The sequence below is a fragment of the Condylura cristata genome, unplaced genomic scaffold (assembly GCF_000260355.1).
Source record: "Condylura cristata isolate star-nosed mole 26May11 unplaced genomic scaffold, ConCri1.0 scaffold00008, whole genome shotgun sequence".
NCBI classification, from domain to species: domain Eukaryota; kingdom Metazoa; phylum Chordata; class Mammalia; order Eulipotyphla; family Talpidae; genus Condylura; species Condylura cristata.
The window spans coordinates 62,204,193-62,274,207 of NW_004567109.1; the positions used below are offsets into that span (position 1 = coordinate 62,204,193).

At 50.6% G+C, this 70,015-nt stretch overlaps 3 protein-coding genes across 4 annotated transcripts; 1 reads left to right on the forward strand and 2 right to left on the reverse strand.

Moving 5' to 3' along the window:
* The first annotated feature begins 9,465 nt into the window (after positions 1-9,465).
* On the forward strand, positions 9,466-34,806 carry CDHR2 (cadherin-related family member 2). The gene is given in 31 exon segments (XM_012722140.1): positions 9,466-9,517; positions 9,773-9,844; positions 13,411-13,550; positions 13,694-13,747; positions 18,457-18,546; positions 20,594-20,683; positions 21,237-21,362; positions 21,438-21,584; positions 21,668-21,743; positions 21,843-21,967; positions 22,087-22,320; positions 23,198-23,353; positions 23,436-23,597; positions 23,865-23,926; positions 24,222-24,465; positions 26,372-26,605; positions 28,426-28,495; positions 28,610-29,224; positions 30,255-30,326; positions 30,725-30,774; positions 31,882-32,030; positions 32,162-32,270; positions 32,358-32,446; positions 32,848-32,916; positions 33,025-33,102; positions 33,183-33,243; positions 33,330-33,454; positions 33,939-34,052; positions 34,138-34,218; positions 34,660-34,727; positions 34,730-34,806. Coding segments are annotated over 31 exon segments (3,891 nt in total).
* Positions 34,807-37,062: 2,256 nt separating this feature from the next.
* Positions 37,063-48,759, reverse strand: GPRIN1 (G protein regulated inducer of neurite outgrowth 1). 2 transcript variants are annotated; one of them, XM_012722725.1, is made up of 2 exons: positions 48,626-48,759; positions 37,063-40,930 (listed from the first exon to the last, which is right to left on the reverse strand). In XM_012722725.1, exon 2 carries the CDS (start codon positions 40,768-40,770, stop codon positions 38,029-38,031), a length of 2,742 nt encoding a protein of 913 aa, XP_012578179.1. In that variant the 5' UTR covers positions 40,771-40,930; positions 48,626-48,759; the 3' UTR covers positions 37,063-38,028. The 2 variants fall into 2 exon arrangements, 1 of the variants encoding a protein (XP_012578179.1); XR_001145272.1 differs by lacking the exon at positions 37,063-40,930 and adding an exon at positions 45,488-45,561.
* Positions 48,760-58,116: 9,357 nt separating this feature from the next.
* Positions 58,117-67,020, reverse strand: SNCB (synuclein, beta). Its single transcript, XM_004679251.2, has 6 exons — positions 66,751-67,020; positions 65,922-66,051; positions 63,132-63,173; positions 62,781-62,899; positions 59,072-59,161; positions 58,117-58,758 (listed from the first exon to the last, which is right to left on the reverse strand). The coding sequence occupies exons 2-6, from the start codon at positions 66,040-66,042 to the stop codon at positions 58,726-58,728; spliced, it is 405 nt and encodes a 134-aa protein (XP_004679308.1). The 5' UTR covers positions 66,043-66,051; positions 66,751-67,020; the 3' UTR covers positions 58,117-58,725.
* Positions 67,021-70,015: the final 2,995 nt, after the last annotated feature.

Consider the following 70,015-nt stretch of genomic DNA (forward strand, 5'->3'; position numbering starts at 1 on the left):
CAGTCCTGCTGCCACCATTTTAATCCATGTTCACCCGGCAGCTGGAAAGAGCTCTTACAAGTCTATGCTAGTCGTGTCACTACCCTGCTTAAAACCCTGAAATGATCTTGAATTTTTCTTAGCATAAACTAAACCCATCCTTACTGTATCTTGCAGGGCCTGGCATGACCTGGCTCCTGCCTGCTTCCCACCTTGTCTGTCCACACACTGTCCTCTGGCCCTGTGCTCCCTCCATGTGGCCCTTTTCATTTTCTGGAACACCCCTCATTCTTCCTGACCCCGTACCACCTCTCCTATTGTCTGTGTTCCCTATAACAATGCATGCTTTGTCAGAGCAAACAGGTATTTACTTTCACAAACTCAAATAATACTGCAAGCTACATAACAAAAGCCAGCCTCTCTGTCTTGTATACCATATCCCCAGTTCCCACTTTCTAGAGACAACTGCTTTCACCTAGCATCACATTCCTAAATAATGTGCTTATACCGTTATTTCTGGTTTTTAAAAGTTTTAGCCATTATCAATTGATTTCTTCAAAATGAAAGACAAGAATTTTATTTTCTAACATCCCAACGTGTTTCCCTTTTCTGATCTTTACTATGTGGATTGTCCACATAGTAACCATACTATGTGGTTTGTCCACTCTGGCATGTTTATGCTGAGCCCCGGAGTGCACGGTTGACCCTTGAACATTGTTGGGGGGGGATGTAGTTAGAAGAGTTTGACTGTCCTCACCTCCAGTGGAAATGCACATGTAACTTATAGTTGGTCCTTCGATGCTTGGGTTCCCATCCGCCATTCAGCCAACTGCCATCCCACACAGTGGTTGCTGGAATCAATGGACATGGCCTTATTAATAGAAAAACTGTATAAGTGGACAGTTCATACTTGCATTGAAAGTCAACTGTACTATGTTTCTGTGACACTTTTTTTTTTAAAGATTTATTTATTTAGTCATACAGAACTGGGGTACAGGTCAGAGGTGCAGGGGCAGTGAGAGGATTCACCAGAGACAGAGTGGGGAGCAGAACAGGCCGACTGACGAAGTACACTGCTGAGGGGAGCAGCGGGTGGATCAGGAGAGGTCTGCCACGCCATGTGGTCACCTCCGGGGCAGGCGGGAATCGAACTCATGCTAAAGTGGCTTTAGCTTCTTAGTGCTGCACTTTAACCCATTGCGCCACCAGGGAGGGCCTGTTTCTGTGACATTTGATGACAGCTGTCCCTTCCCCTTTTGTTTGCTTATTTTTCTATGTAGTACTACAAATTTGCCCTTCCACTCCAAGCAGGGGTGTGATCCCCCTCAAGATGTTCAACAAACCCATCATGTTTCTGTTTTCTTAGATAGCTCTGAGTGTACCCCTAAACTCTGTTTCCCATCAGGACATCGGGACCATTGCTGTCCAGCTGAAATCTTACACCTTTTCTTGCCATCATCTGGGATTCCCATTTCTCCTCTCCCATTGGGCCTTCCATTCTCTACATTCCTTCTTTTCCTTTTTCTAGGTTTACTCCTTGGATATAATGGATTATATTATCTAATAGTTTTCTAAGAAAGGCACATAAGGGGTGTATTTCTTGGCCTTGCATGCCTGAAAATATTTTTAGTTTGCCCACTATGTGATTGATAGTTTTTGTGGGTATAGAATTTAGGTTGGAGATAATGTGCCTTCCATATTTTAAGGGTCTAGTGTTCTTGTTAGTTATTGCTGCTTAACAAAACATTCCCAAACATAGGAGCTTAAGCAGTAATTTATAGCTCATGATTCTGCACGTCAGGAATTTGGACAGAGCACAGCAGGGCATGCTCAACTCGGCTCATGGTGTGTGGCACCTCAGCAGGGATTATATGTAAGGCAGGAGCCAGAACAATGGCGCTCATTGGGTACTTTGCTCCCTCTTGCCACACAGGCCTCTTCCCACGGCTAGCTTGGGTTTCCTCAAAGCATGGTGGCCTCAAGGGTGTTGAAAATTTCAGAAGGTATCCCTGGGTCCCAAAAAGCCTAGGTGTGAGGGCAACATTTTTGAAGTCCCCGAATGTTACTTGTGATTTTGGTCAAGATGAGATTCCAGGGGAAGGGATCAGACTTCACTTCTCAATGGGAAGGTTGCCAAAGAATTTGTAGCCACCACTAATCTGCCGTTGACAGCTCCACTAGCTTTTAGTGACAGGGGTTGCTATTGAAAAGTCCCACAGCTTTCTGATTCTAGATCCTTTGTATGTGACTTGATTTTCTCTCCCAAAGACTTCAGGGTCTTCTCTTTGTCCTCAGTATTCTGAAGTTGCTTTGGGGATTCCTCCCCATCCCATTTGTTCCAAAACCATTTTAATAAATGTATGGTTTATTATTATTTTTAAAAGATTTGTTTATGCAAACAGAACTGGGGTACAGTCCAGAGGTACAGGGGCAGTGAGAAGATTCACCAGAGACAGAGTGGGGAGCAGAACAGGCAGATCAATGAAGTACACTGCTGAGGGGAGCAGTGGGCAAGACAGGAGAGGTCTGAATACCATGTGGGTCACCTCTGTGGCCAGGGATCAAACTCTCACTGAAGTGGCTGTGGCTAGCTTGCAGTGCTGCGTCTTAACCTGTTTCACCACCATGGGGAGCGCTAAATTTATGTATTTTTAAAAAGATTTATTCATTTACAAAAATACAAGAACTGGGGTACAAGCCAGAGGTGTAGGGGCAGAGGAGAGAGGGTTCACTAGAGATAGAGTGGGGAGCAGAATAGAGGGATAGACTGAAATACACTGCTGAGGGGAGCACTGGGCAGGTCAGGCGAGGTCTGCCACGCCATGTGGGTCACCTCCCTGGCCAGGAAGCAAACTTGTGCTGTGGATAGCTTCATTGTGCTGTGCTTTAACCTGTTGCGCTATGAGGAAGGGCCCTACATTTATGTTATTCACTTATGAGAAATCTTGTTTGTATTTCTCATTTTTTTATTCCCCTCTGGAATTCTATTGATTGGATCTTCTCTGATTCTTTAATAGGAGTTTCCTCTCCTATTTTCCATTCCTCAACTTTATATTAACTCTTTCCTCCTATCATCATCATCATCATCATTTTTATCTTTCAGGTTGGTTCCCAAGTAGGGATGATTTTTCCCCAGGTGGGGGACATTTGGTAATGTCTGGAAACATTTTCTTTATGCATACAAGAACTGGGGTGTAGGTCAGAGTGTGGGGGGTGAGAGGATTCACCAGAGACAGAGTGGGGAGCAGAACAGGCAGACCTACTGAAATACACTGGTGAGGGGAGCAGCAGTGTTTCCTGGCGAGACAGGAGAGATCCGTTGCACCATATGTGGGTTATCTCTCCGGCTGGGCATCAAACTCAGGCCACAGAAGTGATAGGTGTGATAGAGACTTAATCCCTACACCACCAGGGAAGCCCCAGAACTACTCTTATTCTTTGGAAGTTTGTTTTTTCATTAATCATCTTATTCATATTTATGGATGATGATAAAAGCTTCTCTTGTGACTTTGAGAATATTAATTCTTCAGCTTCGTACATGTTCTTTATTTTCTCAGAGTTGCTTTTTGCCATGTGTGTTTTGGATTTGGTTTGGGTTTTCAGTGTCCATCACTGGAATGTGGATTGTCATGATTTGTTATGTTTGCTTACTTCTTATTTATTTTTAGTGTCTTTTTTTGTACAATGTATGCTTCTTCATTGCAGTGGCAGTCCCTGCGGACTTCCCCCCACCAATCCACCCATGTTCCATCACATAGTCCCTGTGCTCTTCCCACCCCATTTTGATCCTGTTCCCCTCTCCTCCACTATAGAATGTTTGATGTATAGTTGCTTGTTGATTCTGATTTTTACTTTACTATAATTACTTTTTTCCCTTCTGGTCCTTCTATTCCTCCTAAAGGTGAAACCATCTGGTATTTTTCTTATGTTTGCTTACTTCTGCAGTGTAAATACGTCCATCCTGGTTGATTTCAAACAACATAACGTAATTCCAATCAACTTGTCCAATTCCTGAAAATTTGGTAGTTTTCGGTAGCAGGCCCAGCATGCCATATGTCTGTCTGCTTGTCAGTGTCAGATGATCCTGGTTGGCTGTTCATAATGAAGAACGAGACTCGGAAAATCCAACTGGGGCCCTGGTTTGTGGGTGGGTCATGTCTTCTTGGAGGCTCATAAAGTAATCAGGTAGAGTTCCCCACATTTCAAAATCTGGATTTTTTCTTTAGTCATTTAAATTTCTTCATCTTTTATTTCTAATTATTGAGAGAGGTATCATATATATATATATATCTGCCAGTGCTCTTGGGGCTGGCAGGGGGAAGGAGTCTGAGAGTGTCACTGTTTAGTGTCATCCTTCACTTATAGCCCTATCTTGCAATGGCACCCCACCTCCACCAGACCCAGTGTTCTGATCTCTCCGATTCAAACTACCTAGGAAGTAGATGCTGGTGTTCAAGGAAGGGGTAGAGGGGGGCGGCCACTGGCTGTAGAGGTGCAGAAGTAGTATCTAAGAGACTAATTGCCTCTCACACAAACTTTCAACCATTTTCCCTGCGTTCAAGCCATACCACGTCTCTGCTTTCAGAAGCTTCTAGAACCTTCAATCCTTTAGCCTTGCTAGGTTGCTCCCAATCCCACCCCTTCTTTGGTTTTTAACTATTATTAGCTTGATAAGGTGATCATTTTTCATTCATTCTTTCCAGCTCCCAAAATCTTCACATTAATAGGGTTTCAAGAAAGGGAGGAGGGGGGAAGTAGAGATACATGTTAAATCCTTCATTTTTAATGGGAAATTCCTCCACTACCCCACATACCATATTCTCTTCTCATTCCTCAGACTTTTACTGACACGTAAAACTCTACTCCATCTGTCCCCATTATTCACTCCAATATAGTCACCCTAGCCAACAACAACAAACATTTATTATACCCTGTGATTTGGGCAGGGCTCAGCAGAATGACTCATCTGGAGGTAGAAGGTTTATTTTGGGTGACATACTCATGTGGGTGTTGGCTGCAAGCTCTATCAGGGTGTTGGTCAGGACTTTGCTTCAGCATCACACAGGTCTCCTTAAAGGGCAGACTGGGCTTCCTTACAGTATGGCTGCCAAGTTCCAAGAGTGAGCCACGAGACAGGAAGGCTGTCGATGTCCTGAACCCTAGGCCTGGGAACTGGCACACTGTTCTTGGTGCCATATTCTACCAGTATATCAAAGGACCTGACTGGATGTCTTAATTGTAAGGCATAGATTTTTCATCTATGGAGATGACAGTGATGAAACAGGGAGGCTAAGGCCACTAAAAAATTTTTATTGCTCATAGTTCCCCACATGAAGGGTCGTGCCATGCCCCTCAGGGCACAGTGGGAAGCACCAGATTTGGCGAGGAGGCAGAAAGAATCAGAAAAGTGTGCCTAGAGCTTTAGTTGCATTTTCCTTGGGAAGAAAGCTGCAGGAAAGTACTTGAATAGTCAAATAATTTTGGCAGACTCTAGGGGTCCTCCTTAGTTGTCCAATATATGACCCTGGGGTGATTTGGGACTTGGTGTGTGAGAGTTAGATAAAGGAAGTGGTTGGGTGTGGACTTTGGATTTGTTGTTGCACATCAGAGGAGTGTTGTGGGTATTCTAGGAATTAGCTAGCCTGGGAGTGGTGATCTCTCGTTAACCATCAAGGCCTCTAAGATATCAAAGCATCAAGAAATATAGAAAGTTAAAACATGATGAATCACCATATTTGAGGGGAACAGGTTCTTGCTGGGAAGAGAGCTAAGAATTTGTAGTTCTCTACCTACTATACTGTCTGAAGTGGGGAGCATCTCTCATACCCTCACAACACCCATATTTTTTTTTATTACAAAGTTTATTTTTACATCATTTTGCACATTTTTTTTTCCCATCTCGATTGTAATCCCCGCGGGTTTCCCATCACCAGATCACCCCTGTGCCACCACCCTAGTCCCATGCATTTCCCTCCCTTCCCCCCCTCCCCGTTTTTGATCCCATTCCCCACTCCACCCCCACAGAATGTCTCTGGTCTATGGTTGTTCATTATTTTTGTTATTTTCTCGCCTGGTCCATTATACTCCTGCTATGAGTGAAACCATCCGGTATTTTTCTTTCTCTTCCTGGCTTATCTCACTAAGCATGATCTTTTCCAGCTCCATCCAAGTTGCTGCAAAAGACATGTGTTTCTCTTTTTTGGTTGCTGAGTAATATTCCATTGTATATATGTACCACATCTTTTTGATCCAGTCATCTACTTTTGGGCATTTGGGCTGCTTCCATGTTTTTCCAATTGTAAATAAAGCAGCAATAAACATGGGGGTACAGGTATCTTTTTCAATCAGTGTTTTTGTGTCTTTTGGATAGATACCTAGGAGCAACACCCATATTTTTTTCCTGCACTTAATGCAAGAAATAGTTAGACAGCTGCATGTATTACTGGTTTTGAATCTGTCTTATTCACTAAGCCATAGCGAGTGAGGACTTGACTATTGTCTCATAATTGTATCACCAGTGCTGTCAGCACAGTGGGTCATGGACTTTCAAGAATATTTATTATGAGTGAGAATGGGGGCCCTCCCTGGTGGCGCAGCAGGTTAAAGCACAGCACTGAGAAGCTGGGGCCACTTCCGCATGAGTTCGATTCCCACCTGCCCCGGAGGTGACCACATGGCGTGGCAGACCTCTCCTGACCCTGCTGCTCCCCTCAGCAGTGTACTTCGTCGATCTGCCTGTTCTGCTCCTCTCTCTGTCTCTGATGAATCCCCTCACCCTCCACATCTCTGGCCTGTACCCCAGTTCCATATGAATAAATAAATAAATCTTTAAAAAAAAAAAGAGTGAGAATGGATATATCAGGCCACCCAGCTTATTGTTGGCGCTCAGGAAATATCAACTGATATTTAAAAATATAAACACTCCTGTAACCCAAGCTTCTCCCAGCAGGTGTTGGAGAACTCTGAATTAAAAGAGGGAGGTTCATGCTGGAACTTGAGGGCAGGTGAGCACACCATGTCCAGAAGGCAGGTCCCTACCACCATCTAGGGGACATTGAGGAGGGGCCATGAGAGGTGGCCAAGATTGGGCAGGGCAGAGTTTTGGAGAAGAGAGGAGTTGCATATGGATACCCTGATGATGTGGGGGTAAGAAAGACCTTTCTTTCCTCTGTGATAATAACTGCTAATATTTATTACTCACTTGCTGTGTGCCAAGCACTGCTAAAGCCGCAAACAAACCTGCTGGTGTAGATGCTGCTATTATTCCCATTTTATGGATGGGGAAATTGAAGCCCAGAGAGGTTGTGTTACTTGCACAAGATTGCAGGGGCTTGCACCCGGTTTCCTCTGCTCCATATACTTCCAACCATTACACTCTGCCCCACTTTGCAGGAGTTCCGTGCCAGGACACTGGGAGTGGATTGATTCACAGGGTCATTCACTCATCACTCCAGAAATGCTCAGTGAGCCTGCACTGGGTTCACCCTGTGCTTAGTCCCGCAGTCACAGAGGACACAGATCTGGACCTTACCTTCCCGGGTGCCCTGGTGTGGTGGAGGATGATCTCCAGAGGCAACACCAGCAGTCTAGCCCTCCAGCCAGAGCTCTGAGGGCATGTCTGGACAAGGGTAGCCCAGGAGCTGCTCCTCAGGAAGCGAGGCAGAGAAGGTCATTCCAGATAGAGGAAACTGCATGTCCAGAGATGTAGGAGAGAAAGCAGGGAGAAAGCAGGTGTGAGGTGAGGTGGGGCCAGAGGGAAGCCAGGTGTGGCTGGAGATGGAGTGAGGAGAGAGGCAGGGGCTCTTTTCTGGAGTTTGGACTCTGGCACAGGGGAGCCATGAAGATTTTTGAGCAGGGGAAGGAGGTCATTAATGGTGTGAGGAAGGATTGTTGTAGAGAGATCAAAAGGAGAGAGCTGAGTCAGGGGAGAGGGATACTGTGGGGTGGAGATGCAGATGGAGAGAAGTTCAGAGGCTGCAAGGACTGGCATTTCTGGAAGGTGGGGGAAGAGTCTAAGGTGATTTGATCAAGCAGGTCAGTCCCTGAGCTGGGAACTCAGGAGGAAGGGTAGGTGGTTGTTTGAGGGAGAAGAGTTCTGTTTTTTTTGTTTTTTTTTTTTTAAGATTTTTATTTTATTATGCATACAGAACTGGGGTACAGACCAGAGGTGCAGGGGTGGTGAGAGGATTCACCAGAGACAAAGTGGGGAGAATGGAGCAGAGGTCAGAAGGGTTCTTGGGAGATCTGTGAAGTAGTATGGAATACATAATACACTGCTGAGGGGAGCAGCGGGTGGGTCAGGGGAGGTCTGCTGCACCATATGGATCATCTCTGGGGCGGGATCGAACTCACACTGAAATGGCTGTGGCTAGCTTGCAGTGCTGTGTCCTAACCCATTGCGGCCCAAGGGAGGACCAACTGCTAGTTCTGATGCTGTTTCATGGTCAAGGCTCTATACTGTCTCCCCTTCACTCTCCCCTGTGGATAACCCCCATCTTATGGAGACTGCATGGTTTGGGGTCATTCCCTTTTTTGTTCTCCCATAGCTTAGAGCCTTTCCCAAACTGACTTGACCAGGAACCCTGTCTGCCATGGGACATCTTACAGGGCAGGATTCCACAGAACAAACTTTGGGAAAGGCTGCAAAGGCAGCTAAGGAGGGTGTCAGCAAGTGGCACAAAGAATCCTTACCACCCCTCTAATCTCTACATGATCCTGGGCAAGTCATAGTCTCTCTTGAGGTCCCTGGTTTTGAAGGACACGATTAACTCGGACACTGCTCACAGGCAACGTATTTTAGTGGTTGAGGGAATAGACTCCGGAGTCTGAAAGAACTGTGTTCTTGCCAATTTTATCTGTGGCCTTAGACAAACCCTTTAACCTCTCAGCCTGGGTCTTTTAGCGGCCATTTCATCAGTGTAGAACATGAAGATCACATTTTTTTTTTTTTAAGATTTATTTATTTGTACATACAGAACTGGGGTACAGGCCAGAGGCTCAGGGGTGGCGAGAGGCTTCACTAGAGACAGAATGGGGTGCAGAACAGGCAGATCGATGAAGAACACTGCTGAGGGGAGCAGTGGGCGGGTCAGGAGAGGTCTGTAACGCCACGTGGTCACCTCCGGGGCAGGCGGGAATCGAACTCATGTGGAAGTGGCTTTAGCTTCTTAGTGCAGTGCTCTAACCTGCTGTGCCACCAGGGAGGGCCGAAGATCACATATTTAATGTGCTCTGAACTGCTACACAGTGAGAACTGCACTCTGGGGTATTGGTCAGGGTCACAGGCTGGGGATCTGAACAGCTACCTTGTCCTCTAAGACCCTTTTCCTGGACCATCTGGAAAATGGCCAGAGGGTGATAGGGACCTAGTAGAAGCCTGTGTGGTGGTGGAGGGTGGGCCTGGGTCAGACCCAGATGGATGGGGGGAGGGGCCTGGGTACACACACTCCTTCCCTGACACCTTTCTCCTAGGTCCCTCCTGACATGATGGCGTGGTTGTGGGTGTCCTGTCTTCTGCTTGCTGCCCTTGTAGGGTCTGGTGAGTACTCCCCTACCCCACCAGAGTAACACTAACCTGGGAGTCCTTGGCAGGATCCTTGGAAAAGAGGGGTACTCCTTCATTAAACTGGCCCTGTGACTGATTGCCTTGGGGGGACTTGAGGGAGGGCATCCCAGGCCCAGGAGGGGGAACCAGACTGAAGGCTGACCTACAGGGCTGGTGTGGGCCCCCACAGGGGTAGCTGGGGTCAGGCTTTGCAGGGTGTCCAGGTGTTCCAGCGGCCTGTCCCCACAGTGGCAGCCAACGGGGCCCCAACATTCCTGCCCAACATCACATCAGTGACTCTGCCTGAGGACCTCCCACTGGGTGAGTAGCTGTCCCCGTGCCCAGACCGGGCCCTTCCCCAGGAGGGTTCCAGGGGTCCCCTATGATTTTGCTCCCCCACTCCAGCTCCATGACTCATCATGGGGAAAGGTTACCTGGGGGGAGTTTGTTCCAGAAGCTGCTTTACATTTCTTCAGCTTTGTGTCAAGGGCCCACTCCACGTCGGATAATCAAGACTTACTCCTTGAAGACACCCCTCCTGTTTCCTACCTTTCAGTCTTTCTGATTTCCCCAAGGAGAAAATACCCAGTTGCTACCCTCTTTCTCTCAGGCCTCCTCTGCTTGCTCCTCTTCCTCCACCATGACATTTTATTTTTCAAACAAAGAGAGCAGGTTCAGGCTCAAAGCCCTTCACACACTTCTCCCCAGGAGCTGATATGATGGATGCTTTTTTTTTTGGCTTGTTGTAGAGTTACTTACCAGGTAGGTCTTTGTGCACAGCAGTAATCTAATGCTGACTTTTAAAATCAAGTGTGAAATAGGGCCCTCCCTGGTGGCGCAATGGGTTAAAGTACAGCATTTGAAGCTCTCCAAAGCCACTGCAGCATGAGTTCTATCCCTGGCCAGGGAGCTGACCCACATGGCACAGCAGACCTCTCCTGACCTACCTGCTGCTTCCCTCGGCAGTGTATTTCAGTAGATCTGCTGTTTCTGCTCCTTACTCTGTCTCTGGTGAATCCTCTCACCCACCACACCTGGCCTGAACCCCAGTTCTGTAAGCATACATAAGTCAATCTTAAAAAAAAATCAAGTATGAAATAGCCAGTTGATTAAATGAATAGTCACAAATAATGAGATGGGGATATGACGAAGTTGATGGTAGCCGGAGCAAAGTGATGTTTGGGAAACATGATTTTAGGAAGCCGTAAGGACTGGACACCCAGTGCCCAGCAGGGGCAGGCTATGTGTTGGGAAGCAGAAACTAGAGGTGACAGGGGTCAGCTGTGCCTAATGGAGTCTGCAGACTTCAGGGTGTGAACAAGCAGAGGTTTGCTATTCTCTCCCGTAGCCAGAAAGCCCGGGGCTTCGGAAGCTCAGTTCCAGTGCTTGTTCCCTGTGTTATGTGCCGGCTTCTGCTTCCCTTGGGTGTCATGTTATCCATGAGTCCAGTAGGCTGGTGCCACACCCTCTTCCAGCCAGCAGGAGGAGGAAGGACCTGGAGACTTGTCTCTTTCTCGTAAAGACAGGCTGGGGAATTTACACATGTTTCTTCTGCTCACAGGTCCCTGGTTAGTACTGAGTCACTGCCAAGGAGCCTGAGATCTAGTCTACTCCAGTTAGCATGTGCCTCACTCAAAATCTGGGGTTCTATTAATCTTAGAGAAAGAGGGTATTGAGTAGTGGGGGGCAATGTACAGTAGTGGCAGTGTCACAACTGGGACCCCAGATTTCTGAAGGTAACAGATAAGCATTTAAGGTAAAAGCTGGCGTTGGCGCTGGGTGTAGAAGCCTGTCTAGGAGCACGAGGAAAGGATGGGGCTCCTGACATGCACACTCTGCTGTAGTTTCATCTGAGGGGTAGTTTGTTGTTGTTGTTTTTAAGATTTATTTATTTACTCACATAAGAGTTGGGGTTCAGGCCAGCCAGAGGTGCTGGGGAGGCAGGTGGTGAGAAGACTCACCAGAGACAGAGTGGGGAGCAGAACAGGCAGATCCTCTGAAATACACTGCTGAGGGGAGCAGCGGGTGAGACAGGAGAGGTCTGCTGCGCCATGAGGGTCAGTGGCTGCAGACAGCTTAATAGTGCTGTGCTTTAACCCCCTGCACCACCAGGGAGGCCCCAAGATTTTAAAAAAATATAGCCATTTCCATCAGCAAAAAACCACAAATATGTCAGGGGCGCTAACAGGCTGGGCCACAGTGTCAGCATAAGTGTGCAAAGGCTAGCCTAACCAGGTGTGCCTATTTTCACTCTGTGGCATTCGCACAATGAGCAAAATCACCTCATGAATGTTTTTCAGAAAATTTATGTCAACATATGACTGTTAGATACACAATTAGGATGTTTTAAATATTAAGTAGTTGAGTTGAATGACAAATATAACTCTTAATATCAGTGTTTCAAGTTCTTTATCAATGTTTTAAATTCTTTAACTCTTTTTTATTTATTTGCTACACTTTCCCCCCAGGCAGACATTTAAAAAAGCACGTCCTGTACAAAATGATGTAAAAATAAACTTATGTTTAAAAAAAAAAAAGCACGTCCTATTTCCACCCGCTCACTCGCCTCCCTTTATTTACCTCTTTTTGCATGTTAACATTTCTGAATCATATGTGTTTAACATTCTTTAAATTGACATTGCCTCCCACAGCTAAGGAAGCGTAATATAGACACAGGTATCTTTTTAGCATCTGGTGGTCTTCCTGGAGGCAGGGGGTGAGGTGGGAAGACACTGAATGAGCTTTCCAAGAACTGTTTCCAAGGGATGGAGGAACAGACTGGGTGGGCTGCTCAGACCCTTGCAGAGGGCTGTCGTGAGCAGAGGGATGGGCAGATTCTCTGCCCCCCTCGTACCTGGTGCCAGGCCCACAGTCACATGTGGTTGCTGTGCCAACTTCATCGAACTCTTGCTGCGGAAAAATATATGCATTGGCATAAAGACAGCTATCAGGTAGGCTGGATTTAATATGTATTATATATGTGTTATATATAATATATATGTACACACACACACACACACTCTCTCTCTCTCACACACACACACACACAGGGTTTTACAAGAAGTTAAACATTCTTGTTAACCCCAGATACTGCACCTCCTGGGTTGAAGGGTTGAAGGGAACCATAGGTGAGGATTCTAGGGAAACATATTTTGATTAAAGGAGAAAGCCCGATAAAGGAATGGACAGCTCTTCAACAATGAATGGAAAGGGGATGGCAGAGGTCAAGTAAGCTGGTGGGTTGTTGGTTAGCAGAGCAGAGGCTAGATGTGGTAAAAGAGGCCAGGGAGCAGGCATGTTTAGGGCAAATCTGTGAAGTTTCTTCCAGGTGGTGCATTTATGACCTTGGGACTTTCAAGTCTCCTATTACCTGCCTGCCCTTGCTCTGCCCAGGGGCATGCCCTCTGTGGATGCCAGCTGCCGGCGCTCAGGCAGAGCATGCAGGCAGAGCATGCAGGCAGGCTCTGGGAGAGGGATGAGAAGGCTTGGAGAGGGGCCAGGCCCCTCGAGAGCGTTGTTAGCAGCCTCCACCCTAGCATGCACCCCGCTTAGCAAAGCTCAGTCCTCCCCTTCCAGGAGAAGGGGGAGGTCCAGGAGTAGGGCAGGTCTGGAGAGTAAGCTGGGGAGAGGACGCGCTTGGGACACAGTCCACTGTGTCTAGTGCAATTGGGGTCCCTCGAAGGAAACTGGTGCCGAAGCTTCTGAGTGAGTGTTGAGTTATAATAACTGAAATTGATGCCTGTGACCATGGCCTGGAGCCAGGGCTGGGAGCCCTTGATATCAGATGCGCGGAGCCATGGACCCTGCCCAGGTCCGTGGGCAGGTTGGCCCAGGCCAGCATTGAAGGAGGTGGTGAGGACCTTGGACAGAGTCTGTCCCATCTCCAGGTGCCTTTGCCTTCAAGCTGGTAGCTGAGGACCCAGACCAGGACCCTTTGAGTTATGGGATTTCTGGTCCCAATGCCTACTTCTTTGCGGTCAATGAGAATACTGGGGATGTAACAGTGAAAAACCTGCTGGACTACGAGGTAAAGACAGCACTCTGGAAGGGCCCCGTGGCAGGGCTGGGAGGTGGGGAGGGCTAGGGTGCCAGTGTGTGGGTGGTGGGCTCCCTGCTGGGGCTTCTACCCAGGCAGGGGCTCACCTGAGGTCTTCTCTCTGCCCGCTCCAGACAACATCCTGGTTCCGAATCACTATCTCCGTGACCGACAAAAAAAACAGCCCAGTGAGTAGGAAGAGGCAAGGGTGGGTGGTTCTGGAAACTAACAGAAGTCCCTTCCCTCTACTCCTGTGTCCCCCACATCTGGAGAGCAGAAAGAGTTCCTGTTAATCTGAGTTTAATGTTTATTTATTTATCACTAAAGATTTATTTTTACTTATTATGTCATACAAGAACTGGGTTGTAGTTAGAGGTGCCGAGTTGAGGGGATGGTGAGAGGATTCACCAGAGACAGAGTGGGGAGCAGATAGGCAGAGCTACTGAAATACACTGCTGAGGGGAGCAGCAGGTGAGACAGGGAGGTCTGCTGAGCCGTGTGGGTCTGCTCCCTGGCCGGGATTGAACTTATGCCACCACAGCGAGCTTGATAGTGCTTAGACTTTAACCATTGCAACACCAGAGAGACCCTTGACTTTAATGTTTAATTTGATCATAATTATTTTTTAACAATTCAATGACTTTTAGTTTATTCATGGAATTTTACAATTATTTTGCCAGCTGCCCTTTATATCCTGTTGTGCCTTTTCCTCTCCCCTCCCTCTTAACCTCAGAGTTCTCAGGATGCTTATTGATGCTCAGGAGTTTTTGAAATTTTTATATTATCAATTGTCACCTTGTAAATGTCTGGGGTTTGTTCCTATCACATGATTCTTTCAAACTCCCACCAATTTGTTGAAAATGGCTGCAGTTCATCCTTTTTTATGGCTATATAACGCTCCCTGTATGGACATACCACTTTGTGATGCAGCTGTCCTTTGATGGATACTTAGGCTGCTCCCATGTCCTAGTTATTATAAATAATGCTGCTGTGAATACTGTGGATTCACCTGTTCTGCTTCCCACTCAGCACTGCTGGCACCTCTGGCCTATACCCCAGTTCTTGTATGCATAAATAAATAGAAATAAATCTTAAAAAAAAAAAAACAAACAAAAAACCCTAGGCCCTCCCTGGTGGTGCAGCGGGTTAAAGCACAGCACTGAGAAGCTAAAGCCACTTCCGCATGAGTTCGATTCCCGCCTGCCCTGGAGGTGACCACATGGCGCAGCAGACCTCTCCTGACCCGCCCGCTGCTCCCCTCAGCAGTGTACTTCATCGATCTGCCTGTTCTGTTCCCCACTCTGTCTCTGGTGAATCCTCTTACCCTCCGCATCTCTGGCCTGTACCCCAGTTCTGTATGCATAAATAAATAAATCTTTAAAAAAAACCAAAAAACCCCTAACAATGGAAATATGACCCAGTAATCCCACTTTGAGCATTTATCCAAAGACTGTGAAACCATCAACACAAAACCCACATGTTCCACGATGTATTTTTAAGAGCAGTTTGAATAAGGTGGGCATTAGTTCTTAAAGCTTTGCTAAAATCCATTTGTAAAGCTATCTGATTCTGGGCTTTTGTTTTTGGAGAGGTCTTTTGATTGTTTGCTTGTTTATTTTCTGTTACTGTTCAATTTATATGTTTTTTCTTGGGTTACTCTTGGAAGAATTATACTCATCTAGACATTTTTCCATTTTTTTTAAGGTTTCTGAATTTATCGGCATTTTTTTTTTCATAGTAGTCTCTTAAGAGTCCATGTTTTTCTGATTATCTGTGGTGGTTTCTCCTATTTCATATATGATTCTGTTTGTTGTCTTCTTTCTTTCTTTTTTTGTTAGCCTAGCTGGAGGTTTACCTATTTTGTTTATCTTCTTAAAGAACCAGTTCTGACTGTTGATTGTTTGGTGGGGTGTTTTTGATCTGTTTCATAGCTTTCTATACTGTGAAAGAAAATACAAGATAACTTAACCAACATCCAATTGAATGGTAGTTCTACAAAATGTAACTGATAAGGGATTAATATCCAATTTACCTCTGCTTCAATTTTTATTTCCTTCTTTCTACTAACTTTGGATCACATTTGTTCTTCTGAAGTTATTTTAGGTGTGGTATTAAATTGCTTATTTGGGATAGTGTTGTGATAAGATTGCTTTTGCTGCACCCATAGATTCTGGTAGCTTGGATTTTCTTTTGCCTCAAAGTATTTTAAAATTTCTGCTATGATTTTCTCTTTTTTTCCAATAGCTATTAAATAATGTATTGCTTAGTCTCCATGTATTCATAGCTTTCCCTCTTTTTTGCTTATTGTTGCCTTCTAATTTTATGGCATTATGGTCAGAGAGAATACTAGGTATAATTCTGACCTTTGTAGTTTTACTGACAATTGACTTTCACTTTCTCCTCCTCCTCTTCCATGTTAAGTGATTTAGGTGTCAGTTGCTTGATATTCATTGTTCTGTTGCTTTATAATAATTCCTTTAGAACATCTTTCAAGTGTCACTTGGTATTGATAAATTCTTTTCCTTTTTGCTTTTTGGTGAAGATCCTTACTCTTTCTTCTTCTTTTTTAAAGATTTATTTATTTATGCATACAGAGCTGGGGTACAGGCCAGGGGTACAGTGAGAGGATCCACCAGGAACAGAGTGGGGAGCAGAACAGGCAGATCCATGAAGTACACTGCTGAGGGGAGCAGTGGGTGGGACAAGAGAAGTCTGCTGCCCCCTGTGGGTCAGCTCTTGGGGTAGGAATGGGTTGGCTCCGAGGGTGGGGGGTGGGGGCTGGGGGGCTGAGGCGCAGTGCTAGCTCCATAGTGCTGTGCTTTAACCCGCTGCACCACCAGGGAGGGGCTCCCTCACTCTTTCTTCTATCTTGAACGTTACTCTGGGTAAAGGATTCTGGCCTGGAAGTCTCTTTAAGTCCTTTAAATGTCGCCTTCTAGTCCCTTCACACTTGTAATGTTTCCACTGAAAAGCCCGCTGACAGTATGTTTGGCCATCCTTTTTTTTTTCTCTTGGTGTTTTTAATATTCTGTCCTTTTTGTTGGTTTTTCAACTGAGTTATAACATGTCTTGGTATGTGCACCTGATATTATTTGGCTTGGAACTCTTTGGGCCTCTGGGATCACCGTGTCTGGCTGGTTTCCCAACTTGAGATGACTTTCCGTGATTATTTCTTTGCAGAGGTTTTCTACACCTTTCCCTTTTCTTCTTTTTGTGGAATCCCTATGCCATGGATTTTATTTCTCTTCAAGTTGTTCCACCAAGCCTTTACACCATTTTCATTTAAAAATACTTTTCTCTAACTTGTCCTACTCTGGTATTCACCAAAACTGTGTTTTTGAGCTTATTAATTCTCTCCCTTGCTTCTGTTTGTCTGCTGTTGTGTCTCTCAATTGTATTTTTAAAATCTGCTACTAATGCTTCTTAACTCTAGTACTTCTAAGTGTAGTTGCCTGGTATTTTCTTTATCTTCATTCTGTTGTTGTTTTCTATCCTTTGTTGTTTTCTTGAGTTCCGTAAACATTGTTAGAGCCTTTACCTTAAACTCCTCTTGTGTCATCTTTGCAGTTCTACTGGGTGAGGATCCTTGCAGGGATTTTTTCCTGTAGTATTGTGGGGAGTTCATCTGTTTTCTCATTTTTGATTTTTTATGGGCTATAATGTTGGGGAAAGGATGTCCACCACACCGTCCAGAGAGCCCTGTGGTCCAGAAAGAGAGAGCGTGAATCACCTCACTCCCTTACATCCCCCCAAAAGTCTCAGAATGCCTGCTTAGATCCGCCCTGGGTCCTCGTGGCTCCCTCTGTGGTATTGCTGGGAGCTGTAGTTTACTGGAGTGGGGTGGAGTCCATAAAACGCTGCAGAGTTCCTTTAGGACATTCTTTCCCCCTAACAATAATAGAGAGAGATTTTTCAGACTGTTGTCTTTGTACCTGTTAAAGCGATCTAAGCACTGGTACCAGTGATATAAGAGGTGGCTGGGGCAGTAAAGCATCAAAAGATCACTTCTAGTTAACTTCATATATGTCCACTTTGTCCCAAAATGTTACCAAAATTTCAAAATTAGTTCTTTTGGTTGAATGCAGTGGCATCAGAGGTCAAATTTCGAAATGGCACACTTATATCACTGTGTCTTATGACCATGAAAGTGAGGAGTTTATATTTATAGCATGTTCCTCAACTCAATCTATTTAAAAAATGGTTTTAATGACTCAGATATTCATGAATATGCTCTTTTGTAAGAATCTCAAAAATTGCAGATAAAGCTGAAGACCTCTTGGGCAACTTTCCTCAGCCCACTCCCACCTGAAGACCCCTTATAAACCCTCACTGTTATAGACACCTGTTCATATGTGGATGCAAGAGTGTCGTTTTCGTGCATTTTCAGAAACTCGGGGAGGCCCACTGCACATGGCATCATGAACTGCCTTGTCCACTCAGCAGATGGCCTGGGAGTCTTCCCATGTCTGAGCCGGTTTCTTGCACTGTTTTTATTCCAGTGTGGGAAGAGGCCATGTGCTTTAGCTGGTCTCTTATGTCACAGCTTTGCACTGAGGCAAACAAGTTAAAATGGGCATTCTTGTAATAATGAGACAGTTACATTTTAGATCTTTTAAAAAATGATCAAATGATTTCTGCAACTTGTTCTCAAGTGATTCAGTAAACACATGAAGAGAGAGACAGAAACCAGCAATGGAGGGGATCTGGATGAAGGGTCTCAAGAATTTTTTGTACTATACTGGCAGTTTTTCTGGTGTTTGAAGGTGAAAGTTACGCTAGCTTTGCTTAATTGTCCATTGAGGAGTTATGCCAACATACACTCCTGCTCAGATATTCCCTGTTACTTTTTCTCAAATGCTCACATTTTTCAGGCTCACTCAGGTTATTTCACCTGCAGGTGTTGAAGGAACTACCGATAATTTTGGAGGACAGAAATGACAACAAACCTATTTTCCAGAACACCGACTTCTCTGTCAAAATCAATGAGGTAATTAATAACTGGGTGCGGTGTGTAGGAGGCAGGCATCCCAGGAGCTCTGTCAGAGTGAAGGGGGTCAGAGACAGCCAGCAGAGGACCCAGGATTGGGACAAGGACCATCCAGATAGGGTAGCTTTAGGAACTAATTTCCGGGGGGTGGTGTTCCATGAACAATAGTAACAGTAACATTTTGCCATCAGGGAGATTGGATTGGAATTCTTTTCCTTATGAAGCAAAAAACCAAAATTGAGTCCCTATTCTGGGATGGGGGAATAATTTTCCCTTGTGGTAATTAACGTGAAAAGTCTCTCTAAGTGGTGGCAAGCTCACCTCTTACTAGCCTTTCAACTTCAATATAGGCTTTCTTCAACCACCACATCCAGAACCGTAGGGCTGACTCTCATTAGCCCATCTTGCCTCACGGGTCCATCAGTCTAGGTGTATTCGATAACACGATTGACTTGTCTGCATCTAGACATTCCCTTCTGGCAAGGGAGGAGCATCTCCACTGGAGCTGCATGGTGGGCAGGAGGTTCTCCAGTGGTCCTGAGCAGTGGAACACCACCATTCCCAAACTTCATCACCATGTGGCTTCAAAGACCCATGAAGTTGAGGTCCCAGGCAGACACAAGGCCAGTGAGGTTCAGGTAGCTCTTTGACCAGCTCTGAGCAAGCACCCACTATATGCCAGGTGTTGTCATTGGTACTGAGAATGTCTGGCAAACAAGATGGACCTAGTTACTACACATTTAAGCAAAGAGCACAGATGGTTGAAATCTATGAAGCAGGGCTAGATGAGAGAGAATGACCAAGGAGGCAGCTGTTTTGTGCTTGAGGTCAGAAAGTCTTCTATGAGTCCTTAACCATGTAGCAGAGACCTACATGGTAAGAAGGAGCTGGCTATGCACGGTATGCTCCAGGAAAGGGTATTCCAGGCAGGGGACCAGCAGATGTAAAATCTTGCAGACAAGATGAGCTTGGCGTGTGGTAGCAAATCTAGGAAGCATGTGTAACTGGAGGATGGAGGATAAGAGGAAGGTAGGTTAGAGAGCTGAACAGTGGCCTGTGCTTGGAGGCCATATTTTTTTTATTCTAATCGTTTATTTTTACATCATTTTGTGCCTTTTTTCATCCCGTGGACTTCCCATCACCAAATCACCTGTGTGCCATCACCACAATCCAGTACACTTCCCCCTCTTTATCCCATTCCCCGCTCTCTGGTATATAGTTGTTCATTATTATTCCCATCTACCCCCAAAACCCCCACCCGGTATTTTCCTTTTCTTTCTGGCTTATTTCCCTAAGCATGCTCCCTGCCAGCTCCATCCATGTTGCTGCAAAAGGAATGAGTTTATCTTTTTGGTTGCTGAGTAATATTCCACGGTGTATATGTACCACATCGTTTTAATCCAGTCATCTACTTCTGGGCATTTGGGTTGATCCCATGTCTTTCTGTTTGTAAATAGAGTAGCAATAAACATGGGGGTGCAGGTGTCCTTTCGAATCGATGTTGTTGTGTCCTTTGGGGTAGATACCTAGGAGTGGGATTGCTGAGTCACGCAAGCTCCATCTTTAGCAGCTTGAGAAACCTCCTTGGAGGATTTTTAGTACAGAATGATGTGGTTTGATTCATGATTTTCAAGGATCTCTGTGAAATCATTGTGGAAATAGAAAGGGTGTAAACAAGTTGAAAGGGGCAAAAAACCTCTCCATAGGGCCTTGGAGGGTGCTGTCTGGCACCTGCCTGTAAGCTATAGACAAACGCAGCTTGATCAAGTACTGGAGAGCACTGTCTGAGCTCACCTCCCAGAAGGGAAACTGAGGCTCAGATTAAGTACTGGAGAGGCTGCAGATCCGACGCTTGATCAAGTAGCTGTCCCAAGGCCCAGTCCCAGTGTTTAATTTTAGGAAGGGGGAATATGTAGGGAACACTGTGCTACGGTGTCTGGAAGATACTATCGTTACTTTAGTGGTTACAACTGGAGACACTGAAGCTCAGGAGAGGGGCATGTAAGAGATGGACTGGAGCTCAGAGGTGACCAGTGCTTTATTACAGACCTCAGGAAATGGCTCCATGGTGTTCACAGCGAAGGCTACAGATGCAGACTCCGGTCCTGCAGGCACTGTGAATTACAACATAACGGAGGTGAGTGGCTGCAAATCCTCATGGGAAAGTGGGCCCACTGCTCCTCACCACCACCAGGGGGCAGCATTTCCCACACAACCTCCTGTGGCCCAGCTGCCTAAGGGAGGCAACTTCTTCAACCTGGTCCACCTTACCATCCTCTTGCTTGGGGCTCTGTCAGGACCCTGAAGCATTTCTGTCACACCAGCTGGTGGCTGATGTTCTCCTGGCTTCGCAGAAGGGAACTCAAAGCTCAGAGAGGTCCAGGGTCTTCTCTAAGGTCACACAGACAATAGGGGGGTGATCCCTGTTCTCATGAAATTGAATTTGCTAGCTGTAACTCCATCTGCTGAGCAGCCACCCCATCCCTGGTACAGACCTTAGCTCACTCCACCTGCCTTTTAACCTATCCAAGCACTCTCTGAGCCTCACTTCCCAGAAGGGAAAGTGAGGCTCAGAGAGATTCTATGACCTGGTGAGAGTCAGTGTGGCCAAGGGCAGGGCTGGGATTTGAACTTAGGCCTTGGGCACCTAGAGGCACCCAGGTGTATAGGCTTGACTATACTCTGCTCAGGTCATTCCTAACACCGAGGACAGCAGGAACCTCTTCAAGATCCTGCCCAGTGGCACCATCATTCTTAATGGTTGCCTGGACTACAACAACAAGAGCTCCTTCTATCAGCTGAAACTGGTGGCCTGTGTGAGTGGGGGCACAGGGAGGGGGGAGGGCATCGGAACCTCTGGCCAGACAGACTGAAGGCCTGTCTCCTCACAGGACTCAGGCGGTTGGTACAACAACACCATGGTGACCCAGTGCTCTGCGCCTGTCTTCTTGTCCATCTCTGTAGTCGACCAGCCAAACCGGAAACCCCAGTTTCTCAGGGAGTTTTACTCGGCTTCTGTGTCTGAGAATGCAACTGTGGTATGCCAGGGGAACTGGGGTGCTCTGGGGTGGAGATGACAGGGAGGGAAAGGGTCCAGGCCACCAATGGTGCCTCCTTTCAGGGAACCTCAGTGCTGACGGTGCAAGCCATAGATGGTGACAGAGGCATCAATGACAAAATTACCTACAGCATCTCCAGTGAGAATGGGGGCTTCCTCAGGCTGGGGCTGGGCAGGAGAAGGGTGGGGAATTCTGTCAGAGACTCAGAAAGCAGCTGCCCCTCCTGTCCCTTTCCAGGTTCCACAAAACCCTACGGGCACTGGTTTTGCATCGGGCCAGATAGTGGGGAGATCAGGGTCAACAGTTCTCTAGACCGTGAGGAGTTGCTCGATGAGGATGAGGAGGTGCAGGTGGAGGTCACGGTGAGTGAAGGGTCCACCACCACCTTTGCATCCCTACTCTTTAACCTCTGACCTTTGATTTTGGCTCCCTCAGGTGCTGGTTCTCTGATCTCTGCCCTGTGGCCTCTGCTCTTTTCTAGGCCACTGAGGAAAACTTTGACATCAATGGGCAGAAGCCCAATGTGAGCATCTGGGTCACACTGAGGGTGACAGATGTCAATGACAACAACCCTCAGTTTTACAACTGCAGCCTCCCAGGCTGTAACTTTTCCTCTGAAATGCCCTTAAACAACTTCACTGGCTGGGTAGATGAGCATGCCTCCAACCGTGTCGCCATAGAGGGCCTCACCATTGTGGCCTACGACCCAGACAAGGCAGGTGCACCTGGACGGGGGAGGCAGTGGGGGCTGACTGGAACAGAGCTGTGGTTCAGGGCTGTGGGGCCATACTTGTCAGTGTTGGGGGATGCTGAGTTGGTGGGTAGTCTTGGACTCAGGACAGTGCTTACATGGTGAACGGGAAAGCAGCATAGGGTAGAAGTTGGGACTGGATGCTAGATAACAGTGAGTGGGTATCGTTTTCAGTGGCTTGAGGAAAATAGAGTGATGGGTGGTTGGTGAAGTTGAATGGTGCTGGGCGGCTAGTGACTTGGGGTGATACTGGCCAAGTACCAGTCCTTGGGGAAGTAGGTGATGTGAGTGAGTTTCCAGTTGGAGGGATCTTAAGTGGAGATTGACATAGAGTGATCTGTGATGGGTGGTATTGAGTGATGAATCACTGTGTAAGGTGTTTGGTGTATTCTCAGTGATAATGAGTTGGCACCAAACGTGAAATGGAGGATGGTATTTGTAGGTAGAGGTGTTGAGTTGGTTGGCATTGAGAGGAATGAGGGCGGTGTGGTACTAGGTACTAGGGTGATGTTTGGTATTGGTGGGGGGGGGCAGGGGGTAGTGTGAGATGAGATGATGGAGACTCAGGCTGCATGGGCTTGAGGGGTGTGTCGAGGTTCTGTCTCTCCAGCCTGAGCCTGGGTCCACAGTGCCTAGAGAAAGATGAACCCATAACTGCAGCACTAGTGACCACCACAGCCTCTCTGGGCCCCTCTTGCCTCAGTCCCTGAAGAGGCCCTGTCTTATGGGATCTCAGTGGGCGCATTTCTGGAGGCAGGAAGCTGTGGCCAGGGGTTGGGAGAAATGTATTGGTGGGTGCATACCAGGGGCTTGGGCTTACTACACAACACAACATCTACAGGGCAACAACGGCACCTTCTGGCTGTCCCTGGAAGGCACTGATGCAGATGCCTTCAGCATCTCTCCTGAGAAGGTAGTGGGCATAGCAGATGTGCAGCTGCTGGTGAAAACACCATCTCTGGTGGACTATGAGAATAAGACGGAGATGACAGTAAAGGTGAGTGGTGCTTTGAGGCATCAGTGACTTGGGCCACCAGGCGCTCAGGCCCCAATGCTGCTGTCTCCTTCCCCGCCCTCAGATCACGGCTAGTAACTCAACCACACCGAACGACTCCATTGCCTTGGTGACCATCTGCTTGAGAGATATTAATGACCACAGTCCCACATTTCCCAAGGAACCGTACAAACTGAACGTCTCAGAGCACAGTCCAAATGGCACTGTCATCTCTAACAGCATTCGAGTGAGTGTTGGGGACACGGCTGGGTCTGGCTGGGAGAGACATGGAGAAGGCCTGGCCCACCAGTTGTCTGTCATGTGATGTCATCAGGTCCCTGTAAATGTGCATGCATGCATGAGGGCGTGCGTGTGTGTGTAAGTGTGTCTGTGTGTGAATCTGAGTGTGTAGGACAGTTCTCCCTTTTGTGTCAGGAAGCCACCAGTTGCCTGCTTGGCAGCGAGTGCCACCATTTCCAAAGAGTGCCCTATGATCTATCTCTCTGCTTCACAGGCCACTGACCCAGACACGGGTCTGTGGGGCAACATCACCTACAGTCTGCTTCCAGGCAGCGGGTAAGGAAGGTGTTGGTGGGCAGAGGGCTGGGGGTGGGGGGTGGTGGTGCTGGGGCCTGGTCCCTCTCTGCCTCTTTGTGGGGCTAGAGTAGCTGAATAAAATATAGGGTACCCAGCCACATTTCAATTTCAAGTAAACAATGAATAATAACCAAATAGACAAAACTTAGTAAAGTATGTTACAACTATTTCACGGGATGTGCTAAAATATTTTCCACTGTTTATCTGAAATTCAAATTTAGCACGCATCCTATTTTGTTTTGTTTTGCTTTCTAAATCTGACCTCGCTGTACAGGGAAAACATCTTTGCAGTGGATCAATGGACAGGGGACTTGATGGTAATCAACAGCGAGCTGCTGGACCGGGAGAAGCAGCCGGTGTATTTCCTCACTCTCCAGGCCATGGATGGCGGCAATCTGTCGACAACCACCCTGCTGGAGATTGTCCTGCTGGACATTAATGACCAAGACCCTGAGATCAAAGGCTCCTACGACGTCTTTGTCCGGGAGATGTTGGACAATGTCTCCGTGACCATCATAGTAAGAGCTGGCCTGGGTCTGGGAGTGGCCCCAGCGCTGGGGACCCAATCTGACTCTGTAGTCATGCTCACCTAGGGAGGGCATCTGGGTTTTGCTGTGTGGTCCTGAGAAAATCACTGAGTCTCTCTGGGCCTCTATTTCCTCTTGGAAAATGAGGATAATCCTAACACTTATTCAGTGGGACTTTTGGGGACTAAAAAAGTGCTAGGACTCAGCAAGCCCTCAAAATTATGCTGCTCTTTTTAATCAAGCCTCTGACTAATTCCAAAAAGGATTTGAGATGGCTTGGTTTTAAAAGTAAGATAAAAATATGGTTGGAATCGGGACAAAAAGAACATAAGAATGGCATTGCTAAAGGACACAGAAATTGTTAGAACTCAGAGTCATACAACTGCCAGGAGTGGGCTGAAAATTCAGTTCTGAGCTTTCTAATGGCCAAAGCAAAAAAGGTGATGAGATGAGTGGCTGGGTTCAGAGTTTTGAGATAAAGACCCACCATTGGCCCCAGAGGAACAGCAAAGAGAAGACTTTCTCTTGAGTCACGTGGAAGGGGATTCTCTGGAAAACAGAAGAGGAGGTCCTTGGAAGGATAGTCATGTGGTCATGGGGCCCCCCATCTTTTGTGGGGCTGTATGGTTTCCAGGGCACATTCCCAACCCTGACCTGTCTTCTGATCAAACTTGTGATCCTTATTTCATAGAAGGAGAAAACTGAGGCTCAGACAAGTCAAGTGATTTTGCTGTGGTTACACAGCAATGGCGGGACTGGGACTGAACTCAGACCTCCCTGTCTGGATACCTGGGTCTCAGCTCCTTGCTCCTTGGTACATCTCATCTGATCTGTGAGCTCCTCTAGGCAGGAGCATTTCAGAACTGTTGCTGAGAACATGGTGCATAGCATAAGCCCCAAGAAACTCTTGGGGAATTAACTGACCTGAGTTCAAAGTGCCTAGAAATAAACAGGTCGCTTTTGGGAAAAACCACCTCCAGCTACATACAAAGGAAGCATTTAATAAGCGAGATCGCAAAATAATTGAAATGAAAGAGCTGACCTGAGGGGATGGTCAGGGAGGAAAGGGAAGAATTGGATCCAAGTCTGGATCCAAAACCACATCTGCTGAGTACCCAGCCCTTTTCTGGGTTCCAAGTTCCCTGAGATGAATCTACCATTCTTGCCTCCATGTGACTCTTAATTAGGAGAAGGGCTCCAGATAGTCACCCAAGGGTGTCACTTGTACAGTAATGAGCATAGCATGGGAATTATAGAGGCCAAGGGGAGGCACCAACCTGGCTTGGAGTGAGACAGAGAAGGTGGAAAGGGCTTTCAGAGTCAACAGCATGTGCAAAGGCTCAGTGGTAGGAAAGAACCTGTTGTATTCTTCCATTTCAATTACCCCAAAAGCAAACTAAGCATGTATTCAGCACTTTGGCAGCAGGACAGGAACACATACACACACACATACACAATGGGTGAGGAATCGGCTATTTCAGAACTACAGTATTGAAGTAGTCATCTCAGAAAATCAGAATCTTATTGGGCATCACACCAATTTTATATTTATTTAAGATTTGAATATCTGTGGTATACTGTTCCCATCTCCCTTCTCACTGGAATATCAGCTCCATAAGGGTGCCATCTTGATCAGGATTCTATTCCATTGCCTAATACAGGCACAGGTTGGTATACCATAAACATGAATGACCTCAATACTCAGAAACTCTTGCAAACTGTTGATCTGACCCTCTTAGATGGTAGACAGGCTGGTAGATTGACAGTGTCCCACTGGCTTCAGGCCCAATTGCTGCCCTCATGAGCCAGAACTGGAGGGGAAGGCTAGGCTGCAGGGGCGGGATTGTGGGGCTGGGAAGCCCTGATGTCTGATGCCCAACCCTGCTGATCTGTACAGGCTTCTGATGGAGACCAACCAGAAACCAACAACAGCAAACTTCAATTCACACTGTCTGAGAGCTTCAGCAATTTTTCTGTGGACTCCAATAAAGGGATCCTCACAAATGTGAGTCCCCTGGACCGAGAACACATCGACCCCAGCCTCAAGGGCCGCTTCATAGTGACTGTGAATGTGAGTGATTGTGGCGAGCCTCGGCGCAGCACTCTGGCCAATGTCACCATCAATGTGGAGGTAAGGCCTGGCTCAGCTGGGGTGTCACATGGGCCCTGTGTTGGGGCTACCTGAACAGATAGCAGCTTCTCTCTGCCCCAACTTAAGTCATCTTTCTCCCCTTTGCAATTTGGTGGGTAAAGAATCCTTGTGCACTGGTTGTGTGCCCTTAGGCAGTCACTCCATCATCTGTGCCCTCAACTTTCCTGTCTGTAAAATGGGGATGAAAATAATACAGAGTGAGTTAACACATGACAACTGCATTGAAGATTACCCAACGTATAGAAAGTACCCTAATTATCGTTTGCAAAGTCCTAACCGATACCCTCCTACCTCTCCCCCTCCCTTATTCATGGGGGAAAGCCAGTATCTACAGTGTCTTCTGACTTGCAGGTAGAGATGGCCATCACTTTTTATTGATTGAGAAATATGCACAGAGGTCAAATAGCTTGCTGGGGGTTGCAGAATAGGGTTTCAAGCCCAATCTGTGTTTCTTTTCTTTCTTTCTTTTTTTTTTTTTTTAAGATTTATTTATTTATGCATACAGAACTAAGGTACAGGCCAGAGGTGCAGGGGCAGTGAGAGGATTGAGAGGCAGTCAGAGATAGAGTGGGGAGCAGCAGGCAGGTCAGGAGTGGTCTGCCGGGCCATGTGGATCACCCCCGGGGCAGGGATCAAACTAGCACTGAAGTGGCTGCCGCCAGCTTGCAGTGCTGCGTCCTTACCCTCGTGCCACCAGGGAGGGTCCCCAATCTGTGTTTCTAAGGCTGCCATCAGCCTGCACTCACCTTCCTCTAGAAAAGTGTGGGGTCACCCATGTCATCTAGGGCGGTGCTTCCCAGGGGTCTGCACAGCCTGCACCAGCCCAACCAGCAGCTCTGTCTTACTGGGTTGGGATATGTTGTTTTCTTACAAGGACAAGTAGTCCTGCCCATATAGAGCTGGTTGTCACAAGGGCACTGACAGTGGGGACTTCTGCCCCATTTTGCGGATGAACACATCGAGGCCCAACCAGGACAATGGCCTCTGAGAAGCAGAGGCAGAGTTGCTCTGACTCAGAGATTTTCTTAGTCGCGCTTATGAGTTAGGACAACCTTGGCAATGCAGCTATCCCTGTGTGGGGAGCAAGTAATGCCATTTGTGGGAAATCACCACCAAAAGAGGGCTTTGTTTTCAAAGCGACCATTTCTACTACTGGAAAGCGAAAGCAGATCTTGGGATTGCTCTGGGGGAGGGCTGGAAAAGCCCAGGGATCCCCCAGTACTGAGCTGTATGCCAGGTGGGTGGGGTGTGCAGGGCGGGGAGCAGCAGAGGGCAGCCAGCGTCTGAGAACAGTCTCAACCTAGCAGAGGCTCAAGTCCAGCTCTACCAGAGCAGGGGACACATGGAGTGAAACTGGTGAAGGGCAGGAGGAGCAGAAGAGAAAAGGATGAGAAACTCTTGGGCCGAGGGCCTTTGTGGAAACATAGCAATATTGGTGCCAAAGTCTGAGGTGGAGGGGCAAGTTGGGCCTGACAGGGACTCCCCGCCTTCCAAAAAGCAGGGTTTAAGATAGTTCTGAGCCGTGGCCAGACAAAGAGTGAGGGGAATGGGCACCCTTAAAGAGCGGAACTGAGCACAGAGGTTCTGCCGTGGGCCTCTGAGCCCCCATGTGTGAGCTGGGTTAGTCTGACCTCTTCAGGGTCCGTCTCAAACATGCCCACATCTGTGAAGTGGGCCTTGCTGTCTGACGGGACACGTGCCTCCGGCCAGAGCAAGGATTGATTTCTCACATTGGCTCTGGGAGGTTGAACCCTGGGGGTGTCTGGGGGCCCTGGGCTCAGTGTTGCCTCTGCTTGCAGGACATCAACGATAATCTCCCCATCTTCAACCAGACCAACTACACCTTCTGGGTAAATGAGACTATCTCAGGTCAGTCCTTTCTGAGCCAAGCTTGACCCTGGGGCCGGGGATCGGTGGGGCATCTGACCATTCCCTGGGGGAGGTGAGGTCAGGGGACCCCTTAACACAGCCCCTTGTCCACAGACGTGCTGGTGGGCGTGATGTTGGCCTCGGACGCAGACCAGACAGAAGCCAACAACCGCATCAGCTTCAGCCTGTCGGGGGCGGGCGCCAACAACTTCATAATTAAAGTCTCGGGGCCTCCTACTACAAATTCTGGGCAGGCCATGGGCAACCTCTGGCTACCTTCGGGTGTGAAGCTGGACTATGAGACACAGGCTTCCTACAATCTGACCGTGACTGCTGAGAACCCAGACCCTGGAGTGGGGAGCACCTCAGTAAACGTCACGGTGAAGGTGAAGGATGTGAATGATGAGCCGCCCACTCTGAATTTAGCCTCGCTTCAGGGTGTCTCTGTGGCTGAGAACGGCCTGCAGCACGGCCTGGTGACAAATGTGACTGCCCAGGATGTAGATACCACAGCTCAACTGGAGATACAGCTTGTGAACGTGATCTGTACCAATGCCAGTAGTGACATGGGCAGTGTGTGCCACGACTGGTTCTCTGTGCTGGACAATGGCTCCGTGTTCATCAATCAGAGCAGTGCCATCGATTATGAGACCTGTGACCTGGTCACACTGATTGTGCGGGCCCATGACCTCAGAACAGAAAATAATTTCCAGGCTTACAGTGACAATGGTGAGATGGCCTGGCCTGTGAGGTTTGGCAGGGCCTAAAGACCTGGGAGGGAGCCCTGGGCTGGGATCCCTGGGGTCTGGGTTCAAACTCTGGCTCCAGATTTTTTTGTTAAAGATTTATTTATTTATGCATTCAGAACTGGGGAACAGGCCAGAGATGCACAGGCAGTGAGAGGCTCCAACAGAGACAGAGTAGGGAGCAGAACAGGCAAATCAACAAGTACACTGGTGAGGGGAGCAGCGGGCGGGTCAGGAGAGGTCTGCCTCACCATGTGGATCAACTCCGGGGCTGGGATCGAACTCATGCAGAAGTGGCGTTAGCTTCTTAGTGCTGTGCTTTAACCCACCAGGGAGGGCCCTGGTTCCAGATTTTAACTGCTGAGTCACCAGTGGATCATAAAACCTCGTAAACGCCCATTTCTCCATCTGTTAAGTGGCGCTGAGTAGTATTTGGCTGTGAAGATTAAATGAGAACATGCATGTGAGGTGTTTGGCATAGTGCTTGACATGCAGCACACACTGCTGTTGTTTGAGGTGGTGTGAAGGAAAGAGCACTCTTATCCCACCTCTGACACCAGTAATCATATTAGCAGCTAGCGTGTATTGAGTTCTTCCTCCAGCCAAGAGCTGTGCTGGGTTCCATGTACATTTTTTTTCACTTTTCTCCCACAGTCCCCTATCCAAACCTTACAGGTGAGGAGGCCGAAGAACAGAGTAGGCAGCTAAATAGGCTAGCCCACACAGCTAGCAAGTATCTATAGAATGTGGTCTGGTGACACAGGCCTGGCTTGGGCTTGATCCCCTGTTCTTGCTGTGTGACCTCGGACAGGTTGTTTGCCCTTTCTGAGGTGTGGAGAAGACACTCCCTCTAGCAAAGAGCAGAGTAGACTGAGTGGGCTCTGTGGTCAGGAGCAAGGAAGGGAACTGACCACGGGTGATGCACGGAAGGGGGCAGCCCACTGGCTGGGGCTCAGGCTTTCTGGGGCAGGCCTTTGCCTAGAGACCACAGCTGGGCCACCTTGTTTCCCTAGGAAGCCTCCCCATCACCATCAAAGATGTGAATGACAACGCACCCTACTTTCTGCCTGAGGAAAAGACTTTTGGTACGCAGCAACCCTCCCCCCTTCCTTCCATCCGCTCTGCCAGGTGCACGTTTGGTTGATTCCCATAGACTCTTCTCAGGCCCCAGATTAGAAGGCATCTAATCCTGCCTCTCCCTAGGGTTTCAACAAGAGGGGAGACCTGAGTTTTGACTCCAGCTGTGTCCAAACTCTTACTTGACTGTGGGCCAGACCCCCGTCTCCGGGCCTCCATTTCCCCACCTCTTCAATGGAAAGTGGGTGGCCTGAGAACCGATGAGTAGGGGAGGGCATAAAGGGAGTCTCTGGTAGTGGGGAGCCTGAGAGGGCAGGTTTGGAGGGATGAGCTCTGAGTTGGGCCTCAGCACGAGGCCAGGTGGGCCTGAGCCCCATACCCCTGATCTTCCTTTCTGCACTTGCAGTGATCATCCCAGAGCTCGTGCTCCCCAACCAGGAGGTGGCTACCGTGAGAGTAAGTCTTTTGTCCCTCCCATTGTCAGGGAGACACCGGGGGACACAGGGCTAAGGTCTTCTCAGGCCTTCCAGATGCACCCAACATGTTATAGTGCCAGGAAGGAGACTTATTGGCTCTGATATCTGAAAGGAAAACCCTAGTATGGAAGGAACACCTGTTTAATTGATATAATTAAAAACCATTAATTATTACATTCAGTATTCATAAAAATTTCATGACCATTAAAACCTCTTGCAGGCTAGACTTTGCTCACTATACCAGAATTTTTGAGTATTGCAGAGAAATCATAGCAACTATAAATGTAACGAGGTCCTTGCAGTTAATCATTTCCAGAGCAAAATTAGAAAAACACTTTCAGTGTTTTATGGTGTCGGACACAGGCTTGTTTGTTGGAGGGCAGCAGCTACCCAAGCAGCAGAGGCGGCCTCCCGCGGCCCTGGGCCGGCTGCAGACCTCTCTTACCTGGAGAACCACCTTGTCTGTCACTTTCCCTCCGGGGGTTGGTGGTGGGAGCCTCTTAGGGGCAGAGGTGGTGGTACTTGGCCACCACACCAGAGAGCACACCGAGAGGACACCAGAGAGGACACAGGTCTAGGAGGGGGACAGCCCAGTCTTCCCCCACTCAGCACTGAGCCTCCAGCCCATCAGGGCTTTTCTCAGAGCCCCAATTTCTTCTCCTAAAGTGGGAATAATGATGCCCCCTTTTGAGGTTCTTTTAAGCTTTAAAGGGTCAATTTTGCAGCATAAGCCAATTGCCTCCTAGCGCCTTGGCTTTGGACAATTTTGTTTACATGGACTCCTTGAAACTGAAATACCATTTTGTCTCATCCTGAGCAGTGATGTCTGTTGACTCGTGGTTCTATTTTTCTCTAAGATGTGCTGGAATGAATAAAAATAGCTGTACCCTCTTTGGGTGGTGACCTGTCAGCCAGGGCCTAGGGACGGGGACTTGTAGGCACTGCTTAATCCAGTCACATAGTTGGGGTGGCCTGGGGAAGCGTGGCAGAGAGCCATCTGCCTGGGCCACCCTGCCCTCTGGTCCTTGCTGGGATGGGGTGGAGCTGCCTGGCCTGGCCCCTAGATGTGGTTCACTTTTCTTCTCAGGCCAAAGACAATGACACAGGGGACAACGGAAACATCGAGTTCTCCATTCACCAAATGGTTTTCATCTCTAAGGAAGGCACCATAATTCCTTCCCCAGGCTTCTGGATCTCTACCTCTGTAGACTCCAGTGTGTTTGTCGGCAGCATCAAGTAACCATGGGCCAGCCCATGGGTGGGGGTGTGGGGTGAACCAAAAGCACCTCCAGGCAGAGCACACCCTGATAGGTAGATAGTGGGTTCAGTTTAGCTTCCAAAACGGCTGTGCCCTCCTCCTTCCATAGGCTGGTGACCAACCTTAATGCCACTCGCCAAGGCACTTATCAAGTGACGGTCCGGGCCCAGGACAAACCTTCTCAATATGAACCCCTGGAAGCCAAAATCACCTTGAATGTGAGTGTCAGGCCCTGCCTCCAATCCCCGTGCCTTCCGCCAGTCCCTGGTCCTGTGCCTTATCTCCCTCTCTGCTTCCTCTCACAGCTCTTCACTGTGGATGAGAGTTATCGTCTGAGGCTACAGTTCTCCATGAACAAGGAGGACGTGGGCCTCAAGTCGGAAGACATTAAGACGTATGTCTGGGGGAGCTGTGGAGAGGTCTGTAGGGGAAACAGGGTCTGGGAGCCTGGTCTGTCGACCTGCCCTGAGCCACACTTGACCTTGTCTTTAATTCTGTTTTACCTGCATTTCCTTTTTGCATGCCCCCAGAAGCCTACGATTGGCTAGACCCTGAGAGGCCTAAGTGAGCTGCCATGTACAGTTGCAAAGGCTGTGCACGGCACAAGAGTACACTGCCTGCTAAGCTGTAACCCCGGCCCCACCTCTAATCTGCAGGGGTGTTATCTGCATAGTCCCTGGAGTGGCAGGGGAGGACCCCCTTTCTAACTCACTGGATTGCTAACTCCACTGGCAGAATGGAGGGCCTGAGCTAACGTCCTCCCCCAGGTCTCTGTGACATCTGCCCCTTTTGCAGGGCTCTTACCCAGGTGACCAAGGCTACAGTCTACATCGTGAACATTCAGAACATAGACACCACCGCCCGGTGAGAACCCACAGGCCCGAGGCTGGGCTGAGGAAGGGCAGCAGAAGCAGGAGGGACCTGCTGGGTTGCGCAGGGCGGATGACCTTTACCCTCCTCTCCCCATTCCAGGGCCAGAGGCCGTTCCTACATGGATGCCTACTTCGTTTTCCCCAACGGGACAGCCTTGACGCTTGACGAGCTGATTGTGTGAGTGGGGCTGCCCTGGGGGTGAGCAGGAGCCTGGGGATGTCAGTGTCCCTTGGGACTGAATGGGGTTCTGTGACCAGGGTGATCCGGAGCGACCAGGACTCACTGACACAGCTATTGCAACTGGGGCTGGTGGTGGTGGTGAGTGTGGGCAGCATAGAGGACTTTGGGGGTGGGCAGGGGGGATTGTTGATCCCATGGCCTCCTTCACACTCCTTCTTCTCCAGGGTTCCGAGGAGAGGCAGGAGTCGAGTCTGCCGAAGGTGCTCAGTAGTGTCATCATTGGCCTGGGAGTGGCGCTGGTGCTGGTCATCGTGATCATGGCTGTGTCCCTCATATGTGTCCGGAGGAGGTATGGTCCCATACTCCCTGTGTCCTCCAACTAAAGACATTCATACCCGGGGTTGGGGGGAGGTAGAGAGACCACGGGCTTGGGTGTCAGAATCTGTATTTAATTCCCGGTAACATGTTGTGACATTGTGGGGAGGTCGTCTCCCCTTCCCCTCTGAGCTTCAGTTTCCTCATCTTCAGAACACGATCTCGCACCCAGCAAGATGTCAGGCCCAACTTACGCCTTTAAGAAACACTGCTTCTTCCCTCCTTTCCAATATTCTTGGGGTCAGCAGCCTCATCTGGGCTTGACTCTAGGTTTTGCTGCTGGCCAGCTTTGTGGCCTTTGGCAAATTCTTTCATTTCCCTGACTCTTACCCATGTTCTCTGTGAAATGGCACTGATGTCCTTACCTGCTAGGATGTGGTGAAGCCACACCCTTGGGCCTGCACTAAGCACATAGTGGGTGTGCAGACAAAGTAGTGACCCCCAATCTGTTCTCATAGCTACGAGAGGAAGCTTCGGGCTACAAAGGCTGCCAAGGAAGCCCGGAAGACAGTGACAGGTGTAATTCCCTCAGTCTCTGCCATCCCCGGGACTAACATGTTCAACACTGAGAAGTAAGCCCGGGTCATAGGGTGGGTGGGTACGAGGCCCCCTAGGATAGCTGAGGCCCACAGCTGCTTGACTGGGCCTTCTCTCCAGGGCCAATCCCATGCTGAACCTCACCACCAACGACCTGGGCTTTGAGTCCCAATCTTCCTCCAGTGACTTGGATAATGTCAGGTAAGCAGTGTCCCTCATCGTCAGGCTGGCTCGTGATGGCAGATGATAGTAGAAATGGTGATGGTAGATGGTGGTGATGATGGCGATGGTGATGGTGATGATGGTAAGGAGGAGGTAGTGGCGATGGGGATGATGGTGCTGGTGGGATGGTGGTAGAAGCAATGGTGGTGGAGTAAGAATGGGGATGGTGAAGATAATGGAGGTGGTATGGGGTCATGGTGATGTGTGGTGATGGTGATGATGATGGCGGTGGTGCTGGAGTGGTAGTAAAGATGGTGATGATGTAATGGTGATGGTGATGGAGGTGATGGTGGTGATTGTGGTTGAGGTGGTGATGGTGGCTGAGGCAGTAGTAGTTCTTGGCCACAAACAGGGAGGACCAGACTTGCCGTCTCTCTGATTTCTTGTATTCTCCTCTCTTCTTCCCCCCACCTTCTCCAGCATCAACTCCCTGGATGAGAATTCTGTGGACCTGGATAAGGACAAACAGGAAGCCAAGGCAAGATGGGGAGCTGGTACCTGGGGTTTTTGAAGGGACCTACTACTGAGATGGGCATATCTCTGCACCAGCTCTGGGAAGCCCCTTGACATCGGAAGGGGGTCTGATCCTTGCCTCTCTACTTGTTTACTGTGACCCGGGGAGGATGAGCTCCGGCTTTCACGTTATCATCTATAAAAGGGAATCAAAACATCCACCATGTAGGACTTTTGTGAAGATTAATTAAGAGCAAGGATAAGAACCACCTGGCACAAGACAATTGCTCAAAATGCAGGCTCCCTCCTTTTCTAGCCTTTATTTAAAAGCTGGTGAGGTGGGAGTGGGGATAAAATGTAGAGGTGAACATACTCTGGCAAAGGAGAGAAGGCAGGCTCAAAGAAATAGCAGTAGCATCATTGGGCCAGTCAGTTGGTTAGATTAGATCAAGAACCCTCAGCCTGGACTGCTGAATCACCTAGGGAGCTCTTTGCACATAGTGGTGCCAGGGAACATGGGAGATTCTGATCCTGTGATGGGCCTGGGCATGAATGTGTTGTTAAAACTGCTGGGGTTGGAATGTGCAGGCAAGATCTCACCCTCAGTGGGCTGGCCCCTGACTTAGAGCAGCAGGCAAGTGTCCACCCAGCCTCTACAAATCCACCCACTTGGGTCTTGCCTATAGCCAAGGCCCTGCCGGCCCGGGGTTCCCACCTTCCCTGTGAATGGTGCTTATAAACAGCTCCCAAGCGTGGCATCATGGGGGCAGTCCAGGCTGGGTGGGAGGCCTCATGGTGGACAGATCTATCTCTGAGATAGTTTGGGACAAAAACGTCCTTGAGCTTGTGTTGGGGGTGGGGGAGGCACAGACTGGAAGAGAAGACCCTGACAGCTTGGAGCTGGAGTCCCAGGTAGAGGCCAAAATGTGCTCCAGAGGGAAGTGAGAGGTGGCAGAGGTGGGACGGGGATGGCTGTTGGCTGGAGAGGGGCAGGGAGAGGAGAGCATGAAGAGGGCGCAGCCAGGCCTCTGAGAGTCTTCAAAGCAGGGAGAGCTATAACTGTCCTGAGAAAGCAGGGGAGGGGGATTTCTTTTCTTCTTTTTAATATATTTATTTTTTTTAACATCATTCTTCATTTTGTGCCTTTTTCCATCTCAGCTGTAATCCCCGTGGACTTCCCACCACCAACTCACCCATGTGCCATCACCACAGTCCCGTGTGCTCTTCCCGCCTCAGTTTTGATCCCATTCCCCTCTCTAGGGGGTGGGGGTATTTCTGATGAGCTGTCTGAGCCCCTCACTCCCCTGCAGCAGTCAGTGCATCTTGGGGTCTTTGGGCAGGTGCAGCCTTCCATGGGGCTTCTTGGGTCATTGGACTGTCCACTCTGCCTTTCTCTTGCCTGGGTGGGGAACATAAATAGGGCCTTTTGCCAAGGACCTCTGGTGCCCAGAATCACTGAGGACCTCCCTAAAATTTTCTGTGGCAGACTTCCACCTTCCCCTGACACCAAGGCCAGAAATGGGGGTTGCCTTTTCCACAGTTGGAGACCTGGCAAGGCAAGGGTATACTGGTTCCCAGGGCTTGTGTCTTCTGGACCAGGTTGTCCTGGGCAGCACTGAGCTAACACTTCCCAGTAGGTGTCTGTGGCAAGATTCTGGGGATCAAGGAGCCCTCTGGGTCCCTCAGTTGTCCTACTGCTTAGCAGGGACTGGAACAGCGCCTTGGAACAGTGCCTGGAAAAGCTCTTGGAGTGCCCTGCAGTGGGTGGTGGCACTGGGGCTCTCCCTTCGTGGTGTCAGCGGTGGAGCAGTGAGCCTGGGGGTCTGGCTGGTCCACATGGGGGTGTACTCGTAAGGGGTTGTGTGTAGGAGTGTGCAGGAGAGGGGACAGGAAAGGCAGGGAGATGAATCATGTGCGTGCCATGGTAAACTGGGCAGGTGGAGAGACTCCATCTACACCGCCAGTGGCCGTGGTCACAGCAAGAACACTGAGGCCAAGGAGTAGCTGGGCCCTACTCAAGGAGCCATCTGCTTGTGATTCCACCTTGAGCTTCACTGCTACCCTTCCTCTCCCCCAAAGGATGCCCTGAGCAGCAGAGCGAAGGAGCCAGATGCAGAGTCCCTGAGCATGGAGCTGTCTGGAAGGAATGCACACAGGAGCAAACGGAAGGAAGAGCTGTCTTTCACCAATGATGGCATGGACACCATAGAATTATGATGTGGGATGTTCAGAACCCCAGGTGGGCCCCCACTCTTCTGGTCCACCTTTGAAGAGGACTTGTCACCCCCAAATTATATCTACCCCTCCCTGAACATAATAATATATCATGTTGCTCAGTCGCCTTCTACTTGTAGCCAATCACAGCTGACCGAATTTGGGGGGAAGTTTTATTACCAATGTATACTGTGACAGTAGCCAAAAAACCGCGACTGGAAGGGTGGGGATGGTGTGGTCACAAGGGAATTGTGGGGTTCACAGCACAGGGGGGATGAGGGGTTGGTAAGGGACAACTGTGGTTGAAGAAGAGCCCTGCCCTGTCCCCAGTACACAAAACCAGCTGTCACCCAAGCTGCCAGCGGCCCCAAATCTTCCAGGAGCCTCTGTGATCTCTGGTCACCTCTGAGACCCTCTGACCTTCCTGTGACCTTCCTGTACACCTCCAGGACACCCCTGCAGCTGCCTTTGGCCTGTCTGGGATTTGTGAACTGGCGTCCAGGGAGGGTAGAGATAAGTAGGGCTAGGGGTTGGGTCAGGTGAGGGGACACAGGAGTGGGGGATGACTACCATCAGCATGCAAGAGATGCCCAGGCCATGGGGGCCAGCCCGCTGCGTGGACATGCACTCACACACGCCCAGGCCTCACACGTAGGGCCTCGCACACTCAGGGCCTCACACACTCAGGGTCTCGCACACTCAGGGTCTCACACACCAATCCTCACACACTTGGAGCTTTAGTACAGTTTCTCCTGTTCTGGGGATCTGGTTCCCCTTCCACACACCTGTTTGGACATCTCAGGAGCCTGCCTCAACTCTCAGGGCTGAGGGGGCTAAGCAGGTCCCCAAGGCCACCAAGTGTGACTGGGAGGGAGTGGGGCTTAAGACTGAGGGACTGTGGGGTAACAGGGCTGGGTTCTTGGGCTTATGACCATGAAGGAGCAGGGTAGTGGGGTTCATTTGCGTGGTTGGGGGCGGGAAAGGGTGCGAAAGTAGGGGACGAGAAGGCCCTAAGGCTGTCCACCCGGGAGGCCTGTTGCGCGAGGGGTTCCCTTCTAACGGATCTGGGGACTAGAAGGGAGCCTGAGAAGGTCGGAATCGGGTGTACAAAAGGGGAACAGATCACTCGGCCGTGGGCCCGGCCCGCGAGCAGCACCGCGGCCGGCGCACACTCTGCAGCAGGGCGCGGAAAAGGCCGGGCGGGCGCTTGGCCGCACCGTCTGGGGGTGCGGTGCGCACGGAGCCCGCACGGCCGGGACCTGGGCGGCCGGCGGCCGGCGGTGCTGGCGCCCCCTGGCGCCCGTGCTCCTCGATCTGTCGCTCCAGATGCTTTTGGATGGCCATCCCCAGCACCTCGACCTCCATGGCGGCGCCGTACACCTCCCATGTCATGCCCTTTTCGTCCCAGCTCACGTCGCGCACGGGCTCAGCCGCCTCCGGAGGCGCCACCGCAGCCGCCAGCACCGAGCCCGGCCGCACCCGCACTTCGGGGAAGGCGGGCGGTGCGGCTGGAGGCGCCGCGGCCTGCGGCGTCATGGGCCCGGTGGCTACCGAACGCGTCTCGGCGGCGCCCAGCGACACCTGCAGGCCCGCGTCCCGGCGTGACGGTGGCGGGGGCTCTGGGCTAGACGCGCGCGGCGCCGCTTGGAAGCTGAAGGCCGGGCCGCTAGCGCCATCCTGCGGAGACATGGGGCTTAAGGCCACCGAAACGCAGGCCTGCGCGCCCGCCTGCGTGCCGGCGTCCTCGCGTGCAGGCTGCGGGGCGCTCGCCTCCCACGACGGCGCTTTAGTGAAGTTGTCGCGAGTCCGCGGCCCGGGTGCGGGGGCGGCAGCCTCCGGCCCTGGACTCCTCTCGGCGCCAGGCCACGCCTGGTCCTTCTGACCCAGGCTGGAAGCCAGCGCACTGGGCGCAGGGTCTGCCTCTGTGCTGCGCCCGCTGCTGCCAGCCCCTGCAGGAGAAAGGCCTGAGCCGCAGGCTTTGCTATCCGACTGCTTGACTGAGGAGGCCTCTGCCTTGTCCAGAGTCGGGGAGACTGCTTTCCTCGAGGGTGGGGGCTCTGCTTTTCTCAGAGGTCCAGAGTCGCCCTTCCCCAGGGAGACAGCCTCCACCTTCCCAGAGTCCAGAGGATCTGCTTTTCCCGAGCCTCCGGGATCCACCTTCTCCAAAGCTGGTGGCTCCTGCAAAGATGCAGCCCCTGCTTTTCCTGATGAAGCTGGACTCTCCAGCCCAGAAGGCCTTGTTTCTGCTTTGCCCTCATAAATAGTGGCGTCTGCTTTCCCTAAAGCCCTGGGGTCCACCTTTGCGGCCTTCACAGGGCCCTCCTTCTCAGGGCCCTCCTTCTCTAGAGGCAGGGGGTCCACATTTCCCTCTGGAATAGGTATTGCTGGGGTTGTTTTCCCAAGAGTCATGGGGGTCACCTTTCCTGAAGACACTGAGTCCACTTCTCCAGGTGTAACAGTTTCTGCCTCCCCCCTGCTCATGGGGTGTACAGGTACAGCCACTTTTCCAGAGGCCACCGGACCTGCTTTTTCCCTAGTCCCTGCCTCATCCTTCACAAAGGATGAGGGCTCTGCTGTCTCCAAGAACTTGGGATCCCCTACTTCAGAGGGTACAGATTCTTTCTTTCCTGAAGACTCAGGATTCACTTTTCTGGAAGTTAATGTCTTTGTATTTCCCACAGATATGGAATCCACCTTTCTGGAGGTCTCTGGGTCCTTCTTTCCTGAGGATACAGTCTCTGTCTTCCCCACAGATGAGGGTTCTGGCTTTCCTGAGGACACAGGAACCCCCTTGCCTGAAGACATGGGTTCCACGTTTTCCACAGACATGGAACCCGTCTTTCCTGAGGACATGGGATCCACTAGGCCACCAGGCACGGTTTTTGTCATCCTTATAGGCACAGGAGTCTCCTTTCCTGTGGATGCAGTGTCCAGCTTTCCCAGGAACTGAAGGTCTTCTTTTGTGGAGGACACAGTTTCTGTCTTTCCCACAGATACAAGATCGGTCATCTCCAAGCGTGTAGGAGCCACCCTTCCTGCTGGCCCCAGAGCCACTGCCCCAGGGGATACAGGCTCACTTGTGCATGACCCTGGAGTCAGAGTTCCCAAGGTCCCAGGATCTGTCTTTCCTGTGGCTGCAGAAACTGGGTTGTCTAAGGATACAGGGTCTGCCTTCCCAGAGGGCCCAAGGTCTTTCTTTCCCAAGGATGTAAGATCTGCTTTCCTGGTAGATGCAGGGCACACCTCTTCTGAGGATGCAGAAAGCTCTTTCCCTGAATACCTAGGCTCCTCTTTGCTTGGGGACATCATATCTATCTTACCAAAACATGCAAGCTCTACCTTTCCCAAAGATCCAGCTTCCTCCTTTCTTGGGGCCACAGGGTCCATTCCTCCAGAAGTCACAGGACCTCCCTTTCCCAAGGTTGCTGGCTCTGTCTTTCCTGTGAATGTGGGACCTGCCTTCATCAAGGACTCAGCATGTTCCTTTCTTATGGGAGTGGAGTCTGCCAGCTTTGAAGACTTGGAATCCATCTTTTCCAAGAACACAGGATTTCTGTTTTCCGAGGGTGAGGGATCAGTCTTCACTGAGGACATGGGCTCTGACTTCCCAGAGAATGTGGTTTCTAGTGTCCCTGAGATCAAGGCTTCATTTCCCCTCAATGTCTCCTTGGTGTTTGCCTCTTGGGGAGGGGTGCAAGTCAGGGAGGGGCAGACCAAGCTCCCGCCAGGGCCTTCAGAGCAGGAGGTGCCCTCCCCTGCCCCACTGGGGCTGCTGTGTCTAGAGTCCATGCCGGGACCTCGTGCGGAAGTGTACTTGGGAGGTGCAGGGCTGGCCTTTTGCCGGGAGGGATCGCAGTCCCTCATGGCCAGGCTCCCTGCCCCCAGGCTCCCATCCTGTGGGTGTCAGAGGGCTATGGACTGGGGTCCTGGGGGGCTGGAGTCCTTTCAAAGCTACTGGATCCAGGCTGGGTCTTCAGCACTGTCCAACTGTCTTCATGATCATGCTTGGCCTCCAGGCTGCTATCTGGTTTTGAAACACAGAGAGAACAGACTCAGATTCAGGGGAAGCCTGGCAGGGGGTCTCCTCCTTTCCCCCCTCCTAGCAGCTCAGCCTCCTCATAGAGTTCTCTGCCCCCCATCCTACCCAGAGGGCCCAGGTTAAAAACATGAATCCAGCCATGTCACTCTGCTTCAGTGCTCTTGGCATGCCTCTGGATAAAGGTCAGATTTCCCAAACTGGCATTCAAGGTCCTTCATAATTTTCAGCTTCATCTACCTTCAGACTCCTCTTGTCAGCCATGCCCCCTCACCCTGCCACATGATGCCCAGATGTTATGCTTTTGTTTCTGAGTCCTGATCACAAACCCTGATGCCACAAGGCCAGATAGGTCATTTAAGTGATGGAAACAAGCTGTGCAGAACATTAGGGTGTGGTGGGGACTAGAACAAAGCTGGGAGTGTGTGCCCTGTGTAGAGCAGGAGCCAGCGCCCCCTCAGTCAAATGCTGTTTTAGAGAAATGCAGCCTAGTAGTACCAGCGAGAAGTGGGAAATCCACAACTTTAATGGAAAATATCCTAATTAACTCAAGATTAAAAATGAAACAAAATCAAACTGGGACTATGTTGGTCAAACAAAACATGGCTGTAGGCTGTCTGTGTAAGTCCTGGGGAGAAACAGTTTATAGTCAAGGAAGGGACACAGTCTAATATATGGGGTTTTCAAAAATTGCCTGGGTGGGCCCTCCATCATGGTGCAGCAGGTTAAAGCACAGCACTAAGAACCTAAAGCCACTTCCACATGAGTTCGATCTCTGACTGCCCCAGATGTGACCACATGGTGCGGCAGACCTCTCCTGACCTGCCTGCTGCTCCCCTCAGCAGTGTACTTTGTTGATCTGCCTGTTCTGCTCCCCACTCTGTCTCTGGTGAAGCCTCTCACCATCCCTGTGCCTCTGGCCTGTACCCCAGTTCTGTATGTACAAATAAATAAATCTTTAAAAAAAAAGGAATTGCCTGGGAGGGTGTGGAGTTTGGGCTGGAGGAGAGACCATGCAGAGTTGGTCATTCATTCATTCATTCATCATTCATTCAATTCTTCATGTGTTCACCCATCCCTACTTTGCAGTAGCTGCAGCAACCCAGAAGAGAGATTGTACAGAAAAGGTGCGGGGATGGAGAACTAGAGAGACTGAGAAAAATGGACAGAAACCCGCTGGCTGTAGGGACTATGACGGTGACCTGTAAGGGTGACCCAAAGAATTCTGGCTAGGGTTGGGGAACTGGGCAGGAGATGTGGGGAAAGAGGGAATTGTGTGTGGGACGAGCAAGTGTGTGGTGCTTAGGGACATCCAGAGATGTTGCTAAACAGCTGTATCTAGGGGCAATTCTCTTTCATGACACATTCAACAGCCAAAGGGATTGAAGCTTTCAGTTCCTCCTCAGAACCATGCTCCTCCCCTATCTTCTCCAAAGTCCTCTCACTAGCATTCAGCTGCACGCAGGCTCAAATTCTTAGCAACACCCTTAACTTACTCTTACACCCCAGTTTCCACCCATTGGCAAAACATAATGCATCTACATTCAAAATATATCCAGAATCCAACCACTACCCTATACTCTATACTTAGCTAATCCTGTACCATCTCCCACCTAAGTTACTGGTTTTCACCTTCACCTCACGTTCATGTTCAAACAGCCACCAGAGCCACCTTCGTAAAAACCTGAGGCTGACTGTGCTCCTTCTCTGTTTAGAACCATGCAGTGTTTCCCACATTCAGGCAAAGTAAATTAAACCCCTTACAATGGCCCACAAGACCCTGCCCTATCACCATTCTAGGGCTTTTCTCCTGTCACTCACCCTCAGTTACCGTGCTTCAGCCACTGATCAGTGAATTCATGCTGCCTTCCGACCTTTGCACTGGTCCTTTCCTCGCCTGCAGATAGCTACATGATCTGCTCCTGAGACTTTCTCCAACTCCCTTTGTATAAAACAGTTTCCTCTCCGCTTTGGCTGGAATTCCTTCACCCTTTTCCTAGCTGAGTTTTCTTCATAGCACCTGTCACTGCCCCACATATTTCATACATTTATTTATTGCATATGATTTGTCTCTCATTAAAATGTCAGCTCCAAGAGGGTGGTGACTTGGCTGCGTTGACTAATGGACCCTCAGGGTCAAGGTCAACAACTAGCATGTAGTAAACAAGTAGCTCCCAATAAATACATGTTAAATGAAGGAATGAATGATCTTTCTAAGCTGTTGATCCAACCACACTACTCCTGTGCTCAAAATCCTCCTCAATCTTGCTGGGGAAGTAAATGGTTATACACTTTTTGAGAGGACATTTACCAATTTATACCATCATTTAAATTGCACATGGCATTTCAGCCAGCAAGCCACCTCCAGAGGTGGTTCTGAAGATGGACTGAGGGTGCATGAGGACTTGGCTGGTCATGAGAAGGAAGCCAGGAAGCTGGCTTGTGAGATACAGAAGAACCCCATGTATGCCCCTCACACAGCTGTTACAATGTGTGGAGAATGAAGAAAGATGCCCAAGATAAATTAGGTGGAAACAGTCAGGGGCAGCATGGCCAGTGGGATCTCATGAATGGAGCCAAGAAAAAGGACAAAAACATCTATGGGTTTATTTATGAAAGGACAATTTCGAGAAAGAAACCCACAAAATTTTTAGCAGTGATTTCTTCTAGGAAGTGAGACCAAATATCTGGAGGTGGAAGAGACTTTTTTATACATCCTTTTGTGATGCTTGGACTTGGGTGATGCATACACAACTGCATTTTTAAAAAATGGTGGGGGGCACTTTAGAGTGAAGTCCAGTTGTGTAATGTGTTTTCAAGTCCTTCCCTTGCCCTGTGTACTTACCTGCCAGGTAGGCTTCCCTTCCCCCAAAGTGCACATGCAGACCCACACCACGTGCACAACCTCTTTGGGTTCCTCCATGTCTGTGCCTTTTCTCCCATCTTGGCCTCTGCACACCCTCTGTAATGGCTCTCATTAAACCTTCTCATTAAATGGTTCTCAATATAAAGGCCTCCTCCATCAGTGAGTCTTCTGTGCCCCCCTGCTTCATCGGGGTTCCCATGGCCTTTTGTCCTCCTAGGAAGTCGCATGTCACTACATGTACCTTTTATATCTTTTGGTTGTTGCCTAGACCTCAAGTCCCTGGATGGAGATTCAGCTGATTCTATTTCCCACTGGATCTCCTTGGCTTTTTTGGGAGTTATGAGACCTGGGGGAGGAGGAGGTCATTCTCAACATAGTGAGGTGGGGAAGGGAAGTTTGGCAGGGGTGGTGGGGGCACTCAGTTTTGGAAGTTGAACTGCGTGCTTGTGGGACTCATAGCTGCCCAGGAGGCAGCTAGGAGACAGGTGTGAAGCACAGAAGAGGTCTGGCCAGAATTCTTTGGATCTGGTTTTCAGCAGCATAAACATGAAGAGTTCTAAGATCACTTTCCCAGAGGTTAAGCAGGCATCAGATGTGAGTGCTGTGGACTGGGTTTGTTTTCATTTTTGTCTTGTGGTAGTGATATGAGCACAAATAAATTTTATTTTCCCATAAGAAAAACAACAGAACAAGCAAGGGAGACTAACGGGAGTGGTAGTGACTGTGTCACAATGGAGCGTACTACCCCCTTCTAAAGCTGCACCCAGTATTCATTCATTACTAGGCCAGTCTACCCTTGAGTCAACCTTTACTACACACAGAGCACTGTCCATGGTACTGGAGCCACAACAGTGCATAAGAAATACATGGCCCCTACCTTCCAGGTATGGAAAGGTTATGGGGGGTGAGGGGGGAAGAGAATAATGAACAAGTAAGCAAGTAAATGATATAATTCAAATGGTAGTAGTTGCTGTGAAGACAAAGGATTGGGTAATTGGTGGACAGGGTTGAGAAGGGCTCCTTATAGGGGATAAACAGTGAGGCAACCCAAAGGCCTGAGTGGCTGGAGAGGAATTGGAAGGGGGAGGGGGGAGGCAAGTAGAAAAGGAGGTAGGGGCTTATCATGCAGGGTCATGGGGGAAGAGGAGATACTATAAATCCCCAGGAGTGATTTAAGGAAGTGTGTTTCCTGTGTAGCCAGGTCTCTCACTTTTAAAATCAAAGTCATACATGGTTTTTTCCCCTATATTTTAAATGTTGGCTAATTTTTCAAATATCACACAGGCCAAAGAAAACCCCACTATGAATCTCTGATGGACCTTAGGTCTTTGCTTGCAACCTCTGATCTAGCTGGCCGTGGGGTTGTGGGAAAGGATATCACATAGATAGACAAGAGATTGGGTCCAGGTTCCGGTGGTGGCTGGGATCTGCTAGCCAAGTCTGTCTCTCAGGCACTCAGTTTCTTCCTCTGGAAAACAGGCAAACAACTGCCTGGTGGGTGGACATGGATCTTGGGTTGAAGCTGGAAGGAGTCAGCAAGGGGAGTAGGATGGGAACTCTGGGTCCTTTCACCCCCGGCAGTCCATCCATGGGGTCCCCTTCACACCAGTCTCTTCAACCAGTGTTCTACCTCTTGGGTGAGATTGCGTAGAAAATCAGAACAGCTTTCCACTTACCAGCTCTGGATCCTCGGGCAAGACTCTTCTCTTCTTTGGGGGCCCTGACAAACTCATCGCATGCTCCCACAGGGCTGCTGTGAGAATTAAAGAAGATAAAGGGTGTGCACAGCTCTGCTCACTTTGGGGCCGGGCTGTGTACATGGAAGGCCTGTTGTTATCTCCTCAGCCTGTCAGGGCCCAGCTGTGCTCCCAGGAGGGGGCAGGGAGAGAAAGCCCGTGGCAGAGGCAGAAACTGGTAAAATCTAGCCCTTAAACATGTTTGACCCAGAATGCTACAAAAACATGTTGTTTTCTCTTCTCTCTTATTATTTTTTTTATTTTATAATAGTTTAGTTTTACATATTTTTGTGCATTTTTTCATCTCAGTTGCAATCCCCCTTGGGATTCCCACCCCCAAATCACCCATGTGCCATCACCATAGTCCAGTGCATTTCCCTCCCCCCACTGTTTTTGATCCTATTCCCCACAAAAATATATATTTTTAAAGGAATAAACTGATCATTTAAAATCATCTCAATCTCATTTAAAAATGAGATTTCATGCAAAAAACAAGCTTCCAGATTCTCCTGGAAAAGTGAAATTTGGCAATTTGAGTGTGTTTTATATATGGCCCTAAAGCACGTTGTGGGTGTGCACTCCAGTTAGCCACACTCTCCGCTTTTCCCTCTGATGTCCCAAACACAGACATAGCTGCCGGCTGCTGCTGCTAACTGAAGTTGCCCTGTCATTTTTCTCACAGGCAGCCCCTCAATGTATATCTGCCTGGCCTGTAGCCACTTGGGAGTTTTGATCTTTAACTTAGGCACCGAAAAAGGTAGGAAAGGACCTCTCATACATCAAGCCCTTATTATTCTTCCTACATATAGAACCCAATCATCTGCCAGACAGGTCTTTATTATCTTCCAGAGGTCTTTATTATCTTCTGAAAGGCAGACACAGCCCAGCTGGTGACTGTCCCTTCCAAAATCACTCCCCTCCCCACAATCTACCCCTCACAAAAGGAAGTTGGCTTCTCAGCCCCCAGCTCAAAGTTCTTTGACATGATGTAAAACTCAGGGCAAGGAAGAGATACAACTCTGACCAGGGAGTTAGGACTTGCTCCATGACTCTGGGTGAGCCTTTTCACATTCTGGGCCTCAGTTTCCCAATCTGTGAAATGGGGGGCGGGTAATATTGTCATATATGGAAGAGCTGACCCAGTTCTGGGTTTAAGATCTTCCAAGATACACATTCCTGGAGGCTTTACTGCTCATAGTTCTTTCAGTCTTTCCTAGCTTTTAAGGAAACCCAGGCATCTTCCAGAACTTCCAAGTCTGGAGCACTACCTACTCACCCCCAACCCTCCTTCTAGAACCCTGTTCCATCACTCACCCACTCTGTACTCAGCCCAACACTCCAGGTTCATTTTATCACTAGGTCTCATTTTATAGATAAAGACACAGATCAGATGGAGGAAAGATTTGACCAAAGGCGCATAGCTGGGCCAGGACTGTTCAAAGCCTACTGTGCCTCAACCCAAAGCCTCTGTTCTTCCCGCTCATATCAGCTAAGACTGGACATTTATGCTTGGTTTTTAATCTGTTTTCTGCACTTTGGGGTTTGGCCAAGGGTCCTCCCAATCCTTTAGCGAGGAAGCAGAGTGTCCCCACATGCACACACCCACCTGCAGGAATACATACAGCCATGAACAGATGAGTCTGCAAACCTGTGCATCCTAATGGGTAAAAAATCGAAATGGCCCTTAGGTGTGTAGGCCGGCCCACCTGGCAATCAGAGGAACATGGAAACAGCTTGGAGGCCTCTTTGCCAGCTAGGCCAGCCTGGGGAGCCAGGCTCTGGCTCCAGAGTTTTGCTTAAGAGCTTGGTGTGTGCATGTACAACCAGTGTGTGCAGAATGAGCTTTGTGCTTGGGTCTTATGGAGGTCACTTAGACCCTGTGAGTGTGTACTTGCTGTGGTCTCACAGATGGAAGAACTGGCCTGCAGATGCACCCAGGTTCTTGTGCCCATTCCTGAGCAGAGTAGCCACTGGGAATGCCTGAACAGTCCCAGAGACGTGGCCGGTCCAGTCCATTCCCCCCTAGGATTTCTTCCTACTGTAAAGTCAGGACTGCTAGCCATCTGCAAACACTTTCTCCCGTGATGACAAGACCAACAAAGGGCTTTCAGGTGTGAGTGTGTGTGTGTGTGTATCTGATGATCCCAATTTGCTGCCTCTCACCAGACCTCTTTTTGAAAAGACTCCTATACTATCTAGCCATCCACGAGAGGGTAAGGGTGGGCATACAGGGACATGCACACTTGGGCTGAGTGTGGGCTGGGAGGTGGCCAAGCTGTGGGACAGAGTGGTGAGAGTGTGACCTACTCCAGGGCCTAGGGATGAAAGAGAGGTACCATGAGCAATTGTGAACAGGCACAAACAGGCCAGAGCAGGGCTTCTGTGTGTATGCTGTGATCAGGTAATACTGTTGAGTTTATGGGCGATGATGGTTGGTGTGAGTGCGTAGCTATGTCTGGATGGGTACACAAGGCTCCCACTTAGAGTACTGGGTGGGTGAACAGGTGGCTGTATGTATGAATCTGGGAGTGACCAAGAGCCATAATGAGTGAGTGAGTAAGTGTGTGTGTGTGTGTGTGTGTGTGCAGACCTCGAAAGGTGAGTGTGACAGTGTATGGACTGTATCCCTGAGTGTGTGCTACATTGAGTGTGATGGTGAGTGTGTTCTGTGGGGCTTAGCTCCCTTCAGGGGGGAGATGAATCAACGCGGTGGACCCCCTCCCCGCGGTGGCGGGAAGCTCCCCCTCCCGCATGGACTTGCGGAACAAAGCGGCTGCCGTGGCTAGGCGGGGCGCAGGACCTTGGTCCTACACGCCGGGTATCTTGGGCCACAGGATCCCTCGGGCGTTCGGATGGGGTTGTGGGACCCGCCCCCGCCCCGCCCAGGCGAGGGAACTGGAAATGGACACCCGCGCCCCCCAGCAGCGCGCGCACACACCCGGGGCGTACATCAGACACACGCCGCGCGGATCCTGAACCCCGCCATACAGGCGGTTCGAGGACCTTGGACAGCGGCTCTCAGGGTGGCTAGGGGTAGACGTCGCCTGCTTAGAGGGGTGCATGTGCGGACGCGGCACTTACCTGGTAGTGTCGCCGCTCCTTCTCCTAGGCGCACTGCGCTCTAGCTCCCGCCGCCGCTGCCGCCACCACCGCCCGAGCGGCCTCGACTGCCTACCGCCGGGCTGGCGGGCGGACCCGCGGACTCCGCTCCGCCGTCCCCGCGCCGGCTCCGCGCTCCCTCCCGGCGCCCCGCCCCGGGCATGCGCGCTGGCCAACTCCTGGCTTCCAAACCCAGGAGGGGGCGATGCCGGGCGCGCGGTTGGGGCCCTGGCAGAGAGGGAGAGGCACCCTTTGCGGGTCTCCCCTCACCGCGGTCCCTGGGCTCCAGGGTTCTTCGCCCTCCTTGGTCGAGTTCCCATTTCACAGACAAGAAGACTACGGGGCGAAGAGGACGCCCATTTGCTACGCTTGTGGAGGGAGGGACGCACTGTCTCTCAAGTCTTAATCTAGTCCCGCGAGTCTCCTTTCCTTGTTTTACCGAAGAGGAAATTATGGCTTACAGAGTGGAAACTACTTGGCGGGGACTGGCGGCGACTGTGTGGAGACCTAGGTCAGCGCGAACTCAGTGATCCCCCGGCGCAGAAATTTCCCGCCTCCGCCTTGGCCGCACTTCCGGTCTTCTCTCCGAGCAGTCCGCCCCGCCCCCGCCCCTTTGTCTCATTGCCACCCTTTTTCCGCGAGTAGGGGGAGAGGGCTGGAAGAGAAGTGTCCTCCCCCACTGGGGTGCCCATCCACCGCCTCCGTGCAAGCCTGGTTTTCTTCACCCTGGGACTCTCTAGCAAGACATTTCAGCTCTCTGAACCTCAGTTTTCTAATCTATAAAATGGGACTAACAACACCACACATTGGTCTTGGAGAGATGAAGGAGCCTGAAGTAGGTGTTCAGGGTCTTCCAGTTTAATCTGAATTGCCAAGAACATGAGGACTTGTTTCCCACTCCCCCTCGGCGTTTCCTGGCAGGAAACTAGTCCTCCTCCCCACCCCCGCCGTCCCTTTGACTTTCCAGAAGAGAAGAGAAATAATTCTGTAATTGCCTACAGGTAATAAAAACCCTCTTGTCTGTACTTGTGAAACCACCTGCTAAAAATGGTAACAACTAACGTTAATGTAACACTTATTTAGGGGCAGACACTGTGCTAAATTTTTGCTTACAGGTTTCATCTAATTTCAATTTCCAACCACTTAGGAGCAAGTTACTATTAATATACCCTCACTTTTCAGATTAGAAAATGGAGTATTCATAAGTCACTTTTTTTATAGCCACACAGTCAATAATGGCAACTCCTGAAACGTGACGCTTAACCTATACTTTCTTTTTCTCACCAGGTGAATCATAAGTCACTATGATCTTTTTAATTTTATTTCTTAAAAATGTCTAGATGACAATGATAAAATTACCAACTGGCTTCTGCAGGCGGTAGAAAACCAGGGTGAAGGACGAATTTTCAGCACCACGGACAACACTCACATCAGGACAGAGGGTCCTAGTTTACAAACTGTATTCCACATTCTTTGTCTCATGTTATTCCCCCTACAGTCCTTCAAGGTAAACGTTATTGGCACTGGGCTACAGATGAAAACACGAAAATTTGGAAAATGGCAGGAGCAAACCTGTGATCTAAAAAGCCCCCTCTGATTATGCTCAGTGAAATAATTCAGAAGGAAAAAAAAATGGATGATATCACTTATAGGAGGAATGTAGGGAGACCGAATAAAGGATACAAAAATGACAACACTTGTAGGCAACTATAGATCTGAGGAATAAAGTAAGGGAGGGGGAGGGACGGGGGTCAAACAGGAGGAAAGAGCACAAGGGGCCATGGTGATGGTTCACAGGTGATGTGGTGGTGGGGTTTTATGGAGACCACCCCTGAGGGGAGAAATCCAATAATGTAAAAAAAAAAAAACCACAACAACGATGGAAGAAAGTTAATAAGAAACTGAAGAAATAAAAAGCCCCCTGTGCAGGGTAAAGCTGGAGAGGGACTGTGGCATGAGTGAGGAGGCTATGGCAGCTGTTTAGATGAGATATTCCACAGCCATGAGAGCCTTTGTTGGGATGAGCCAGATTTAATATGTATTTAGGGGTAAAAATCAACAGGCTTTGGTCATGGGATGGATGTAGGTGTGAGGGATGAGAAGCTTCTGCTACATCTCTGAGTTTCTGCCTTAGTTAGCCTGTTGGAGAAGGGCAGATACCTGATGAGTCTGGGGAAAGAAGGGACTTATAGGACAACCATGCAGAGACATCTGAGTCCAAAAGTGAACTCTGGAGTGGCCAATACTGGGAGCTGGTGATGGGAAATATGAGTTGTTGGTACATGGTGGGGTTGGTACATCTTTGCCCCATGGTTGGTACATGGTGGGAGGAAATATGAGTTGTTGCTACATGGTGGGGAACTATAGACTATATTGGGTGAGACAGGGCCCCAGGTCCACTTGAGGAACACCAACATTAAGAGACAAGCTGGGAAAAGGAGGTTATAAAGAAGAATGTGAAACAGTGCCTGAGAAACCAGAAGAGTGTGATATCTCTGAAGGCAAGTGAGAGAATGTTCCAGAAGGATGGGGAAATTAACCACAGTAGGAAATAAGATATAACCAGAAAGATAGTCTCTGGGCTTGAAAAGAAGGTAATGGAAATTTGATGAAAGTCCTTACTTGGGGGCTGGATATTGATGAATAAATGGGAGTAAGATAGTGAGAGAAATGGACAATTCTCACAACAAGTTTGGTTTTGGGGAGACAAAATAGTTTCTCCATGGGGACAGGAGGTTAAGATGTCTCCTCTTTGGAAACTTCAATGCCTTGGAGGCATTTATATCATGATGGGAGAGAGACAGTATTGGGAGAAAGGTGAAGATTCCAGGAAGGGAGAGTAAAATGACTGGGCCTAGATACTCAGGGTGGAAGGAGAGGATGGGACCCAGTGCCCTGGGGCAGCTCACACACCCTGTGATGAAGACAAGAGAATGTGGCTCCACGGTTGCAGGAACACCAGCAGGAGAGTGGGAAGGTGATCCAGGAGCAGGAGGCATCCAATAAGAGGTGTTTATCAAGCCAGACAACCCAGTGAGTGAGTGAAGCTTAGTCCTGAGGGAAATCATGGGAAATGGGGCAAGCACACATCTCAGGATTCCCCTTGGCCAAGGACAAGGGGTTGGTGTATTTACAGCCTAGAACCTGGCAGATATTGGTGAAGAGTTAACCAGTGAGCTGCGCATTAATTCTTAGACAGTTCTGGCTCACAGTGTACTCAGCAAAGTGGGTTCTGCAGACTGAGAACAGTTCTTTGATAAAACCAGGTATGGCTGCTGTAGGAATAGAAAGGGCATCTTAGGGGTCATAGTCAGGCTCTGATTGGATCTTCAATGTGGGCATGGTAAGGGCCTTTCCCCTTCTGTGCCCTTTGCCCACACTCAGCCACTCATTCCATAGGGGATTGTTCATTATTAAAACATGCTTAAAAGTACTTAACATTCACTAAAGCAGAACAGGAGCTTAGAGAGGGCATGGAGCCAGTCAGTGTGGTTGAGATCCTGACTTTGCTACTCGCCTTGTGGCCTTGATGAAGGTCTCTCTGAGTGTCACTCTCTTCAGAGGCAATGGTTAGGCCTGAGTGCCAAGGAGGATACAGGGACAAACAATAGACCACACCACACATCTGGCATAATGTAGCACTCTGGTGGACACAAGAGTAGCAGCAAACCTGGCACTGTGCACACTTTTCTGGCCACAGCACCTTCATTTTCCTTAGGAAAGTGCCTCCCCACTCTAGTTCATCAGTTCTTTAGGGGCTGGCAGCAATCCAGGCCTGGCCAATGACTGTGCAGTAGTTAGCTCCAAGGGTGGGGGTGCAACAGAGGATGCAGCCAGGGCAACTGGCACTCACACTTTCCTGGAGCTTTGAAGATTGCTAAATACATGGGGTGTCTGCCTGATGCTGCTGGGGGGAATCATCTTTGCCCCAGGTGGGAATGTTTGCCTGGGTCCAGGTTGTGGATCACCTGGGGCTCAGTCTCATCCGTGTGAATGTGTGTGCAGGCACACCTCAGGCTGGTCCACCACTAGGGAACCATACACACTCGTACACACCAGAAGATAAACAAGTGCCTGCAGCTCTTTGGCTGGTGCCCAGGCTGGGGGTGGAATAAACAATCCCAGTGACTTTCTGAAAAGCAAGCGTGTGTGGCAACAGGAACCATGGAGACAAGCAGACTGTACTAGAGCAGAGACAGCAGCCACCCCCCAACACCACCCCTGCACACACGTACACATGTATGCTCCATGCACACACATAAATTTGGTGCTATCTCCCATATTCTTGTCCATTCAATTCCACCCAATTCCCCTTCACACCCAGAAACACCCACCCTGGAGGTCTAGTCAGTTACGCACAATTCAGCTTAATTGAGCCTAACTAATTTTGAGAAGGACTGAGATTCCCAGCATCACAACTCCTGGGCCCTTTGCTTCGACACGTGTCTGAGTCTTTGCTAAATTCCAGCAAATCACTGACTCCAGGGAAGGTGGTGTGTGTGTGTATATGTGTGCGTGAGAGAGAGAGAGAGAGAGCGAGAGAAAGAGAGAGAGAGAGATAGGGGAGGGGTGGGTGGGAAGAAGTGCCATATAAACCCAACTATCTGGAAAGTTCTTGAGTTGGTTTCAGAGATGCACACATAGCAAATATTCACTTACTCCTTCAAGAAACACTCACCTAGACCCTCCCCTACCCCTGAGACTTATGCAGATACACCCCTGAATACTAATATTCAGATTTGTATTCATTCCCACGCATGCAACCTATAATCTGATGTACTCCGGAAAGTAATAAGAAAGGGGGCACATCATTTACTGGTTGCCCAAGTGGTTTGTGACATAATCTTACTGCATTTCATCCTTAAGGAAAACCTTCCAAAATGGATGTTATTATTGTTCTTATTTCATACATGAGGAAAAAGAAGTTCAGTGAGGTTAAGTAACTTTGTCAGGGTCACATAGGTAGAAAGTGACAAAATTGGGCAGCAAACACCAGCCCCCACGATTATATCATGAGCCTTTGTTCGTGCGCTCAGAACAACACCTCTTGCATGTGTGAGCACATACGAACACACACACTCACTCACACATGCATGCACCACACGAACACCTGGTTCCTCAGTAAGCTCAGGTTGCAGAGGGGTCACTGTCTCCACCTGATCTCTTCATGTGTACAACTCTCTGCCCCTCAGAGCACGTCCCTGCGGTCCATGAGGGCCCCTGGCCTGGGCACATCTGAGCACAGCCTGTTGTCCACATGTCCCCTCCCTCATCTCCACGTGTCCCTCTCCCTAGCAGCTGCAGGCCCTGGTCCAGCTGGGGGCGGCCCTGGGATTTGGAAGGGTGACTCAGGCTGAATCACGGCCCAGCTGCTCCTTGGCAGCCCTTTCCCTCATTCTTCCCAGAAAGCCTGTTTTGAAGCAGAAGTGGGCCTTGGGGAGGGTCACAGGGAGCAAGGGCAGTGAGGTGATGGGGTGTTCGAGGGGGACTCTAGTCCTTGGTGTCTGTAGGTGCTCTCAGGCAATGCCCCTCATTCCACCAGGCAAAGGGGACCTCTGCAGAGATGGGACAGGGGCTCCCTCTGTGAACCCAGGACTTGCTGTGGCCCCCTGCCCCACTCTTGACCTGATAACATTAACTCTTCCAATTGATCACTCACAAGCTATGGTAATCTACAGCTTTTAAAGCACTTTCTTATCATTATCACATGTAATTCTTACTAGTCCTGTGGGATGGAAGTCAGCACCCTTACTCTTGATTTGAAGAAACCTAGACTCAGAGAGGTTATGTGAATTATCCAAGGCCACACTGTTGAAATGACAGGCGGGGGAACCTAGCTCAACTATCTGCTCGAGGGCTGGAGTTAAGATGTTGTTAGGCCTGGGGGGCCTGGAGTGGGGAGCACGGGGAGCGGAGAGTGTGGAAGTTTTTGGTGAAGGCATGGTGGCCCTCCAGGGACATGGAGCCACAGTAGCACTATTGATGGGGTATCAAAAGGGCAGGTCGGCCTGGCACGGTGGAGGGCTCTGTAGAGACAAGGTTGTTGGGTGGGGTGTGACAGGGTAATGACAAAAATGTTTCCCTTCACCCTACCACAATGAATGGATTATGCAAGTATTTGTGCTTTTGCTTCATGAGTCTCAGAGTCCTCATCTGAAAAACTGGGTGCAGGCCTCCTGCAGGGTAGGCTACAGAGGCCTGAGGGGAATCATGTGCATCATGCCCTTTAGAAGCTGGGAAGGCTCTCCGAAGCCTGTTGTTTTTCATACATTTTACTTTATCTTTTAAAAAACACACTTGAGTGCTGGGGAGAGGGTAGGGTGGGCTTCTGGGAGCCTGGGGGTGGTGTTGAGACGGGGAGTGGGTGACTGCTCTTCCTTCCCTTGCCTGGGCTGGCCTGGCCTTCCCCCACCCTCAGCCCAGAGCTGGTTTCTAGGCAACAGGATGGATGCAGGGATGGCTCAGAGGGGAGAGAGCTATAAATAGGGAAAGGAGAAAACAAAAATAAAGTTCCAGAGAAAGCTGTGGAGCCACATTGCCAGGGAGGTGGGGTAGGGAGGTGGGGTAGGGAGGCAGGGCGGGAGCCAGCAGATGGTGTGGGCAGAGGGGCAGCCCCCAGCCCTTCATCGGGGAGACAGCTGGCCCAGGCTAGCCAGCCAGAGTGCTGACTGTGTGGGGAGGGGTCTGTGTGTGCACAGCTGGGTACGTTGGGGGACAGCTTCACCTTTGGTGGAGGGACACACTTCAGCAAGTAGAGCTGAGCACCGTCCAGGTGGGAGAGATCAAGGACGAAGGAAAGTTGTGAGCAAGAACGGGTGGGGCTGGGCCCATGGGCCAGGCTCAGCCTCAGACTACACCCCTGAGGCAGACGTGGGGTGTTCTTCTGCAACCCTTGTTTTCTGGCTTGCTCTATTGCTCTCCCTATATCTCGCTATATCCCTATACCTCCCTATATCTTCCCTGACACTTGCTCTTCTTTCAAATTTCAGCTCCAGCCTGGTCTCTCCAGATGCCTGACCTGGTCACCCTGATTTAATGCTGGCCATCATCTCCTCTCAGTCACATCACTGTTTTATGTTCATAAAACTCAAATGTATCTTGTTCCAAGTATTTGTTGATCCATGGGATGTGAGTTCCCCACCAGAGGATGTGTTGAAAACATGTGGGAAACACCCATGAACAGATACTAACATAGTAAGAGGGCACACACGGCATGCACCCCCATCTCACTTGCAAAGTCGTGAAGTTGCACAAGTTCTGTTAGCACCAATCTGCTGCCCCTAGCATTTCCTACTGTTGGCTTTTTTGTTGTTGTTGTTGTCTCCCCTTTGAGCAAGTCCCTTTTGGAAAATTCTAAAGGAGCTGGGTTCAGGGATGCATGTGGCTTAATGGCCACTTCCCAGCCATATGCTTTGGGCAGGTAATTGCCTTTCTGATTTCCAGCCTCTCATCCACAGATTGGGGCCAGAAACAAGGAAGCATGGAAGTGAAATCCATGGAGAGAGTCTGGTGCCTGGGACATCCTGGGCACTTGAGGAGCGGCTGGATGGCTGGGTCGGGTCCCAGGGAGGGCCCTCTGGGCTGTGTGTTCTCGCCCCAGCACCAGGCCAGCCGGCCTTCTGACTCAGGGCTGGCAGCTTCTGCTGACGCTTCTGGACCTGTGCCTCAAATGCATTTAAAGTGGTCCATCGCAGATGAGAACATTGGTCTCTGAGCAGAAAACCAGGCGTGTGGCGTGGCACACAGGAAGGAAGAATAAACCTCCTCGCCCACCAGATGGTAAACCAGTTCTGAGTATCTAAAACCGGGGATCAGGTGGTGACAAACTCAAATTCTTTAGTGGCCAAGCAGTGCATGAAAGTGAGTAACGTGGACAGCTGGAATACAATGGGGAGGGAAGGGGACTGTCGCCAACTGGCCTCAGTGAAAAAAAAAAAAAAAATTGAACCTCGTCCTGGCAAAATTAAACATCTATCGGCGAAATTCGACCCGAGGGCCACGAATATGCAATTCCCCGAACCCCGTGGGTTGTAGAGTCTTAATTCAGCCACAAGGATCTGAAGACCCTGCGCATTCGTACATTGAGTCAGAGAAAATACATCTTTTTTTCTCCCTATACACGCGTGTGCCGGCTGTCTCCTACTCCGGGAAATAAAAGTTCCTACACCGCAGGGTGAGGTGACCCCAGGGGACCACGTCCCTCTGCGTTCGGGGCCCTTCGACCTGTAGCGACTCCGGAAGGAGGAGGCGCTAGCACTCGGGTGTAGACGGTAGGGAGCAAGCTCCTTCCAGCCTCCGGGTTGGAGGGCGAAACTGGGTTTGTGTCGGAAAGGAGGTCGGGCTGAAGCAGAGAAGGGGTGGAGTTCGCACTGGCGAGGTTGGAGGGACTCCTGCGGCAAAGCAAAGCGGGGTTTCCGCAACGGGGGGGCGGGGCAGCGGGGCCTAAGAAATTAGAGGGGCGATGCGGCAAAGGGGGCCGGAGCGCCGCAGCGCTGGGGGCGTGGTGTCGGCGCCGAGCTGGACCTTCTGCGCGAATACCAGCAGCTCCTGCGCCTGGCCGAGGCGGGGCCTCTGTGAAGAAGCGCAGAGGCGCGGCGTCTCCGCCCCCGTTCCCCACTTCCAGGCGGTGTTGGGGGCCCTCTAGCGCCTCTCGCGATCCGCCGAGGCCCCCGGCTGACTGCACAGATTAATGCGGACCCTCGGGGCAGACCTTCGAGCGCCTTTCCGGGAGGGTGGTGCGCTGCTTGCGCGACCTTTGCCGCCTTCCCGTGCAGTGGCCCACTTCTCCCCTTGGATGGGTTTTTCTACGTCGGGAAGGTGTGCGTAGGGGTGTGTGTGTGCGTAGGGGGTGTGTGTGAAAATGTTCTGGGGTGGGAGAAGAAAGCTGCCTGCACTAACAGCGTCGTTCAGTGCCTGCGCTGTTGCTTTCCCCGGGCTTCTCCGCGGCGCGCGCGAGTCTACAGGTGTCGCCAGTGTGCGGCACGCAGGTCTGCACGGGTGCGTGTACCGGGCTTATGCCGGGCTGGCGTTCGTGACCATCAGACATGCTCGCAAATCCACGCGTGTGCAGCCACGCGCACTTGCGTCGCGTGTGAATTTTGAGCCTATTTACTCTGCATTATTGTGGCGCGGGGCTTCTCTGTTACAGGCCAGGGAGAGGGGAACACCAAACCCCAGCGCCCCAGCAGGCGCTTTACAGTCCAGCAGGTGGCGCCACCTTCCGGGCTCGCGCCAACTGCTTGTCTGTTTGGGAGGGCACCCCTTATCCCACCCCCTTGTCCCACCCAGGTCATACCCCGGTGTGGGGTGGCGGGGTGGGGTAGGGAGAAGGAGACTGGAGAAGCTGAGACCCCAGGTGGTTAGTCTTGCACTGGGATGGAGTGGTCTAGGCCCCAAAGAAGGACAGACTGGGCCTGGAAGCTCATAGGAAGCCCGCTGGACACCCAGCACCACCCTACCCCTGCGGCGCCAGCTACAGACAGATTGGCTTTATTCATGGACACGCGGGGGGGCGGCCGGTCCCGCCCACCCTGGACACGCTCACACGGGGGGTGGGAACTCTCCATGCCACAATCACGACACATAAGGCCCGCGCTAGAACAGGGCAGGCTGGGGGAGGGGACATGGCACAGCCTGGCTCCTGGTTTTGGTTTAAAAAAAAAAAAGATTCTTGGGATTGATATGGGAATGGGGTGGGGAGCTCTGGGGCTGCACGGGGACCCGTCGGAGAGCCTCCATCCGGGGTGGGTATGGAGAGCCGTTGCTTTCCGATCTTCGTTTAAAAACACGTAAAACATGCTACATCCTCGCAGACACTGGACCGGATGGGGCAGGGAGCGGGCAACAGAGGTAGGGCGAGACTCCCAGCTTTGGCTGCAGCCCCTGCCCTGCTCAAGCCCCAGGGTTGTACTAGGGTAAGGACAGACAGATGGACAGACACTAACACAAGCCCCAAGGGGGTTCCTTGGGCGAAGGAAGATCTCGTATTTGTGGGGAAGAGTAGGACAGCCCTGGCTCTGGCGGGGTAGGTTGGGGGACAGGGGAGGGGTTGTGCTGCTGGTGGGGGGGGGCATCCTGGGCCCTTACGCCTCTGGCTCATACTCCTGATACTCCTCCTGCATAAGAGGGATAGGGTGGGGGTGGAGTGGAGAAGAGCAAAAGAGGATGGGGTTGGAAACCAAGTGGTCAGGCTCTGGCCTGATCCTCCTGATCCTCCACCCCCTCAGGGAAGGAAAGTGCATGCCCCTCCCCATGGGCAGGGGTCTCTGGGGATAGCCCTATCTGTCTTCTCTCCCAACTGCCAGTTCCTGGGGCCTGAGTTGTAGTAAGGGGAACCTGGTCCAGCCTGATCTTATTGGGAACTCCCACCCCAGATGGCAGCAATCTTCTGGGAAGCCCAAAACCCCACCCAGCCCTAAGGACCCTCACCTGGGGTGGTTCCTCATAGCTCTCCCCTTCTGGCTCCATCATGGGCTCGATCAGCGGCTCCTCAGCAGCTTCTTGGGCCACTTCCTCTGGCTATGGACAGAGAAGGGACAGGGCCAGTGAGGGAAACTGGGGATGTCCCCAAATTCTTATCTTAGGGAGCTTTTGGCTGGAGAAAAACTAGGCTTCGTTGGCAGTGCAACTGGAATTTTTAATTAAATTGTTTATTTGAAGTGACTTGGAGTAGGATGAAGATGTAAAATCCCCCCCATCCCATCACAGCTTGAATCTGGGGGTGGAGGGGGGCGGGGCTTTCTATACTCCCTCTCTGCAGCACCTGGCAGCTGCCTGCATTTCCGTGATTTGGACTACATGGGGTGGAAAGGTAGATGGCACTCCGTCACCCATTTATCCTTCCCTTTTCCCTTTGTGTCGGGCTTTGTGTGGGGCAGGTGGACCCCAGAGACAGCCCTGAGGCTCTTCTGGGCTGCAGGGAGATGGAGGCACAGGGACAGGGTTGGACAGGGGCTCTGAGCCATTCCCCTGCCACCTTCCACCCGTCCCTCCCCCAGGGCCCTGTGTGGCCTGGTTTCTTCAGCTGTTGCTATTTTAAGATAAGCTGGAAGCAACAGCTCATAGTGTTGCTTGGATGTGTGAGCTAAGACGCTCCCCTCCCCCCAGAGCATCTGCTGCCCAGGCGGGTGCAACCCAGCAAACATACAAGTGGGGGGCTGTAGGGCACATGGCCAGGCACCTGCAGGGGAGTTTGTGCACAAACATGGGACTGGGCTGGCTGCACACACAGTCACCTGGGGTCCATGTATGGCTGCAGAAGGCCACATGTGGGGTGGCACACACACGGATGCCTGGGAGAAACTGCAGGCAGGGGGCATACCACCTTCCCCACTTCCACAAGAAACCACTGGGCAGATAAGGATCCTGGGACTCTGGAGAACTGTCACTGAGACTGCTGATTTATGCTCTCATTGCCCCAGTCCATCCGGGCAGCTTCAGGGCCGTCATGTTACCTGTCTAGGTATGTGAGTTTACAGCTCATTTCCCCCAGTGCACACCAAAACCCAGGAGGTGGGAAATGCTACTTTTCCAAAGTCACCCAGGTATGGCCAGAACTCAGGAAAGAAAGTGTTAAAAATCCCAGGTCAGGCATAATGTTTGGAACAAATTCCAGCATCCAACAAGAGTAGGCTAGAGGCGTTTGTCCTGGTGACCACAGGATGGACATAGCACAACAGTGCAAACGGAAGGCCAACAGTGCAAATCTCGCACTTCCTATCGAGTGGAAGAAGCCAGGAATGGGAGAGTGTGTATCTGATGATAATGTTTATATTGCCTTAAAAACCACTTAAAGCATTGGTGGTGGCAGATTCAGGAAGCAGTGACCCTTGGAAGGGGGAGGCAGCACCGAGATGAAAGGGCCATGCCATGAGACCCCAGAATGAGTCCCCTTAAATTATACAACCAGACCCCACACCTATTTCTCTCTTATCTGGGCCTGGACATAGGGACAGGAAGTGGGCTAGGGTGGGTTTCTTAAGGGTTGGTATTGGGTCTGGTTCCATGGAGGATTTCTCTTGGAGGATTTCATGGATTCCTGTGGTGCTTTCTGAGTGTACGTTGTAATTCATGAAAATGTTTGCTTAAGAAACATCCCAGGCTGGCCACTCACAGCAGTTGGTGCTTCCCTTCCAATAGCTGCCTTTGACAGTACTTTCTGCTTTGTAGGGGTGTGGGGACGGTCCCGTGATAATGTACGTAGGCAGGTTGGCAGGTAGACACACCAGAAATGAAAGGCACACCCAGGGCTGGAATGGCTCCCCACACCCAGTGACTTGTTGTTTGGATTATAAATCAATGATCTTGAGCTCCCTTGAGAGAAGAAACCTGAAGTGCCAACAAATGCAGGTAGAAGGAAGGTGGCCTGGGAGAACGGTTCTGTGGAAAGGCCCATGGCAGACAGCCTTGGCACTGACAGAGAAGGCCCACAGCTGCCTCTCTCTAAACCTCAAGCTCCCAGCGCAGGGCCTGACCCCGTGTAGGCACCATGCAACTCTCTTGCTATGGGCCTGAGCTCTCAACCACAAATAGTTGAGTCTGCAGGAACTGGGTTCTTGGACTTACTACTTTACTACTCTGAGCCTCTGTTCCTTCATCTGTAAAATGGGCTAGTTGTGGTGCCTTCTTCATAGGGATGTGGTCAAGATTCAATGAGTTAGTCACTCCATGTAAAACATCTAGAATAGTGTCTGCCTAGAGGTGCCTAGAGGTCAATGGATGAGCGTGATCACTGGGAACAGCTTGATGTGAAACTGGAAACCAGACAGCTAGTAAATTCCAGAAACTCCAAAGTCAGGCCTCAGACTTCTGAGAGGGGAAGAAACTAACTGCAAGATGTCTGAGTAGAGGGTGGGCTGCGTGTGGGGGCCCAATATCTGCTGGAGACACTCAGTGGGAACTGACCTCGCAGACCAAATGCTGAACAACAGCCCTGTCCCCAGCTACGAAGCCCTGCACTTGTACATGGGCAGACAAGGATCACCCCACAGAGCGAACGCTGCGGGTCTACAGCCCCCAGCATGTCCTGTCGTGGAGGCACACTTCTGAGCACACCAGTGGGCTCCCGGACCACCAGGCTGACACAGACCGCTTGCGTAATCACGGGTCACCTGCCACTGAGCACTTGCTGCATGATGCCAGCCAGGCTCGTTATGTCCGTGTCCGCCAAGCGCAGTTCTTGGACCTGCAACATCAGCACCACCTGGGCGACTGCTGGAAATACCGATTCTCTGGCCCCACTGAATCTCAAATTCCAGGGATGGGGCCAAGAGGCTGTACTTTAACCTGGCCTCATGGTGACTCTGAGTCACTTAGGTTTTGATAACCTCGGCTATACTATCTCTAATCTTCTGAGAAGGTCTATCATGTCCAGTTCCTGTTGTGCAGGAAAAGAATGGGCTCAGAGTCACAGTCAGGAAATAAAGGAGCTGGGATTCAAATCCAGCTCTGTGGGGCTCCAGAGCTCAAGCTCTTCCCCTACATATGTCCTAGTGGAGGTGTCTGTTTTCATGCACACATGGTTAGCCACCTCCACTTTCCCAAGGGACTTGCTTATACAACCCGTGACGCACACTGCATGGCTCCCCGTGGCTCACACCTGCTCATGTCTGCCTCAGGGCCTTTGCACTTGCTCTTTCTAATGCCCGAAATATACTTCACACATGGCTTGCCTCATCCTGGCATGTCAGCTCAGATGTCACCTCTTCAGAGAAGTCCTACCAGCGAAGGAAACTTGATTCTCTATCCCATCACCTTTGGCTATTCCTCAGAGCACTTCTCACCATCTAAATCATGCTTAGTGGGGCCTTTTCTTGACTATCAGCTCTCACTCTAGCATTGACAACATGAACGGGGGGATTGATTTACTGCATTAATCCCAGAACGCTTCCTCCTGGCACAGATACTTGTTGAATGAACTGAAGGATAATTGGTGACTCACACACATGTCGCCAGGTCTGGTCTGGGACACACTCACAGGGTGTGCCACTCTCTCAGTCAGACTCCTTTTGCGCTAAGGCTGCGGAATGTTAGGCAAGGTAACTTGCATCCTGGGATGGTGGGGGGACCCGGGAGCCTAGTGCTAGGTGTATGGGGGTCCTGGCCATCGGTGTATGAGCACGATAGGGTGATTGCTCACCTTGAGATCAGTGGGGAATTCTTCCTTCTTCACCAAGCCTGTAGCTGCTGCAATGTTTCCAGCCCCGGAGAACACGGCGCCTCCCAGATGGGAGGCCTGCTCCTTGGTTTTCTCAGCCACTGGAGCACAGAGAGGGTTAGGGGAGGGGCGGGGGTGAGAGTGAAGGATATATAGAGGCCTCTCTCCCTAGTGCTGCCCAAGGGTCTACTTTCCTGGTAGACCCTTTCTACCTACCCTTCCCCCCACAGGCAACTTTTGGGTGTCCACTTTCACTCCTCCCCCCACCCTCAATCCTGACCAGATGACAGGCCTTAAGAGTGAAAGGGGACTGTGGCAGGGCTGGGCTGGTACCTGAGGCCACTCCTTGTACCACGCCCTCTCGGGTCTTGCTTCCTGCAGGCAGAGGGAACACAAGAGTTGAGGGCACAGAGACTCCAGCAAGTGAGGTGGTAACAAAGCAGCAGAGGCCCAGCCAGCAGCAACCCTCCAGGGCCCACTGCTGCCTCCTGGTCCTCAGAATCCCATGGACCTTGCTCATCACCACTCACACCCTCCCCCCCATGTCTCCCTGCCTGCTTCCTCAGGACATCCGGTTCTCTCCCACCACCTAAGCTGATAGGATATCTGCTCCCACCCCTCTATGGGTCTTCCCACACCGGCACCTCTGTGGGTGCTGTTCAAGCACCCCACTTGCACCATTTCATTTGATCCTTTCCCCAGCCCGAGAGGTGGCTACTGTTTCACAGATGGAAAGAGAAGCTCTGTTAGTGTCTTACAACTGGTAAGTGGCTGAAATGCCATTCAAATTCACACCTAACTCCAAAATTCCAGCTGCTACTGTAGGAAGCCCAGTGGGAGCAGGTAGGGGTGGCGGCAAAAGTCTGTGTTTTTGGAAAGATTCTCCTGGCACCCTCATTCCACCATCCTCCACTCCTTTTCTTCTAAAGATTCTCTTCTAATAGGGGTGTAGATCCTCCCTTGGTTTGAAGTGGGCTGGGTCTTAGGTGCAGGATTGGCCTGGGGTAATATGCAGGTCACCCATATTGGCTGGCCTTCCCAGAGGCCACTGACTTGGTCACATCAAAATGTGGGACTGCTGGAAAAAGCAAGGGGGACTGACCTGAGGAGGGGCTCAGGGTCCCTCGGGGGAGTAGGGAGTCTCCCATCTGGAGCATTTGAATACTGAAGAATAGCTGAGAGACCCAGAAATGGGTGTCTGGGAAGGCTGAGGCTAGTCTGGGGTAGAGATTGGCATGGGAAGATGGGATTTCCAGGGCCACATTAACTGGATTCAAACAGGGGAGCTGGCTGAGGTGCACCCATTCAATTCTCCCATGAACATTTGTTGGCACCTGTGGTATGCTGGGCCCCAAGGCAATGGCTCACTGGTGGAGATAAGAGAAAAGCATATTCGGTGCCTAGGACTCTAATTGTGGGGATTTTCAGGCTCCAGGGTTATGTGACCATGGAAGGGGCATTGGCCCAGGCAAGAGAGGGACAAGGGAGGGTATTTCCGGCACACGAAACCATGTAGGCACACACAAGAAGGTGTGCTTTCAGGGTGGGCACGAAGTACATCACGTAAGTCTTTGTGGGAAACAAAGGTGGAAATGTAGAATGAGGCAGAGCAAGGAAGGGCACTGACTGCTAGGTTATAGTGAGCTGAGGAGTCAACATGTGAGAATGGGGAGCCACCGAGGGATCCTAGCAGAGGATGAGGTGCCAATCTAAGGAGCAGGAGAGGAGCAGAGTCTGTTAGCAGAGAGCCACGGAGAGCGAAAGGGCTGGGAAAGAGGCAGGAGGAGGCCAGAACTTGGGTCCAGAAGGGGTGGGCTCCGGCCTTCACTCATCTCCAGCACCTCTGTCTCAGCTCCAGGCATCCTCACTTTGTGGCCCATTACCTCCTTGGGGGGCCTTTCTAAGCTAAGTCAGATAGCCTCTGTGCCTCACTTAAATTATCATGCTATGCCCTCGCCCAGAGGCTCTCTGTGTTGCACTGGGCCCTTCCCACCTTTCTGATTTCATCTCCACCACTGCTTCCCATCCTCTGCTCTCCAGCCGGGTCTCCTTCAGTCCATTCCAGTGCCTTTGCACCTACCTTTTCTGCCCCCCCTCCCCACAACTACTTGGCTCCCTATTCTTCCAGGCATAGCTCAAATGCCACCCTTTTTGACTGCTCTATCAAAGTGCCCCCCCCCAACCCAGCCACTAATGGCAAATGTGTTATTGGGATGCTCTGTTTCACCATCAAGAGAGAAGGTGCCTCTGTTCCCTGCACATAGTTAAGCGAAGTAACTACAATTCCAAATCTGCAGCTTTGCAGCCTGCAGAGCGAACAGTTCTAACCCTCACACACTAGAGCCCAGAGTTACCAGAAGGGTTGAATACATGTAAGTTCTGGGGGCTTTTCTTCCCTTTCTGCAAATGACTCTGTAAGCTCCCTCTCCGTTCACACTTAGGGTGAGAGATGTCAACTGCATGACCTTTTTCCTGATACCAGCTGGCAGCTGCAAGAGGAAGGATGGAGATGGTGTAACCATAGGCTTTGGGAAGCTGGAATCCTGGGGAGTGCCTGAGAGATGGAAGCAGCAGTGGGAGAGAAGGGCTGGGAGGGAGTTCAAGTAAGGCAGGAGTTGGGGGCATTAGCATCAAGGCGAGGGATGGGAGTCCAAAAGATTGGCTCCAACTCCAGCCTCAGTTCTACCAGCTATGTGACCTTGGGCAAGGTAGTTAAAACTTTTGGGAGCCCCAGTTTGCTTGATTCCTGGAAGGGGCTGGCAATTAGATGATGCTCCCTATGACATTTCACACAGTACTAGAGAGGTGGACTTAAGACTCAACACTAGTTAATAATGAGTATAAGAAAAAGTGTCCATCTGCTGAGGTCACTGTCTTGCTCCGGGGTTTCTAGCTAAACCCCACTCTTCCCACCCCACCACCTCAGCCCTCCTTTCAGCCTCATAGCTGACCCAGGCTTCCCTGGCTTTCTCCCAGTGACACCTGCTGACCTGGCCCCATCTGCTGACTCATATTCTCCTGCCCTGACTCAGCCTCCCTCCCTCTGAGGACCCCTGGGGAGGGTTCCCCCACCCTAGGGACTAGGAAGCCCCAGCACCCCTGGAAACCCCATCTATCGCCCACCGACGTAGAGGACACCCTCCTTGGTCTTCTCTGCGGCCTCGGTGACCCCCTGCTTGGTTTTCTCCGCGGCGGCCACGACGCCCTCCTTGGCCATGGATAGGCCCTTCATGAACACGTCCATCCTGGCGGCCTGGGGAGGGCGAACACACGGCACCGGTGGACTGGTCTCGCACCCCCACCCCATCCCTTCCAGAGGGACAGGGTGCCCCCTCCCCTCGATCTTGAGACCGCAGTGCCCTTCTGGGCCAGATCCCACTCCCGCTGCCCCAGCTCCACAGCGCGAGGCCACAGGGCCGAGGTGAGTCCTGGCGTCCTTGAAACCCCGGGACGCGGGAGGGGCCACCACCCCAGTTATCCGGGGCCCTGCAACCTGCAGCCCTGCGGAACCAGAGTGCCCTGCTCGGCGCGAAGCCCCGGGGTCTGCCTGTGCACACGCGAGCGTCACACGGACAAGCACATAAACACGCTCCACGGAGACGCTCACATGCACACACAGGACGCACAGACGATCAAACGCGCGGGGACTCTGGGACACTCGGGCGCGGGAGCACGTCCACACGGCTGTTGCAGATACAGAGCAGCAGGCACAACCCCAGGGCGCACACTGACACGCGCCACCGGCGCCCTCGCCTGCTCTCCGTTCTGCAGCCCCTTCCCCTTCTCCGCCTCGAGCCCCTTCTCCATTTTCTTCCCATTCCGAGAGTAGCCTCTGCATCCCCGGCCCCTTCCCTGGGCCCCCCCATCTTGCTCTCCATCTCCAACCCTTTCCCACCTCACTCAGTTCCCGCAGACTTCCCGTGCCAGGAGCCCCGCGGCACGGCCACCTCACCTGGATGTGCGGCCCGGGCTAGGGATGGAGTTGGGCTGCGGCTGCGGCTGCGGCTGCAGCGGGAGGACGCTGGGGTTCGGCTACGCCGGCACGGGTGGACTCGAGACCGTCAGGGGGTCGGGCCGTGGCTGGTCAGTCTACAGCAGACGCGGCGCCGGCCCTGAGCCGGGGCTTAGCAGTGCCCGGGCCTTGGGTGCGTCGCCAGCCGCCGCTCGCGCTTTGCTCCCCGCTCCCAGCTCGCTCGCTCGCTCGCTCGGGCTCCAGTGCCGCCGCAGCTCTGAGCTCAGCGCCCCCCCTGGCGGCCGCGCCGCCCCCTCGGCCTGACTGACAGGGGGCGGGGAGGTGACAGCTCCGCGGTTCCCGCTAGCCTCCCCCCACGGCTTAGCGCCGCGCCGCTGGGGACCCCGAGCGTCAGACTCGCGTCCGGCCCCCGAAAGCCTCATCGGCGGGGGCGACAGTGCGGCGTGCTACCGGAGGAAAGAAGTACTGCAGTTTGCTTTGGAGTTCAGCTGGATGGAATCTCAGGGGTACCTGGGGGGATACGCGACTCTTCTTTCTGAATTCTCACTTCCGTAAAATATGAATTGTTAGTTAGACGAACATTTATTGAACACTGAAACAGGTGTCAGGCAGTGGAAAAGGAAAACAAGGCTCCTGCTTTCAGGGAGTTATAACTCCTGTGTGTGTGTGTGTGTGTGTGTGTACACACACAGACGAGACACAGAACATAAAATAAACGTGTCAACACTTGATTCAAACAAGATCCTTTCCATTTGAGGGCTGTTCGGAAAATAATGAATTGGGCATGTACTCTGTGAAGAGGTGAGTAGGAAGTTTGACCCCAGGAAAGGTGGGATGAAGGCAAACTCCAGAGTGGGTAATGCAAGTGCAAAGGACTGTGCTTAGGAACAAACACAAGGTAGTGCAGCTGGAAAGCCAGGAAGGAAGGGAGAGGGAGAGAAGAACATTATTTTGAGTGATTTGGGTGGGGACCCCAGTGACTCCACAATGCCACGCGGAGGGGGCTTTTAGATGGTGCTAGGACAGAATTCTGCCCAAGAAGTTGTAGGATCCCAGAGGAAGGGACTCTGACAGCTTAATGGGAATCAAGGAAGGCTGTACAGAGGAGGTGACATCTGAGTTGGGCCTCATGGGGCAGCTCATCTGGCAGACAAGGAGGAAGGGGATTTCTGGCCGTGGGTTTGCATGGGCAAAAGCACTGTGGCTGGAAATGTGGTGTATATGGCAGGCCACAAAGGGAGGGCATGTCCTGTAGCTACATGGTGCAGGGCCTGCAAACAATTGTTTGCAGGCCACTGGTGGAGCTGCAAATTGGCATGTGTTTTTTGGAAAGAAATTTGGCAATGTTCTCCAAAACATAAATGCCTGCTCCTGCGAGCCAGCAACTCCTCTTCCAGGAATTTATCACTCACACCTCTACTCATAAGAGTACACAAGGGTGCTCACTGCAGCATGGTTTATTGTAGCAAAAACAACAACAAAAACTCAAACATGCTGAAAATAATCTAACTGTCCATCTGTAGAGGACCCGCTTGTTAATTAAGTGTGGTCTACCTCAGTGCAATACTGTGCTGTCATTAGGAAGAACAAGCTCGACACATTTATGCTGACATAGGAGATGTCAAGAGACGGTGTTACAGGGAGAGAAATAGACGCCAAACTGGGAAGTGTGGACCGCCAATTTTGATACATAGGAAATACACATACATACTTAACATACTATATACATTATATAGACTCCTTATATACAAATGCATACAGGTAATGCTTATAGCTGGTGATACACAAAACACATCTGTAGGGATTAAAAAAAAAAAAAACCTCAACAGTATTTACCTCTAGCAAATGGAACTGTGGGACTCAGGGAGAGAGGCTTTTACATTTCATTGCCCCCTTCTTATGCCATTTAATTCAGGAAGATCTCACTTAGGTTCTAGACCACCACAATAAAGCCCCGATCGCCATAAAGGAGTCACATGCATTTCCTGGTTTCCCAGGCATGTGAAAGACATGTTTAACCTGCACTGTAGTCTATTATATGTGCAACAGTAGTATTTCCAAAGACAACATACAGACCTTACCAACTGTGACAGAAATACAAAGCGGACACATGCTGTTAGAAGAATGTCACCTGTAGACTTGCTTGATGTGGCGTGGCCATGAACTTTTTTTTTTTTTAAAGATTTATTTATTTATTCATACAGAACTGGGGTACAGGCCAGAGATGCGGAGGGTGAGAGGATTCACCAGAGACAGAGTGGGGAGCAGAACAGGCAGATTGAGGAAGTACACTGCTGAGGGGAGCAGCGGGCGGGTCAGGAGAGGTCTGCCACGCCATGTGGATCTCCTCCGGGGCCAGCAGGAATCAAACTCATGCTGAAGTGGCTTAAGCTTCTTAGTGCTGTGCTTTAACCCGCTGCACCACCAGGGAGGGCCCGGCCATGAACTTTTAATATGTAAAAAATGTGGTATCTGTGAAACACAATAAAGCAATGAACAATAAAATGAGGTATTCCTGTGTTTTATCTTGGATAGTATTTTACTTGTATAAATTGAAAAACTATCCTGGGGATGCCTGTCATTATTGTTGGCTTCTCAGCACTGGACTTGCTCCCTTCCTACGTTTGGGGGATCTCCGTCTTTTGAGACAGACCCCACCTCCCTCTCTAGGAGCTGGCAGCTCCTTCCCAGACTTCCTTCCCACCTGGAAGTGTGACCTCAGTCTGAGACACCCTACTCCTGAGCTTTGAACACAAAGGTAGTGTCAGAGGGAGCAGGGAATGGAGCCTGCTCTGGTGAGGTGGTCGTGGTGGTGATGGAAGGTGCTGCCAGGGACTATGGGCTGCAATAATGTTGGTTTGGGGAGCATCTGGGAGGACAGGGTCGTGCCATTCATACTTGGCAACCACATAGCAGAGTGTTCCTGGGCCTGCTCACAGTATTATTTGAAGCATTGTTTCAGGCTGTGTGGTCTCCAAGGAAGATTCTTCATCCTTTCAAAGAATTTCCAAGATGCCTGATACTGGTTAATAAATTCCTTGTCTGCATACGTTAAGCAAAAGTGATTTCTGTGACTCACAAATCCCCAAAAGTCAGAGTAGGTGATGAATAAGGATGGAGAGGGAGGCAGGAGAGATAAACCACGTGAAGGCAGTCTCTACTTCCTTTTGTAGGAACTAAGAGGTCACTGAAATATTTTATAATCATCATGCTGCACATGATCCCTCCCCAGGACTCAGATTTG

Coding starts and splice junctions, on each gene's coding strand:
- GPRIN1 (XM_012722725.1), bottom strand. CDS start 40,770: ATGAGGGACTGCGATCCCTCCCGGCAAAAGGCCAGCCCTGCACCTCCC.
- SNCB (XM_004679251.2), bottom strand. CDS start 66,042: ATGGACGTGTTCATGAAGGGCCTATCCATGGCCAAGGAGGGCGTCGTG. Junction 62,900..63,131: donor GGTACAAGGAGTGGCCTCAG/GTACCAGCCCAG, acceptor TCTGTGCTCCAG/TGGCTGAGAAAACCAAGGAG. Junction 58,759..59,071: donor GCTATGAGGAACCACCCCAG/GTGAGGGTCCTT, acceptor CCTCTTATGCAG/GAGGAGTATCAGGAGTATGA.